We start from the raw sequence: 72089 nt of genomic DNA, 5'->3' as shown, positions 1-72089 counted from the left end.
GTAAAAATTAGATAAAATAACATAAGACAAATAAAAAAACATTGATAGAAATAAGAAGTAAAATTGGTGGAAAATTTTGTTTTTTTAGAACTGTCTCTCTAACATGTCTATTTGAACTGGTTAATTGGTGGGTTGAAAACAACCGGTTAAAGGATTGGTTTGTAGGTATCTATGTGGGGGTCAATTGACCCTTCCTATGACAACCCCATGTTAATTTCACCGGTCACCTAACCAGTTAAAGGACCTGTACCGGCTATAAAGGACAGGTGAATCGACCGGTTTGGGACCAGTCCCAAGAACTGAAGGGTTGTGGTGCGAGAACAAAAACAATTTGTTTTTTTTTTTCGACAGTCGTTTGACGGGCTTTTCAACTAGTATTCTATAATTTGTGCAAGTTTTATAGGTAAGCGTTTTTCAAAATAAAACCTCCAGCTTTTCTTCAACATCTTCGATAAGATTTTTTTATGCAGCTAAAAATATATATATATTTTTTTTTATATAAAAATATTCATTCATTTCGGGGGGGGGGGGTTTGATCCCCCTCATCCCCCCCTGAATACGGCCTTGGCTCCCATATATATCTTTCGCCCGATATGGACTTATATGGCCTCAGAAGCCCGATTTTTGCCGAATTTGGTTGAAATTTTGCACTAGGAGTACAATAAGTAATATAGTCATGTGTGCCAAATTTGATTGAAATCGGTTCAGATTCAGATATAGCTCCCATATATATATTTTTCTGTTTTCGACAAAAATGGTCAAAATACCAACATTTTCCTTGTTAAATCGCCACTGCTTAGTCGAAAAGTTGTAAAAATGACTCTAATTTTCCTAAACTTCTAATACATATATATCGAGCAATAAATCATAAATAAACTTTTGCGAAGTTTCCTTAAAATTGCTTCAGATTTAAATGTTTTCCATATTTTTTTACTAAAATTGTGTTCCATCCTAGTGCATTAGCCAACTTAAATTTTGAGTCTATAGATTTTGTAAAAGTCTATCAAATTCTGTCCAAATCGAGTGATATTTAAATGTATGTATTTGGGACAAACCTTTATATATAGCAACCAACACATTTGACGGATGTGATATGGTATCGAAAATAAAGATCTACAAAGTGGTGCAGGGTATAATATAGTCGGCCCCGCCCGACTTTAGACTTTCCTTACTTGTTTCATAGTAGCTAGAGGACGCATACTAACATCATACACTAAAAACCAAATTTACTTGGATCCAACGTTTTTGACCTTCCCTTAAAGATTTTGGTATTGCTTCCAAGCCAAGGATGAGCCTTCTTTCAAATAAAGACATTTTTTAGCGACCTATCTGGCTTTAAACCCATGATCAATAAAATTAAAATTAGCATACAGATCTCGATCTTTCTCTTTCGTGGTGTATAACGGATACTACAAAGTAAAAGATGTTTTCTTAATTCCAAAAATAAACTTTAAACCAAAGATGGTAAATAATCAAAATAAGTCTTAGCCTATATTTGAAGCGTTTTTATCTTAAATCTAAAGATTCAATATTTCAGTTAATTTAAAGGCGATTTCTTTGAATTAAAAATGCTTTTCTTTATTTTAATGAAAGGAAAACATTTAATAAATAATTGTAATTGACATCAAGTAGCAAACACCATTATATATCGATTGTGTAATCAATATTTTAAATATTACGAAAGTAGTAAAATTAAAATCAACAAGTAGCAAATGTTCTATCAACTCAACATCAAAAATAGCTAAATCTATCTACAAAATAGCTAAAGTGGCATCACTGCATGTAACACGATGAGTTTTATATGCATAATCTCTCTGTCTCTTTCTGCTCCTCTCTCAATTCCATCATACTTGAGATATTTACATCCTATCGAATGTTTTATACATTCCAAGATTATAGAGGCTGTCATATACAATCTCAATAGAGCCTATTATAGCCTACAATTCCTAGTTTAATTGCACTGGTTTTTAAAAAATGCAGAATAAACATATATATATATATATACACATTTATTTTTGTATATTTTGAAATACAAATAAATAAAAAAATATATTTTTGTATAGTAATTAGTAAAAAGCCAAAAACAATGGATTTGTCATTGTGGTTACTCAAGCGTTTAGATGTTTTTTTTTTACATTTTCCAAAATTTAAATGACAATGGCTTTAAAAACCCAAAGAGATGAGTGTTCCTAAAATAGAAAATTTTATATAATTTACATGGATATGCAAATGGCAATTAGTTCATACAGGCAATGAAATCCATTAAATTTTAAAGTATTGCTGAGGTGGTTTTACCCCCTTCTTCAGGGGGCTTTAACAAGCAGAAAATTCGAATCACAGAACTGGTACCGACGATACAGTTTGTTTTAATTTTAAAATTTCAATATATATTAGTATACCCTCTTAATATTAAAATCGAATTTCACGAACAACCGTGGTGCAGCGGTTAGCATGCCCTACCTGCATACACAGAGTCGTGGATTCGACCCCAGTTTCGACCAAACACCAACAAGTTTTTCAGCGGTGGATTATTCGGTCTCATTAATGCTGGTGACATTTCTGAGTGTTTCAAAACTTCTCTAAGTGGTTCCACTGCAATGTGGAACGCCGTTCGGACTCGGCTATAAAAATGAGGTCCCTTGTCATTGAGGTTAATATACGGGCAGAACTCAGTGATGAGAGAAGTTCGCCAATGTGGTATCACAATGCACTGAATAGTCTAAGCGAGCTGGAAATATCGGGCTATAATGGCAGCCCGATATTTCCAGCTCGCTTAGACTACCTAACCTAACCTACACTTATCGTTACTATTCCTAGACGGCCGGCTATTTTATACCTTGCACCATTCTTTAGACCAAAATTTTTGATACCATTTGAATCCTTCAAATTTGTTAAGGGCTATATCTAAAGATTTACATCCCCATATCCATATATTTAAATCTGAACCGAATTCGACAAAATTGTTTACACTTCTACAACATCTTTAGACTTAAAATTGAAATCGGCTTATGTCCTGGGACGAAACAGAATGTTAGTAAAAGAATATCTAAATTTCACAAAAGTGAATTTATGATGATTTATCGAGAGGTACATATGAATTAGAGGTATAGGGAAATTTGAGTCATTTTTACAATTTTTCCCACTTAACGATTTAACAAGGAAATGGGCTAAATTTTGCCAAGTTTGTGGTTTTTTGTACAATATTTGGCCGATTCGGGCGATATTTATATGAGTCGGAGGCTTAACTTATTTTAAACCGATTCTGTGGAAATTATGAACGTATATGTTGAATCTCGGGGGTAAATATGGAACCAATTTTGACCAAGTTTTGTACAAATTGCTAAAATATTAATTGTACTAAAATTTAAAAATTTTATTTCTATAGATTTTGTTAAAATTTTATTTCAGAAGAAAATTTTGTCAAAATTTTATTTCTGCAGAAAAGTTTGTCAAAATTTTATTTCTAAAGAAGATTTTGTCAAAATTTTATTTTTATAGAAAAGCTTATCAAAATTTTATTTCTAAAGAAGATTTTGTCAAACTTTTATTTCCATAGAACATTTTATCAAAATTTTATTTCTAGAGAAAGTTTTATCAAAAATTTTATTTCTAAAGAAGATTTTGTCAAAATTTTATTTCCTTAGAAAATTTTGTCAAAATTTTATTACCATAGAAAATTTTGTTAAATTTTATTTATTTATACAGAAACTTTTGTCAAAATTTTATTTCAATAGAATATTTTATCAAAAATTTATTTCCATAGAAAATCTTGTCAAAATTTTATTTCTATAGAAAATTTTGTCAAAATTTTATTTCTATAGAAAATTTTGCCAAAATTGTATTTCTATAGAAAATTTTATTTCTACAGAAAATTTTATCAACATTTAATTTCTATAGAAAATTTTATCAAAATTGTATTTCTATAGAAAATTTTGTCAAAATTTTATTTCTAAAGAAGATTTTGTCAACATTTTATTTCTATAGAAAATGTTGTCAATTTTTTTATTTCTATAGAAAATGTCGCCAAAATTTTATTTCCATAGAATTTTTTTTTTAATTTTATTACTATAGAAATTTTGTTAAAATTTTATTTATACAAAATTTTATTTCTATAGAAAATTTTATCAAAGTTTTATTTCTAAAGAAAATGTTGTCAAAATGTTATTACCATAGAAACTTTTGTTAAATTTTATTTATTTATACAGAAAATTTTGTCAAAATTTTATTTCATAGAATATTTTATCAAAAATTTATTTCCATAGAAACTATTGTCAAAATTTTATTTCTGTAGACAATTTTGTCAAAATTCTATTTCTATAGAAAATTTTATTTCTACAGAAAATTTTATCAACATTTTATTTCTATAGAAAATTTTATCAAAAATTTATTTCTATAGAAAATTTTGTCAAAATTTTATTTCTAAAGAAAATTTTGTCAACATTTTATTTCTATAGAAAATTTCGTCAATTTTTTTTTATTTCTATAGAAAATGTCGCAAAAATTTTATTTCCATTGAAAATTTTGTCAAAATTTTATTTCTAAAAAAATTTTGTTAAAATTTTATTACTATAGAAATTTTGTTAAAATTTTATTAATACAAAATTTTATTTCTATAGAAAATTTTGTCAAAATTTTATCTCTATAGAAAATTTGTCAACATTTTATTTCAAAATTTTATATCTATAGAAAAGCTTGTCAAAATTTTATTTCCATAGAATATTTTATCAAAATTTTATTTCTAGAGAAAGTTTTATCAAAATTTTATTTATAAAGAAGATTTTGTCAAAATTTTATTTCCTTAGAAAATTTTGTCACAATTTCATTACCATAGAAAAATTTCTTAAATTTTATTTATTTATACAGAAAATTTAGTCAAAATTTTATTTCTATAGAAAATTTTGTTAAAATTTTATTACTATAGAAATTTTGTTAAAATTTTATTACTATAGAAATTTTGTTAAAATTTTATTCATACAAAATTTTATTTCTATAGAAAATTTTGTCTTAATTTTATCTCTGTAGAAAATTTGTCAACATTTTATTTCATTTTTTGTCAAAATTTTATTTCCTTAGAAAATTTTGTCAAAATTTTATTACCATAGAAAAATTTTTTAAATTTTATTTTTTTTATACAGAAAATTTTGTCAAAATTTTATTTCAATAGAATATTTTATCAAAAATTTATTTCCATAGAAACTATTGTCAAAATTTTATTTCTGTAGAAAGTTTTGTCAAAATTTTATTTCTATAGAAAATTTTGCCAAAATTTTATTTCTATAGAAAATTTTATTTCTACAAAAAATTTTATCAACATTTTATTTCTATAGAAAATTTTATCAAACATTTATTTCATTCTTTTTGTTTTGTTATTGTTGGTTTTGTTCTTTAAGCATTGTTGTTGTTTTTATTGCAGCTTAAAACCATAAATTGACTAAACTACAAGTGTAGCTTAACCAACAGAATTTATTTCGGTATAAGCCGGCTATCATACAAAACCTTTTTTCGGGAGGTTCAAGGGTGGTTCATTGTTGGGTTTAATGAACTGCCTGAATTTATTCTGATAATTGGTTGATAGTTTTGCTGCAAGTAGAGGATGCTGATGAGGAATGTGGTAATTCCGAAACGTGCGTCCATCCAACCATCTTGCAGTCTATAGGGCTTTGCCCAAATAAATTTGACAAACATTATTTTCCTCTGTTGGTTAAGCTACACTTGTAGTTTAGTCAATGTATGGTTTTAAGCTGCAATAAAAACAACAGCTGCAAAACAGAAATTTATTTCTAAAGAAAATTTTGTCAACATTTTATTTCTATAAAAAATTTTGTCAAAATTTTATTTGCATAGAAAATTTTGTCAAAATTTTATTTCTATAGAAAATTTTGTTAAAATTTTATTACTATAGACATTTTTTTAAATTTTATTTATACAAAATTTTATTTCTATAGAAAATTTTATCAAAATTTTATTTCTACACCCTCAAAAAAAATCGCTTCTTTAACATATGTTCCAAACATATTTTGCAGGAAGCACATATATTATTGGATACTGCCGAAACATTAATATGTTTGTTTTATGTGAACATATTATATGTTTGGAAGCATTTTGAGCCCAAAAATATTATATGCTTGGAAGAATTTGTCCCAAAGACGATTGTGCTCATTGCCCAACATACTCGTAATTTTCAATTCCACGAAATATATTAGTTCTTGGCACCTTTTTCTGTAATACAAATAATGTTGAAGAAATTATTAACTTTTATAAATTTTTTAAATTTTACCTTTCGCCTGCACGGAGAATCGAACCGAGGACCATACAGTTTGTAAGCCGATAGTGTGTTGGCTTACAAACTGTATGGTCCTCGGTTCGATTCTCCTGGACTACGTAGCTGTTATAGTCACTGGACTACGTAGCTGTTATAGTCACCAGTAGATAATTATCGTTATAAGTTACATTTATATAGCATAGTTTGCAGCGCCCACGAGCCCATGCAAACATAACATTATTTAACAGAAACACACATTTCTTTGCCACGTGGAGCAGTGGTTAGCATGTCTGCCTTGCATGCAAAGGGTCGTGGGTTCAATCCCTGCTCTGACCAAACATTTTTTTTTTTAATTTACACATTTATATTTATACTATATTAAATTTTTATAATGAAACTTCGAAATGTGGGTTATTAATCATTTTACTGTCCCAACTCTAAAAAGAGTATAGTGCCCTTTCGTTATTTTTATGGAGACCCCTGATTTCTGTTAACGAACCAAGAAAAAAATTGTGCCCATAATGCCAAAATGATAAACAAAACACATGTCCACACATACATAAAATGCTGCTCTCAAGGCGAAAACTTGGTTCCGAATGTCTACTCTCTTTATTCAAATTAAATAATATTTAGACTTAAGCATATCAAATTTTTGGCCTTATCATAAAACAGTTTTCCGAAACAACATAAAAGCGGTTTCACAGAAATTGTTCTCTTTTGATTCTTTCGCTGTGTTATATTGATATCTTTCGTCAACTCTCCCGGTTTCTATCTCTATTTCTTTCTCTATACTCTCTCTGTCGCTTTGAATAAAATATCACAACATATGTATGTTTAGTCGAAATTTGTAAATATATATAAGTTTGCATTCACACATATGATTTTTATGAAACATTCATGCCCCAAACATAATATATTCTAACATATTAACATAGATGTCCCAAACATTTAGTGTTAGTTTAGGAACATTACATGTTTGCACTTAAATATATTGTGTTTTAAAATTGTGCCCGGAACACATTTTGTTTATATCGGAACATATGAAAAACATATTTTTCTAACAGTGTATAGAAAAGTTTGTCAAAATTTTATTTCTATGGAAAATTTGTCAACATTTTATTTCTGTAGAAAATTTTGTCAAAATTTTATTTCTATAAAAAAATGTTGTCAAAATTTTATTTCTATAGAAAAATTTGTCAAAATTTAATTTCTATAGAAAATCTGTGTCTCTCTCGTCTCCTTCTGGGTGTTGCAAACACATGCAATAACTTCTAATACCCTGTTCCAGAGTGTGGTGGGTAGGCAGAGTCATCAACAGACAATTATCGCTATAGCCATCAACGCATACAATAAAGCAGTAATATTTATAGAGCATAGTTTTGGGCGCCCACGAAACAAATTTTTAGTTGGCTACTTTCTTAAAAACACAACGTTTGGAAACGGAAATAATGTAATTTTACATATATTCTAAAAATGTTTGCATTAAATACTATGTGTCTTATGAAGTCTGTCTTATTAAAGACTTAAAGCCAGAAAAGAACAGTGCTTGATATAAACAATATGGACTATAATTTTGGAACAAAAAATATTTGTTTTTTACAAACATAAATGTTTTGTGATAAAAGTTTGAAATTTTCGAAGATTAAAAAAACTGTGACTTCGACACACGTTTTCCAAACATTTTTTTTGCGCATAGTTACAAGTTATTCACTGTAAACTGGTATCGCGAATCGAGAAAACTTCAATCGAGGAAAATCGAACTTGGCAATGGCGATTCGATATGTACAGATGAAATGTTTTATATAGAACACTAGCGCAATTATATTTTCAAAGCTCTCACGAATTTCGTATCTAGCCGCTTACTTTAAGGTCGACAGTCATTTGACATAAATCTCTTATTATAAATGAATCAAATAACTTTCACCATAACATAATTATTACCGAACGAATCGCTTCCTAATTGGTATAAATATTCAATATTCAATTGCATTATACTCACTTGTGTTTATTTACAAGAAATTGAGTTAGTTTTGTTTATGTGGGATGACCGGAACATAACCGGTTTTTATTATATAATAAAACCTTTTTTAATTGTTGTTGCATACGATGGAAATGGTGCGAAAGAAAATAGGTAGACACACGTATAATGGATATACAGACATAAATATGCTCTCGCCGCTTATGATCGATTTATAGATAACTTGCATATAGATGAACCATCGGTGTCAGTTTGACAGTTCCCAAAATGAAGAATGAAATAGAGGGAATTCCAAATTCTCTTTGAGATTCGTTTTTTTACAATTTTACAATTTTACAATTTTATCAACAATTTGAACATTTTTGACACACAAAATGATGTATAATCAAGTTAAATGTTTAAAAGTTTATATTGGCACAAAAAATAACGGCCAAAACCACGAAATCACAAAATTTATTTTTTAAATGTCAGAAAATTCATTTGGTGTTCATATTCGATGCGGAGAGAGACGGGTCATCTATTGGTTGAATATCTGTAGATCGATTTATTTTTACTTGATGTCCTATATTACATTGTTATTTACTTTAATTTAATTTCTTTGAATTAAAATTAATGCAATATAATTTAAAATCTATTAAAAATAACTTTATATTAAATTTTTTATTTTAATTTGAATTTATTTATTTGTTTTGCCACAAAATTCAACTACTTTAATTTAATGAGTTAATAAAATTTAAATTAATTGAATTTTACCTTAATTCAATCCAATTTAATTGAACATAAATAATAATAAAATTTAACTTAATTTAGTTGAGTTTAATTTAAATCAATTTTAATTTAATATTACATTAAATGGATTCCATATAAAATAATTAAGGTGACACAAAATTAGTGAGGTTGATAAGAAAGATCTGGAGGTTTAAGTCTAGCCGTTTTGAGGAATTTATAGCACCAACTTCAGGTTACTACCAATTCTATACCGCTTATTGTTAGCTATATCTAGCTATATCTAAATCTGAAGCGATTTGGATGATATTTGGCAAGATTGGTTGATCTTACAGTAGATTACCGTTTGCTATATTTGAGTCGGTTAATAAATGAGGCCACTATGGTCAAAACTAAGGTTATTAGGGGTACATTTTTGAAAATCGGGCGCTACATATATATGGAAGCTTTATCTAAATCTGAACCGATTTGGTTTGGTTGATACCACAGAAGGTTACCTTGTGCTACATTTTAGTAAGTTAGGTTGATCAATATGGGTTTTATGGCCAAAAAGGGGGAAATCGGGCTATTCATATATATGGGAGCTATAGCTAAATCTGAACCAATCTCGATATTTTTTTCCACATTTTGCTAGTTTTGTAAAATATTATAGTAAGCCAAGTTTGAGTAAGATCGGTTGATAAATAAGGGTTTTATGGCCAAATTTGGGAAAATCGGGAGACACATATATATGGGAGCTATATCTAAATGTGAACCGATTTCGATGAAATTTTGCAGACTTGTAGGGCGATGAAAAATGTTACCTTGTGCCAAATTTGATGACGATCGGTGAGTAATAAAGTGTAACGTGGCCCCATTTGTCGAAATCGGGCGATACGTATATATGGGAGCTATATCTAAATTTGATCTGATTTCTTCCAAATTCAATAGCGTTCGTCCCTGTGCCCAAAAAAAACTCTGTACCAAATTTCATCAGAATCGGTTAATAATTGCGAGCGGAATCCTGCGAACAACAAATACATGGACAAACGGACGGACACCAAGCGCTAGATCAACTCAGAAGATGATTCTGAGTCGATCGGTATATATTTTATGGGGTCTAAAATCAATATTTTTGGTGGGCACATTTTTTTGCAGATCAAAGTTATTATACCCTCCACCATAGGATGGGGGTATATTAACTTTGTCATTCCGTTTGTAACACATCGAAATATTGCTCTAAGACCCCATTAAGTATATATATTCTGGGTCGTGGTGAAATGATGAGTCGATCTGAGCATGTCCGTCTGTCCGTCTGTTGAAATCACGCTAACTTCCGAACGAAACAAGCTATCGACTTGAAACTTGGCACAAGTAGTTGTTATTGATGTAGGTCGGATGGTATTGCAAATGGTCCATAGCGGTGAAATTTGGTACATGGTGTTAGTATATAGTCTCTAACAACCATGCAAAAATTGGTCCATATCGGTCCACTTTTACGTATAGCCCCCATATAAACGGACCCCCAAATTTGGCTTGCGATTGCTCTAAAAGAAGCAAATTTCATCCGATCAGGCTGAAATTTGGTACATAGTGTTGGTATATGTTCTCTAATGACCATGCAAAAATTGGTCCACATCGACCCATAATTATGTATAGCCCCCATATAAGCCGATCCCCAGATTAGAGGAGCAAAATTCAAATTGAAATTGAAATTCAAATTGAAATTTTGGTACGTGGTGTTAGTATATGGTCTCTAACAACCATGCAAGAATTGGTCCATATCGGTCCATAATTATATATAGCCCCCATATAAACCGTTCCCCAGGTTTGATCTCCGGAGCCTCTTGGAGGAGCAAAATTCATCCGATCCGGTTAAAATTTGCAACGTGGTGTTAGTATAAGGCCCCTAATAACCATGCCAAAATTGGTCCATATCGGTCTATAGTTATTATAGCCGATCCCCAATCACACAAAAATTGGTCCATATCGGTTCATAATCATGGTTGCCGCTCGAGCCAAAAATAATCCACCAAAATGTTATTTCAATAGAAAATTTTGTCAAAATTTGATGTCTATAGAAAATTTTGTCAAAATTTTATTTCTATAGAAAATTTTGACAAAATTTTATTTGTATAGAAAATTTTGTAAAAATTTTATTTCTATAGAAAATTTTGTCAAAATTGTATTTCTATAGAAAATTTTTTCCAAATTTTATTTTTATAGAAAATTTTGTCAAAATTTTACTTCTATAGAAAATGTTGTAAAAATTTTATTTTGTCAAAATTTTATTTCTATAGAAACTTTAAACATAATTATATACGTATTTAATCGGCCTTTTTTAGTTTAATATATACCACGTATGGACTATATGGTATATATTACGGTGTTAGGAAGTTTTAAGATTCCTTGCCATCGGCTTCTGTAGAAGTTTCTACGCAATCCATGGTGGATGGTACATAAGCTTCGGCCTGGCCGAACTTACGGCCGTATATACTTGTTTTCATAATAATATATTCTGACATTTTTGTGATATTCAATCTTCCGTTAAGATAACGGATGCGATTGGTCTATAGAGCTGTATACTTTGCACTTCTAATACTATATTTGTAACCACTTTTCTCTTCATAATGGTTTTAAATGGACATGTGTAGCGCCTGAAAGTATGAGGAGAAAATTCTATAGTATTGTTACTCCCCTAAACTGTCAACTACGAGGGGTGATTTTCGATGAAATGACGATACAGTTAGGTATGAGTAAATAAAGAAAAGTGATATTTCAATTATAAGTATAAAAAATTAAAAAAAAAAACTTATATAAATGTATTTAATTTGTATTTTTTCACTTTTTAAAAAGTTTTTATTGCTAGTGAGTGATACTTTTTGCATATTGCTATAGGTGACGCATGAATTCCTTAACTGGATTATTTTGAAAATATTCCTTAAGATATAGATTTCTATTAAGCGCACAACAAATATTTTAACCGCACAATAAATAAAACAACTACATTTTTATGTGGGATTCGAAGCCAATAAACCAAATAAATTAGTGATTTTTAAGGTCAATATTTTTACTTAATATTTTCACTCTCCTATTCTGGAACAACATTTATCACGTTTGGTAAAGTAAATTTGCTCCTTATTCCAAAAAATAAAAATAAAATGATTGCAAATATTTTTTTTCTCTTTAATTCTTTAACTAAGATTATTTTGTTGTTCCATCACCATCATCACATCACTTTTTATTAACTATTGAGAAGCTTTATACATAAACTATAAAGAACTAGTATCTTCGAATGTAGGCGTATGAAGTCAATACATTTTGTTGATGGTTTCCATTCTATTAAAATATTTTTTTGGACACAATTCATTGTTGTCATTTAAATGCGTTTGACGTGCAACTTTTGTGACTCACTACACGGATGGACACTGTGTATTGTTGTCTTCTTATTTGTTTTATTTTCAAAAATGTTGTTTGTTATTGTTTGTGTGTTTTTTGTTCCGAATTCTTTTTAATTGAATGTATTCTATACATAAATTATATGCATAATACCTAATAAATATTTTTTGTATTAATTCACTACCCGTATATATAGCTCACTCGCAACTTGTCGTTGCGTTTCGGTGTTTAGCGTTTCACGTTTGTAAATCAACTGAATTTCATCGGCGATTGTTCAATTTGTTTTGTTTGTTGTTTGAGTACTATGAAATAACTACGCATGAGAGATCATCTATCCTCTCTACGTCAGGGATGGAAAATACAATTTTTAAGAAAGTACAAAAAAAGGTATTTTTTTGAGCGAAAAAGTACTTTTCACAAAATTTCAACAAAAATTTCATTGGAAGATTATTGTCAAGAGCACCTTTAGAGTGAATTTTTAAGAAAATAAAATTTTGTTTGTCGAATCCACATTTATATTTTTTTTAGTTATAAATATATCTGCTTACAAAGACTACAGTATTGTAATCACGGTTTGGTAGATTTGTAGAATTCATGGTATTTCATATATTTTCTGTAGATAAATTGAAATACATTTTTAACAAAATTTTCTATACTCGTAGAAATAAAATTTTGACAAAATTTTCTATAGAAATAAAATTTTTACAAAATTTTCTATAGAAATAATTTTTTTACAAAATTTTCTATAGAAATCAAAATTTTGACAAAATTTTCTATAGAAATCAACATTTTGATTATTTATTTATTGTTTTAATATATTTATTAATATATTTATTTATTGTTTATTTTAATCATACAGTAAATGTATGATAAAAAAAGAAAAGAAAGAAAAGTAGCATTGGCGGTTAAGGCCATCAGCTATACAGATGTATAAATTTAACAATAATGTAATAAGAAATCAAAATTTTAACAACATTTTCTATAGAAATAAAATTTTGACAAAATTTTCTATAAAAAAATGTTAACAAAAATTTTTATAAAAATTAAATTTTGACAAAATTTTCTATAGAAATATAATTTTGACAACATTTTCAATAGAAACAAAATTTTGACAAAATTTTCTATAGAAACAAAATTTTAACAAAATTTTCTATAGACATCAAAATTGTGACAAAATTTTCTATAGAAATCAAAATTTTGACAAAATTTTCTACAGAAATAAAATTTTGACAAAATTTTCTATAGAAATCTAAATTTTTACAAAAAAAAATAAAATAAAATTTTCCAAAAGAAAAAAATGTACAAAATTTTCTGTAGAAATAAAATTTTGACAAACATTTTTGCAAAATAATATTTTCGTGGTAGTTTTTGGTAATATTTTCTCCAAATGTCGGTAGATTATTTTTCTCTGAAGTTTCGACCTTGAATGGTTCGCATTTTTTTAGTAGGCGATCAATAACTTCTTATCTTTAAAGTATTCGTGTGGAAGCGTAATATAGAATCACATGCTTTTTTCGACTAAAACAGTATTGAAATTCAATAAGATCGTGTTTTTGACTATGGCTTTTACAAAATCGCATGAACTTGTCTGTTTTGCCAAAATTGTAAAAGACGACTAGCAAATAAGTTTCTTAAAAACTTTCTCAAAATATTAACATATTTTGTCAAAACTAGTGTACCATATGTGATATGTGCTCAAATATGTCTACACAAAAGGTATTAAATCATTCGCGGGTGTACTACGGTACTGCCCACGTTGAAAAAGTATTGAAAAAAGTACTATAGTACTGCATTTTCCATCCCTGCTCTACGTACATCTCTCGAGCTGTGTTAATAATAATGTGCAGAGTAGGGATGAAAAATGGGACTTTTGAAAAGTACTTAAATGAACACAAAAGAGTACTTTTTGATACTTTATTTATGTTATACTCGCCACCATAGAATGGTATTAAGCCGATAGCTTTAGTTGCTAGTGCTTAAATCTTCTTTTTATTTATTGTAATTTTAATTATAATAAATATGCAAACAAATAAATAATAATAAATAAATGGTGAAGGGGTATAACAAGTTTGCCATTCCGTTTGTAACACATCGATATATCGATTTCCGGTCTTATTATTGATCAGGAAGAAATTCTAAGTACGCCAGAGCATTCAATAGTGAAGCTATGTTGCTGGAATTTTGGAGTCTTCTCTTGTCCGCAGGCAGTTCAAGCATGAAGATGGGCTATGTTATATCGACTCATGTTTCAATAGAGCCACCACCGATCTTCCGATTTGTAAACAGCAGTGGCAAATTTTGTATTCATCAGTCAATGGTTTGATAAAGCCCCGTATAGACTGATCTCTCGATTTCATTTATACACTGAAAAAAAAACAGGCGCGGTTCCAAAAATTTGGTCTTTACTGTAAAATTTTTGGTATTGATTCCGAGCCAAAGAAGCGGAGAATACAAGTAAGGATACTTTTAAGACTCAATTCTTTTTTAAATTTGGGTTTTGTGTACTTGCTTTTAGGAAGCAAATTCTAATCTTCCATTTTTTAGCTTTTTTTCTTCATATGCTATCAAAGTCCTTTAAAAACGAGTTAACGACAACTTTATTTTCCAAATTCAGACTCGATTTCCAGTAAAAATTATGCTATGTTTCAAGTAAAAAACCTCTTTAAAATAAAGTGTTCAAAGACATGTCCTATATTTGAACGATTTTTTGCTTTGTAGTCAAGATGCAAAAATACAACAAATTTAAAGACAATTTCATTAATTTTAAAGAATTTTTCTGAATTATTAAAGTCAAGTTGACCTTAGCCCAAAAATTGTTTTCGTTCATGTTATGATACCCATTTTTAAGTCAAATCACTTAATTATGAGAAACATACGACTTCATTGATTATCGACTTTTGGACAAGGAAAAACTTCATATTACACTAAAAAAAAAGTGAACTCTCTACTTCACTAAAGCCAATTTAACTTTATTTTAGTTCATGGAGTTATTATGTTTGGAGAAAGTAGCCTTTACTTTAATAATTTTTTGTTTACGTTAGTTCAATTAACTAAAACCGAGGAGAAAAATATACTCAAATGAAGCATAAAGATTAACTAAATTCGTGTATTCCACAAAATAGTTCAGAATTTCTTTAAATTTGTAAATTTTACCAAAAAGGCGTCTATCATGAACTTCGTATGTCACTAAAGACATTCTTGCAATTTTGAACTCCAAATTTTTCCTTCAAACTACAAAATTTTCTTTAACATGTGAAAAAACTTAGTTATGTCTAATAAATTTTCTTGAATTTGTCGAAAAATATTTACTTATTTTTATGACATCGGCGTGATGCCAACGTTTGTAATACTGTTTAGTTAAAATTTTCTACAAATATTCAAAATTTTCTAAAATTAACCGAATGTTTTCTTCCTGGTGGGTTCACTGTTTTTTTCAGTGTAGAGAAATGCGTCTTCTATGCTAAGTAAAATTTGCATTCGTATTTTAAAAACATGAAATCTTTGACCTCACGACAATATTTTTTTCAGTGTACATGAATATTTGGTGAATTGAAGAGAGTGGCATGAATTCAAACAATTTTCAAACATAGCTAAAAGAGCTCGCAGTAAAAAATTGACTTAATGAGAAACTAAATGAAATTGCTCTTTTTTGTTGTAGTATTAGTATTTTTTACCATAGGATGGGGGTATATTAAGTTTGTTATTCCGTTTGTAACACATCGAAATATTGCACTAAGACCCCATAAAGTATATATATTCTGGGTCGTGGTGAAATTCTGAGGCGATTTAAGCACGTCCATCTGTTGAAATCACGCTAACTTCCGAACGAAACAAGCTATCGACTTGAAACTTGGTACAAGTAGTTGTTATTTATGAAGGTCGGATGGTATTGTAAATGGGACATATCGGTCCACTTTTACGTATAGCCCCCATATAAACGGACCCCCAAATTTGGCTTGCGAAGCCTCTAAGCCGATCCGGCTGAAATTTGGTACATGGTGTAAGTATATGGTCTCTAATGACCATGCAAAAATTGGTCCACATCGGTCCATAATTATATATAGCCCCCATATAAACCGATCCCCAGATTTGGCTTGCAGAGCCTCTAGGAAAAGCATGAAATTTGCCGATCCGGCTGAAATTTGGTACATGCACTGAAAAAACAGTGAACCCACCAGTAAGAAAACTTTCGGTTAATTTTAGAAAATTTTGAATATTTGTAGAAAATTTTAACTAAACAGTATTATAAACGTTGGCATCACGCCGATGTCATAAAAATAAGTAAATATTTTTCGACAAATACAAGAAAATTTATTAGACATAACTAAGTTTTTTCACTTGTTAAAGACAATTTTGTAGTTTGAAGAAAAAACTTGGAGTTCAAAATTGCAAGAATGTCTTTAGTGACATACGAAGATCACGATGGACGCATTTTTGGTAAAATTTACAAATTTAAAGAAATTCTGAACTATTTTGTGGAAGACACGAATTTAGTTAATCTTTATGCTTCATTTGAGTATATTTTTTCTTCGGGTTTAGTTAATTTAACTAACGTACACAAAAAAGTATTAGAGTAAAGAAAACTTTCTCCAAACATAATATTTCTATGAACTAAAATAAAGTTAAATTGGCTTTAGTGAAATAGAGAGTTCACTTTTTTTTGAGTGTGGTGTCAACATATGATCTCTAACAACCGTGCAAAAATTCGTATACATCGATCCATAATTATATATAGCCCCTATATATACCGATCCCCAGATTTGGCTTGCGGAGCCTCTAAGAGAAGCAAATTTCATCCGATTGGGGAAATTTGGTACATGGTGTTAGTATATGGTCTCTAATGACCATGCAAAAATTGGTACACATCGGTCCATAATTATATATAGCCCCCATATAAACCGATCACCAGATTTGACCTCCGGAGCCTATTGGAAGATCAAAATTCATCTGATTCAGTTAAAATTTGATACGTGGTGGTTATATATGGCCTCAAACAACCATGCAAAAATTGGTCGAAATCGGTCTATAATTATATATAGCTCCCATATAAACCTATCCCCACATCCGATTCGGTTGAAATTTGGTACGTGATGTTAGTATATGGTATCCAACAACCATGCCAAAAGTGGTCCACATCAGTCGATAATCATATATAGCCCCCATATAAACCGATCCTGATATTTGGTTTTGGAACCTCTTGGAGGAGCAAATTTCATCCGAGTAAGTTGAAATTTGGTACATTGTGCTAGTATATGGCCGCTAATAACCATGCCTAACTAGGTCCATATCCGTCTATAGTTATATATATCCCTCAGATAAATCGATCCCCAATCACACAAAAATTGGTCCATATCAAGTTCATAACTGTATATATGGACTAACTCACAATTTAGAAAACGATGTTAAGGAGTTTTAAGATACCACAATCCAAGTAAAGGGTGATACGGTCAAAATTTGGTCAATATAAACTTGACCTATTTCTTTCAATTTTGCATTTAAAAAACCTGAACACCCCTCATTTTGAAGGTGTGTGTGTGTAGAATGTTGCTCCTATTTTGATTTTGGAATTCACTCTCCAGTTGTCAAAATGCCGTCCAAGCAAGAAGAGCAGCGTATCAAAATTTTGCTCGCGCATCGCGAAAATCCGAGCTACTCGCACGCAAAGCTGGCAAAATCGCTAAAAGTTGCCAAATCAACCGTTACAAATGTAATTAAAGTGTTTGGGGAACGTTTGTCGACAGCCAGGAAGTCTGGATCGGGGGGAAATCGAAAACTGGAAGCCGCTGAGACGACAAGGAGAGTTGCCGGTAGTTTCAAGCGAAACCCTAACCTCTCTCTCCGAGATGCCGCAAATAAGCTGGGTGTATCGTCTACAACCGCACATCGAGCCAAAAAACGAGCCGGACTATCGACTTACAAGAAGGCAGTGACTCCAAATCGCGATGATAAACAAAATACGACGGCCAAAGCGCGATCCCGGAGGCTGTACACGACGATGCTGACGACGAAACCTACGTCAAAGCCGACTACATGCAGCTTCCGGGACAGGAGTTTTATACGGCAAAAGGAAGGGGAAAGGTAGCACATATTATCAAGCACATAAAACTGTCAAAGTTCGCAAAGAAATATCTGGTTTGGCAAGCCATCTGTACCTGTGGCTTGAAAAGCAGCATTTTCATAGCTTCCGGGACTGTCAACCAAGAAATTTACGTGAAAGAGTGTTTGAATAAACGTCTGCTGCCTTTCCTGAAGAAACACGGTTGTTTCGTACTGTTTTGGCCGGATTTGGCATCTTGCCATTACGGTAAAAAGGCCATGGAGTGGTACGCCGCCAACAACGTGCAGGTGGTTCCCAAGGACAAGAACCCTCCCAACACGCCAGAGCTCCACCCAATTGAGAAATACTGGGCTATTGTCAAGCGGAACCTAAAGAAGACCAAAAAAACTGCTAAGGACGAGCAGCAGTACAAGGCAAAATGGCTTTCTGCGGCGAAGAAGGTGGACAAGGTGGCTGTACAAAATCTGATGGCAGGTGTCAAGCGTGAGGCCCGGCAATTCGGATTTGGAAAAGCGAAAGCCCAACTGAATATTTTTCCTGAATTTTATACTAATTGAACTTGAAAAATAAATTTAATTTGATTTTTTAAATAAACGATTTCACCGATTTACACGGGGTTTCCCTTGACCAAATTTTGGCCGTATCACCCTTTAATTCGATTGTGGATGACAGTTTTTCGTAGAAGTTTCTACGCAATCCATGGTGGAGTGTACATAAGATTCGGCCTGGCCGAACTTACGGCCGTATATACTTGTTTCCGTTTTAAATAATTCTTTGGGCCAGAGAGATACATGGCTATACAGGTTATATCAGAACCAGAGAATGAAGCCGACTCTTTTTTATCGGCGGCGGCGGCTGGCACTAAATTTTTCTCTCCACCGGCTTGACGTCTAAGTCGATATAAATTTGTCTATTCGGAGGCGCACAATTATTCATTATAAAATCAAGCTAAATTTGAGTCGATATATTCGGTGGTGGCGTCGGCTGGTAATAATTGGTCAGCGGTGGCGTCGGCTGGTTAAAATTGGACAGCAGTGGCGTCGGCTGGTAAAAATTGGTCGGCGGCGGTTACAACTGTCGGCGTGACTCGACGACTTTATTCTCTGATCAGAACTCCTTTCTATGATCGCTATGAAGACATCATACAAATTTAATTTATAAACTTCTTCTAAAATTTCGTTTCCAAGAAACATAAATAGAAATGTGATGGTTCTCGTCGGATAATATCTAAAGTAGTAACCCTCTAATGCCCCATTTTTTCTACCACCTGATAAAATAGTCCAGGTTTACGACACAAATGCAAGAAAACGAAGCAAGGGAACTCAATATGGTAAAATCCAGTGCATGCTGCAAAGTCTCTTGTAGGGTTTTGACAGTTTTGTTTTTTGTTTTACATATTTTTGCTGTCTTCAGGTGTGTTTTACTAAAAGCTTTCCGTTTTATCGAAGACCGCCTAAAGGCGGTTTTAGACATTAGAGGGTTAAGACTAAAAAAAGTTGTACTGATAACTATTCTTTTAAAAGCTTTTCGTTTTATCGAAGACCACCTAAAGGCGGGTTTGGGCATTAGAGGGTTAAGACTAAAAAAGTTGTACTGATATATATTCTGGGGGGACTAAAATTTTTAGCTACGCTAATGATTTACACACAAATGCGTCTAATACTATAATTTGGGAAAAACTGACACAATAATTTGATAGAAATACATATATTATAAAATTCACTTGATTCATTTTTCTGTCCTTTATAAAAAGTGTTTATTTTTTGTTTCAATTTTTGTGCAACCTATTATTGTATCTGACATCTTTTTTACTACTTTTAAGAAATTCTCAATTGCAACGTTGCTTGCAAAACAATGACATATCTCGTTATTTAAAAATTTTTTTTAGTTCTTTTTCCGAAGAGAATTCTTTGTTTCAGTCGACCAGGGAATGATTCTGTCTTCGTCAAAATAGCAATATACCACGTAGCCTCATAATGTTCTTTAGGTCCATAATACAAAAATTTTTGTCGATATCATCAATTTGTTTCCGGTGATCAAATTTACTGTTAGTTCCCTTGCAGGCAATACATGGAAAATGTTGGTGTAATAGATAACTAAAAATTTACACAAAAGCGTCCAAAAGACGCTTTTGGCATTCTCATATCTAAGTATCCCTCTTCAGTGGATTCTCATGATATTCCAGTCCAATTAACTATCCGAGAATTAATGTCGCTGATGCTGAAGCTTTTTTATTGTTTTTAATTCTATCATATCATAGTTGATCTCGCACATGTCGACGGCAATCAGGGTTTATTAGATATCATGCATTTGAAAAATTATGATGGACATTTTGGTGTTTTTATACCCACCACCATCGAATGGTGACGGGGGTATAATAAGTTTGTCATTCCGTTTGTAACACATCGAAATATCGTTTTCCGACTATATAAAGTATATATTCTTGATCAGGGAGAAATTCTAAGATATAAATTTATAAGATATAACTATGTCCGTCTGTCTGTTGTAAACACGCTACAGTCTTCATTAATGAAGCAATCGTTCTGAAATTTTGCACAAATTCGTCTTTTGTCTGCAGGCAGGTCAAGTTCGAAGATGGGCAGGTCAAGTTCGAAGGTGGGCCATATCGGTCCTGGTTTTGATATAGTCCCCATATAAACTGACCTCCCGATTTGGGGTCTTGGGCTTATAGAAACCGTAGTAATTATCGAATTCGCCTGAAATTGGAAATCTAGTGGTATTTTAGGACCACAAAGAGGTGTGCCAAAAATGGTGAGTATGGATCCATGTTTTGGTATATCCCCCATATAGACCGATCTCCCGATTTTACTTCTTGGGTTTATAGAAACCGTAGATTTTATCCAATTTGCATGAAATTTGAAATCTAGAATTATTTTAGGACCATAAAGACGTGCGCGGACAATGGTGAGTATCAGTCAATATATACCCTAATAGAAACAAGTTCGGCCAGGCCGAATCTTATGTACCCACCACCATGGATTGCGTAGAAACTTCTACGAAAGACTGTCGTCCACAATCGAATTACTTGGGTTGTGGTATCTTAAAACTTATTAACATCGTTTTCTAAATTTTGAGTTTGTCCATACGTGGTATATATTAGACAAAAAGGTATGTATAGATAAGTCTACAAATAATTTCGAATTGATATGGACTTTTGCACGGTGCGTAGAGAGCTAGAATTTTAATATGGGGGTCGCTTATATGTGGGCTAAATATATACAATTATGAACTTGATATGGACCAATTTTTGTGTGATTGGGGATCGATTTATCTGAGGGCCATATATAACTATAGACCGATATGGACCTAGTTAGGCATGGTTGTTAACGACCATATACTAGCACAATGAACCAAATTTCAAGCAGATCGGATGAATTTTGCTTCTCCAAAAGGCACCGGAGGTCAAATCTGGGGATCGGTTTATATGGGAGCTATATATAATTATGGACTGATAGGAACCAATTCCTACATGGTTGTTGGATACCATATACTAACATCACGTACCAAATTCCAACCGAGTGGGAAGAATTTTTCTCTTCCAAGGGGCTCTGGAGGTCAAATCTGGGGATCGGTTTATATGGGGCCTATATATAATTATGGACCGATATCGACCAATTTTTGCATGGGAGTTTGAGGCCATATATTAACACCACGTACAAAATTCTGAATCAGATGAATTTTGGTCTTCCAAGAGGTTCCGGAGGCCAAATGTGGTGATCGGTTTATATGGGGGTTATATATAATTATGAACCGATGTGGACCAATTTTTGCATGGTTGTTAGAGACCATATACTAACATCACGTACCACATTTCAGCCGGATCGGATGAAATTTGCTTCTCTTAGAGGCCTCGCAAGACAAATCGGGGGATCGGTTTATATGGGGGCTATATATAATTATGGACCGATGTCGACCAATTTTTGCATGGTTGTTAGAGACCATATACTAACACCATGTGCCAAATTTCAGCCGGATCGGATGAAATTTGCTTCTCTTAGAGGCCTCGCAAGCCAAATCGGGGGATCGGTTTTTAGGGGGGCTATATATAATTATGGACCGATGTGGACCAATTTTTGCATGGTTGTAAGAGACCATATACTGCCACCATGCACCAAATTTCAGCCGGATCGGATGAAATTTGCCTTTCTTAGGGGCCTCGCAAGCCAAATCGGGGGATCGGTTTATATGGGGGCTATATATAATTATGGACCGATGTGGACCAATTTTTGCATGGTTGTTAGAGACCATATAAAGGGTGATTCTTTTGAGGTTAGGATTTTCATGCATTAGTATTTGACAGATCACGTGGGATTTCAGACATGGTGTCAAAGAGAAAGATGCTCAGTATGCTTTGACATTTCATCATGAATAGACTTACTAACGAGCAACGCTTGCAAATCATTGAATTTTATTACCAAAATCAGTGTTCGGTTCGAAATGTGTTTCGCGCTTTACGTCCGATTTATGGTCTACATAATCGACCAAGTGAGCAAACAATTAATGCGATTGTGACCAGGTTTCGCACTCAGTTTACTTTATTGGACATTAAACCAACCACACGAATGCGTACAGTGCGTACAGAAGAGAATATTGCGTCTGTTTCTGAGAGTGTTGCTGAAGACCGTGAAATGTCGATTCGTCGCCGTTCGCAGCAATTGGGTTTGTGTTATTCGACCACATGGAAGATTTTACGCAAAGATCTTGGTGTAAAACCGTATAAAATACAGCTCGTGCAAGAACTGAAGCCGAACGATCTGCCACAACGTCGAATTTTCAGTGAATGGGCCCTAGAAAAGTTGGCAGAAAATCCGCTTTTTTATCGACAAATTTTGTTCAGCGATGAGGCTCATTTCTGGTTGAATGGCTACGTAAATAAGCAAAATTGCCGCATTTGGAGTGAAGAGCAACCAGAAGCCGTTCAAGAACTGCCCATGCATCCCGAAAAATGCACTGTTTGGTGTGGTTTGTACGCTGGTGGAATCATTGGACCGTATTTTTTCAAAGATGCTGTTGGACGCAACGTTACGGTGAATGGCGATCGCTATCGTTCGATGCTAACAAACTTTTTGTTGCCAAAAATGGAAGAACTGAACTTGGTTGACATGTGGTTTCAACAAGATGGCGCTACATGCCACACAGCTCGCGATTCTATGGCCATTTTGAGGGGAAACTTCGGAGAACAATTCATCTCAAGAAATGGACCGGTAAGTTGGCCACCAAGATCATGCGATTTGACGCCTTTAGACTATTTTTTGTGGGGCTACGTCAAGTCTAAAGTCTACAGAAATAAGCCAGCAACTATTCCAGCTTTGGAAGACAACATTTCCGAAGAAATTCGGGCTATTCCGGACGAAATGCTCGAAAAAGTTGCCCAAAATTGGACTTTCCGAATGGACCACCTAAGACGCAGCCGCGGTCAACATTTAAATGAAATTATCTTCAAAAAGTAAATGTCATGGACCAATCTAACGTTTCAAATAAAGAACCGATGAGATTTTGCAAATTTTATGCGTTTTGTTTAAAAAAAAAGTTATCAAGCTCTTAACAAATCACCCTTTACATCGTTATTGTTTTTTATACCCTCCATCATAGGATGGGGGTATATTAACTTTGTCATTCCGTTTGTAACACATCGAAATATTGCTCTAAGACCCCATAAAGTCGTGGTGAAATTCTGAGTCAATCTAAGCATGTCCGTCCGTGAGTCCGTCCGTCCGTCCGTCCGTCCGTCTGTTGAAATCACGTTAACTTCCGAACGAAACAAGCTATCAACTTGAAACTTGGCACAAGTAGTTGTTATCGATGTAGGTCAGATGGTATTGAAAATGGGCCATATCGGTCCACTTTTACGTATAGCCCCCATATAAAGGGACCCTCAGATTTGGCTTGCGGAGCCTAAAAGAGAAGCAAATTTCATCCGATCCGGCTGAAATTTAGTACATGGTGTTGGTATATGGTCTCTAACAACCATGCAAAAACTGGTTCACATCGGTCCATAATTATATATAGCCCCCATATAAACCGATCCCCAGATTTGGCTTGCGGAGCCTCAAAGAGAAGAAAATTTCATCCGATCCGGCTGAAATTTGGTACATGATGTTTGTATATGGTCTCTAACAACCATGCAAAAATTGGTCCATATCGGTCCTTAATTATATATAGCCCCCATATAAACCGATCCCCAGATTTGGCTTGTGGAGCCTCTAAGAGAAGCATATTTCATCCGATCTGGCTGAAATTTGGTACATGGTGTTGGTATATGGTCTCTAACAATCAAGCAAAAATTGGTCCACATCGGTCAATAATTATATATAGCCCCCATATAAACCGATCCCCAGATTTGGCTTGCGGAGCCTCAAAGAGAAGCAAATTTCATCCGATTCGGCTGAAATTTGGTACATGATGTTGGTATATAGTCTCTAACAACCATGCAAAAATTGGTCCACATCGGTCCATAATTATATATAGACCCCATATAAACCGATCTCCAGATTTGGCATGCGAAGCCTCAAAGAGGAGCAAATTGCATCCGATTCGGCTGAAATTTGGTACATGGTATTGGTATATGGTCTCTAACAACCGTGCAAAAATTGGTCGACATCGGTCCATAATTATATATAGGTTAGGTTAGGTTAGGTTATGTGGCAGCCCTATGTATCAGTCTCACTTAGACTATTCAGTCCATTGTGATACCACAATGGTGAACTTCTCTCTTATCACTGAGTGCTGCCCGATTCAATGTTAAGCTCAATGACAAGGGACCTCCTTTTTATAGCCGAGTCCGAACGGCGTTCCACATTGCAGTGAAACCACTTAGAGAAGCTTTGAAACCCTCAGAAATGTCACCAGCATTACTGAGGTGGGATAATCCATCGCTGAAAAACTTTTTGGTGTTCGGTCGTAGCAGGAATCGAACCCACGACCTTGTGCAGGCAAGGCGGGCATGCTAACCATTGCTCCACGGTGGCTCCCTAATTATATATAGCGCCCATATAAACCGATCCCCAGATTTGGGTTGCGGAGCCTCAAAGAGAAGCAAATTTCATCCGATCCGCCTGAAATTTGATACATGATATTGGTATATGGTCTCTAACAACCATGCAAAAATTGGTCCACATCGGTTCATAATTATATATAGCCCCCATATAAACCGATCCCCAGATTTGGCTTGCGAAGTCTCCAAGAGAAGCAAATTTCATCCAATCCGGTTGTAATTTGGAACATGGTGTTAGTATATGATCTTTAACAACCGTGCCAGAATTGGTCCATATCGGTCCATAATTATATATAGCCCCCATATAAAACATTCTCCAGATTTGACCTCCGGAGCCTCTTGGAGGAGCAAAATTCATCCGATCCGGTTCAAATTAGGAACGTGGTGTTAGTATATGGTCGCTAACAACCATACCAAAATTGGTCCAATCACACAAAAATTGGTCCATATCGGTTCATAATCATGGTTGTCACTAGAGCCAAAAATAATCTACCAAAATTTTATTTCTATAGAAAATTTTGTCAAAATTTTATTCCTAGAGAAAATTTTGTTAAAATTTTATTCGGTTCATAATAAAATTTTCATCATTGTCAAAATTTTATTTCTATAGAAAATTTTGTCAAAATTTTATTTCTATAGAAAATTTTGTTCAAATTTTATTCGGTTCATAATCATGGTTGCCACTCGAGCCAAAAATAATCTACCAAGATTTTATTTCTATAGAAAATTTTGTCAAAAGTTTATTTCTATAGAAAATTTTGTTAAAATTTTATTTCTGTAGAAATTTTTGTCAAAATTTTCTTTCTATAGAAAATTTTGTCAACATTTTTATTTCTATAGAAAATTTTGTGAAAATTTTATTTCTATAGAAAATTTTGTTAAAATTTGTCAAATTTTATGTCTACTTTGTCAAACTGAATTATATACGTATTGGATCGATCTTTTTTGATTTAATATGTACCACGTATGGACTTACACACAATTTAGAAGATGGTGTTAGGAGGTTTTAAGATACCTTGCCATCGGCAAGCGTTACCGCAACTTAAGTAATTCGATTGTGGATGGAAGTGTTTAGATGAAGTTTCTACGCAATCCATGATGGAGGGTACATAAGCTTCGGCCTGGCCGAACTTACGGCCGTATATACTTGTTTTAACAAAAATTTTTGTAATTTGAAAACCCTTCTCAAAAGAACTTCCATGGAAGTGAAAAAGTCAAAAGACACAGGGTAAAATCCAAGCGGGGATGATATTTATTTTTGTATACCCTCCACCATAGGATGGGGGGTATATTAACATTCCGTTTGTAACACATCGAAATATTGCTCTTAGACCCATAATGTATACATATATTCTAGGTCGTGGTGAAATTCTGAGTCGATCTATCTACGTCTTCACTTCCGAACGAAACAAGCTATCTACTTGAAACTTGGCATAAGTGGTTGTTATTGATGTAGGTCGGATGGTATTGCACATGGGCCATATCGGAACACTTTTACGTATAGCCCTCATATAAACCGACCCCTAGATTTGGCTTCCGGACTCTTAGAGAAGCAAATTTCATCCGATCCGGTTGAAATTTGGTACGTAGTGTTAGTATGCGGTCTCTAACAACCATGCCAAAATTATTCCATATCGCTCCCTAATGATATATATGTTAGCCCCCATATAAACCGATTTCCAGATTTGGTTTTGGAGCCTCTTGGAGCAGCAAATTTCATCCGATTCAGTTGAAATTTTGTATTTTGTGTAAGTATATGGACACTAACAATCATAGAAAATTTGTCAATATCGGCCCATAATTATATTTAGCACCCATATAAACCGATCCCCAGATTTTACCTCCGGAGCCTCTTGGAGGAGCAAACTTTATCCGATTCGGTTCAAATTTAGTATATTATGCTAGTATATGGCCGCCAACAACCATGCCAAACTTGGTCCATTTCGGTCTATATTTATATATAGCCCTACGATAAACTGATACCCAATCACACAAAAAATGGTCCATATCGGTTCATAATTGTATAACATATAGCCCCATATAAAGTGACCCCCATATTTCAATTCTAATTATTTATTATTTTTTTGTCTAATATATACCACGTATGGACTACACCCAGAAAGTACAGAAAGTACCTTCGAAACTAAAGAAAAAAATGTTCATCAATTTAGTTTATCCATTTTATTCCCATTGAGTTATTTTTTGTGTGAAATAATAAAATTTTTTTGTTTCACTAAAAAATCCTAAACTAAAAGAAGGTAGGAATAGTTCATTAACTAGAACAAGTAAGGAAAGTCTAAAGTCGGGCGGGACCGACTATATTATACCCTGCACCACTTTGTAGATCTAAATTTTCGATACCATATCACATCCGTCAAATGTGTTGGGGGCTATATATAAAGGTTTGTCCCAAATACATACATTTAAATATCACTCGATCTGGACAGAATTTGACTTCTACAAAATCTATAGACTAAAAATTTAAGTCGGCTAATGCACTAGGGTGGAACACAATGTTAGTAAAAAAATATTGGAAACAATTTTAAGCAATTTTAAGGAAACTTCGCAAAAGTTTATTTATAATTTATCGCTCGATATATATATGTATTAGAAGTTTAGGAAAATTAGAGTCATTTTTACAACTTTTCGACTAAGCAGTGGCGATTTTACACGGAAAATTTTGGTATTTTGACCATTTTTGTCGAAATCAGAAAAACATATATATGGGAGCTATATCTAAATCTGAACCGATGAACCAAATATGGCACGCATAGCTACAATGCTAATTCTACTCCCTGTGCAAAATTTCAACTAAATCGGAGTAAAAGATTGGCCTCTGTGATCATATGAGTGTAAATCGGGCGAAAGCTATATATGGGAGATATATCTAAATCTGAATCGATTTCAACCAAACTTGGCACGCATAGCTACAATGCTAATTCTATTCCCTATGCGAAATTTTAACTAAATCGGAGTTAAAAATTGGCCTCTGTGGTCATATGGGTGTAAATCGGGCGAAAGCTATATATGGGAGATATATCTAAATCTGAACCGATTTCAACCAAATTTGGCACGCATAGCTACAATACTAATTCTACTCCCTGTGCAAAATTTCGACTATATCGGAGTTAAATATTGGCATCTGTGGTCATATGAGTGTAAATCGGGCGAAAGCTATATATGGGAGATATATCTAAATCTGAACTGATTTCAACCAAATTTGGCACGCATAGCTACAATGGTAATTCTACTCCCTGTGCAAAATTTCAATTAAATCGGAGTAAAAGATTGGCCACTGTGGTCATATGAGTGTAAATCGGGTGAACGATATATATGGGAGCTATATCTAAACCTGAACCGATTTCAACCAAATTTGGCATGCATAGCTACAATGCTAATTCTACTCCCTGTGCAAAATTTCAATTAAATCGGAGTAAAAGATTGGACACTGTGGTGATATGAGTGTAAATCGGGGGAACCATATATATGGGAGCTATATCTAAATGTGAACCGATTTCAATAAAATTTGGCACACTTAACTACACTACCAATTGTACTCCTAGTGAAAAATTTTAACCAAATTGGGGTAAAACTCTGGCTTCTGGGACCCTATCGGGCGATATATATATATATATATATATATATATATATATATATATATATATATATATATATATATATATATATATATATATATATATACTTCAAAAACACCTCCACAAATGTTCTCGCAAAGATGTTTTTTATTTTAACTACTAAGGAAGCTCTTTTAATTCAATTTTTTTGTAACTCGCTTTTTTCATATTTTTGAAAGGAAATTTTAACTTTTTCTGTTTCAAATAGGTTAAAAACAGAATAAGGATTAATAAAATGGTACAAATTATAATTTTTTTTCGAAAAAAATGCAAAATCCATTGCTAAAAAAATGCAAATTTTTGAAAATATTTGATGTCAAACGTTTCAGACAAGCGGTACAATGCTTTAAAAATCATAAAAATTTATAAAAATTATTTATTTGGCTAATTATTACAAAATTTTTTAATTTACATCCAAAACACTGAATTTGGATCACACCTTTAGAAGTTCTGCAAATTCAGTGCAACGGCATTTGAAATGGTGGACATCTATCCTATGACATGCCCGTGTTAAATTCATCGCTTTTGCGCCAATTTTGCACCACTTCCGGATCCAGAAAGAACATTTTCACTACTTGTTTGGTGACGCTTTTTTTGCCGAAGATAAATTTAAAAATGTTACCTATGAAGACTAGATCAGTTTCTGGATTTATAAGAACCATTTTTGTTTAAGTTTTAGAGGAATCATTAACATCCCAACAAAAAAATTTGGAAGTACTTCCAAAAGCACAACTTTAAAAGCACTTCGAGAAGATGTACTCCAAATGATGTTCTTTATTTTAACTACACAGGAAGTTCTTTTCATTCAATTTTTATAACATGCTTTTTTCATATTTTTAATGGGTAATTTTATTTTTTTTTTGTTTCAAATTGGTTAAAAACAGTTTAAGAATTCATAAAATGGTGTCAAATTATTTAAATTTTGTCGAAAAAAATGCTAAATCCAATCTGAAAAAATTGTGAATTTTTGAAAATATTTGAGGTCAAACGTTTCAGACATACGCTAGAATCCATTAAAAATTATAAAAAGTTATAAAAATTATTTATTTGACCAAAAGTCACAGAATTTTTTAATTTACATCCACAACGTTGAATTCGGATCACACCTAAAGAAGTGATCCAAATTCAGTGCACCGGCTGTTGAAATGGAGGACTTCCGTCCTATGACAAGCCCATGTTAAATTCATCGCTTCTGCATCAATTTTGCACCACTTCCAGATCCAAAAAGAACATTTTCATTACTTTTTTGGCGACGCTTTTTTTGCTGGGATCTCTTGTAAGTGTGCAAGAAAATTATGAAATAACGCCTTGATTTGAAATTTAGAATCTGTAGATTTGAGATGATTACGAGAAGTAAAATCTGGCAATTTTTCATTCAGTTTCAAGCAATTTTCATGATTAGTGCGCCTTCTGTACCCTCAAGAAGTGAAATCGGTCTATATAGAGGCCTTACCAAATGGACCGATAAAAACTAAATCCGATACACGTTTTTGTGAGTCTAAAATACCAGTATCTTTACAATTTCAGGCAAATCGGATAAAAACTACGGTTTCTAGGAGTCAAATTGGGAGATCGGTCTATATGGGGACTATATTAAACCATTGACCGATACTCACCATTTTCGACACACCTCTTTATGGTACTAAAATAATTCTAGATTTCAAATTTCATGCAAATTGGATAAAAACTACGGTTTCTATAAGCCCAAGAAGTAAACTCGGGAGATCGGTCTATATGGGGGATATACCAAAATATTGACCAATATACGCCATTTTCGGTACATGTATTTGTGGTCCTACAATGCCTCTAGATTTCCAATTTTAGACAAATTGGATAAAAACTACGGTTTCTATAATCTCAAGAAATAAACTCTGGAGATCAGTCTATATGGGGGCTATATCAAAACATGGACCGCTTTTTTTGCCGATACTCACCATTTTCCTCACACCTCTTTATGGTCCTAAAATACCTCCAGATTTTGAATTTGAGGCATATTGGATTAAAACTACGGTTTCTATAAGTCCAAGAAGTAAGATCAGGAGATCGGTCTATATGGGGGCTATATCAAAACATGGACCGATACGCACTATTTTTGGCACACCACTTTATGGCCCTAAAATACCTCTAGATTCTCAATTTGAGCCATATTGGATAAAAACTACGGTTTCTATAAACCCAAGAAGTAATATCAGGAGATCGGTCTATATGGGGGATATACCAAAACATGGACCCAGGCTCACCATGTTTGGCACACCTCTTTGTTGTCCTAAAATACCTTTAGATTTCCAATTTCAGGCGAATTGGACAAAACCTACGGTTTCTATAGGTTAGGTTAAAATGGCAGCCCTATTAAATTTCAGGCTCACTTAGACTATTCAGTCCATTGTGATACCACATTTAATTAACTACCTATTACATATGGACACTTCTAGTCTTAACCACTGAATCTTCTCTATTATTTACTTTTGTTGAACCAACCAGATTGCTCAAAAACATTAACAAACTGCTTAAGTTAACGTTTTCCAGGTCCGCCAGTAATCTAAAGCTACACAGAAAAAAATATCACCAGAATATTTCCAATTAAAAAGTTAATTGAAGTTGAATGTTTTTTCAATTAATAAATTAATTGATACAATTAACTTTTTAATCAAGGTAGGAACATTAGGTTAATTAAGTCAATGATTGAAAATTTTAAAATTTTTAATTAAAAAATTAATTGATAGAATTAACTTTTTAATCAAATTCAGAAGACGAAGTCAGTTAAAAAAAGTGATGAACATTTCTTAATCAAAATAAAAATTCTAAGCCAATTCAGAAAGTAGTTGAAAATAGTTACCTTTTTAAATAAAAAATTAATTGGGGTTTGCATTCAAAATCAATTAAATTTTTAATTGAATCAATTAAAAAATTAATTGAAAATTGCTAATGACATCAATTAATTTTTTTATCAAGGATTTTTTCTATGCCCAATTAAAACTTTGATTGATACTATCATTTTCGTGATTGAAGACATTTCAATTAAAAAATTAATTGGATCAATTAATTTCGTGATTGAATCAGAAAAATATTTTTTTGTGTGTATATGCTCCTAAAATTCGCTTACGCCTTACACAAAAAGCAGGACACTCACACATGAGGTGTTTAATTGATTCCTTTTCCTCCACATCATGACAGCTTATACAATAGTCATTATACTTCGCACCTATAGTTTTTGCAAATTCGCCTATCAGGCAGCGACCCGTTAGAGCAGATATCAGGAGTGCTATCTGACGCCATGAGAACACTAGCATATCTAGTGTGCGGTTTAAGTTTAAATGGGGCCATATTTGCTTGGTGTCGTTACAACCCTTGTAATTCTCCCATCGAATATTGGCCATCATAACAGCCTTCTTACGCAGTAAGAACTTGCAGGTGGCCAGAGGCATACCTACAGATTCTAGTTCCCCTGGTATGTTCCTATGGCCAGGTACCCATATTAGGTGAATATTGTACTGCTCAGCCATCTCTTTGAGAGATTTGCGGCAGTCTACGGCCGTTTTCGAGTTAAGGAACACAGAGTCCAAGGATTTTATTGCAGGTTGACTGTCTGAGTATATATTAATGCCAATATTTGTTGGAACATTACTTCTCAGCCAATTCGCCACCTCTCTTATTGCTAATATTTCAGCCTGAAAAACACTACAGTGATTAGGTAATCTTTTCGCTATTCGAATTTCCAGATCTTTAGAATATACTCCGAAACCCACTTGTCCATTCAATTTGGAGCCATCAGTATAGAAATCTCTATATATCTTTTATTCCCCGGGGTCTGTGTACACCACGCCTCACTGTTGGGAAATAGAGTTTCAAACTTTTTGTCGAAAAGTGGTTTTGCCAGGGTGTAATCCACTACGTTAGGCACATCTGGCATTACTTTGAGGACCGAACTGTGACCGTAAATTTTTTCCGACCACAGCGATAGCTCGCGCAACCGCACAGCCGTTGTTGCAGCTGACTGTTTGGCCAAAATGTCTAAAGGCAATAGATGCAGCATGACAGTTTCTATAAGCCCCAGACCCCAAATCGGGAGGTCAGTTTATATGGGGACTATATCAAAACCTGGACCGATATAGCCCATCTTCGAAATTGACTTGCCTGCAGAGAAAATACGAGTTTGTGATAAATTTCAGCACGATTGCTGCATTAATGAAGACTGTAGCGTGATTATGCCAGACAGACAAACAGACAGAAGGGCATATTTATATTGTCTTAGAATTTATCCCTGATCAAGAATTATATACTTGATATAGTTGGAAATCGATATTTCGATTTGTTATAAACGGAATGACAAACTTATTATACCCCTGTCACCATTCTATGGTGGTGGGTATAAATATAAGCAAATTTTATTATAATCTTAACATCATGAAATATTTATTGTTTATTTTAATATAAGAGTATTTTATAAAACAATATTCAAAAAATATATATATATATATATTTGCTAATTGGCAAAACATATGATTTAAGTCAAGACCTTTAAAGTACCTGAGAATGTATCACAATTGAACAATAATTAGAAACATAATGAAATAATAATAATAGTATATATTTTTGGAGATATCTATATATAGTTATACGTTATATAGGATATAAATATAATGAAAATTATGAGTATAAGATTTAAATTCGAGTATATTTTAACAAACATCAATTGTAAGCAAATAACAAAGCGGCAAGGGTCGTTATTATACCCATGCTACCAAAAGTATTTGCCTTTAAGCTAATGGCCGAACTTTTTCCCTCGGGTTGAGGTGAAGCTGAAGGATATGCACCTTGAGGATATTGACCAGGATAATATTGATTTGGTGGGTATTGCCCATATGGTGGATATTGCCCATTTGCTGGATATTGATTGGCTGGTTGGGGATATTGACCATTTGGTGGATATTGATTGGGTGGTAAAGTATATTCACCATTTTGTGGATATTGTTGGTTTTGAGATTGATTTGGATTATATTGAGTTTGTTGTTGATATTGTTCATTAGGATATACCGGTGGCTGGACAGGATAACATACAGTCTTCTCAACTTCCAATAGCTTTGTAGCATTTTGGGGATCAGCTTGGGTAATGTTCATTTTATAACAATCTACCTCACCTTTGGGAAATTCTCCTGGGGGTAAATGACTTAAATACACAGCTGGATAACATAATTCTTGTTCCATTTCCATAAGCTTGGTAGCATCATTTGGATCGGTTTGATTGAATTTGGTTTTGTTACAAATAATTTCATTACTTGGAGGACTTGAATTCAATGCTGCCACAGGATAGCATACATTTTTCTCAACCTGTATGGTGCTATTGCTATTTTGAGGATCTGGTTCGGTAACATTCATTTTGTTACATTCCACTTCTCCTTCAGGAAATTGTCCAGAGGATTGATTTAGAAATGAAGCTGGATAGCATACCTCCTTCTCTACCTCCTTAGTGGTAGAGTTATCAGGACTCTTGGTATCGGTTTCGTTGAGTTTCACTTTAAAACAGACAATTTCTCCATTGGGAATAACTGGAGGTCCTTGGGGAGTCTCTGCCGGACGATTGGGAGATACAGGAGGATTTTGTCCAGGAATATATGGCACAGCAGCAGGTCCCATAGGCTGTTGATCTTGTACATAGGGTCCCATGGGAGCAGTTGGTCCATTAGATGCTGATGCAGGCATTATCATTGAAGCATTAGCATTCTTGGGATAACAAACTTCCTTTTCCACTAGAATTGTATTAGCCGCATTCTTAGGATCTGGTTGGCTAACTTGGGCTTTGGAACAAACGAAATCATTGTCATTGGGTGTGGTAGCCATTGGGGCTAATGGTACATTCCAGGGGCTTCCAGTTTGTTTAGGATAACAGATTTCTTTTTCCACATCATTGGTCTTCACTGTCTTACAGTCCAGTTGATCGAGTGGATAAACTTGAGTATTACCAGGAATTCCATTATTAATTACAATAACGGAAGGCTTGGCATTATTTGCATCGCTATTGGCATTGTTGGCTTGCCCACGATTATCATCATTGTGATAATGGTTATGAATATATGTACGATCCCTGTGATGGCGATGGCTGTGAAGGAGCATATCTAAAAGATACAACGGAAATAAATATTAAATTAGGTTAATCTAACTAAAATTATCATAATTAAATTGGATTAATTTTTTTACATTCTATAAAAAATAATAATTTAACTAAATACAATTGAATGAATATAAAGTGGAAAAAGTAAACGAAATAAAAAAATCCATTTAATAAAACCTAGCTATTAAAATTAAAATAATTATTTTATTAATAATTGTGAACATAATTAAAATAAAATAAATAAAATTATGCTAAACAAGTAAGGAAAGTCTAAAGTCGGACGGGACCGACTATATTATACCCTGCACCACTTTGTAGATCTTAATTTTCGATACCATATTACATCCGTCAAATATGTTGGGGGCTGTATATAAAGGTTTGTCCCAAATACATACATTTAAATATCACTCGATCTGGACAGAATTTGATAGACTTCTACAAAATTTATAGACTCAAAATTTAAGTCGGCTAATGCACTAGGGTGGAACTCAATGTTAGTAAACAAACAAGTAAGGAAAGTCTAAAGCCGGGCGGGGCCGACTATATTATACCCTGCACCACTTTGTAGATATAAATTTTCGATTCCATATCACATCCGTCAAATGAGTTGGGGGCTATATATAAAGGTTTGTCCCGAATACATACATTTAAATATCACTCGATCTGGACAGAATTTGATAGACTTCTACAAAATTTATAGACTCAAAATTTAAGTCGGCTAATGCACTAGGGTGGAACACAATGTTAGTAAAAAAATATGGGAAACATTTAAATCTGAAGCAATTTTATGGAAACTTCGCAAAAATTTATTTATGGTTTATCGCTCGATATATATGTATTAAAAGTTTAGGAAAATTAGAGTACTTTTTACAACTTTTCGACTAAGCAGTGGCGATTTTACAAGGAAAATGTTGGTATTTTGACCATTTTTGTCGAAATCAGAAAAACATATGTATGGGAGCTATATCTAACTCTGATCCGATTTCAACCAAATTTGGCTGGCATAGCTACAATCCTAATTCTTCTCCCTGTGCAAAATTTCAACTAAATCGGAGATAAAAATTGGCCTCTGTGTTCATATGAGTGTAAATCAGGCGAAAGCTATATATGGGAGCTATATCGAAATCTGAACCGATTTCAACCAAATTTAGCACGCATAGCTACAATGCTAATTCTACTCCATGTGCAAAATTTCAACTAAATCGGAGCAAAAAATTGGCTTCTGTGGTCATAAAAGTGTAAATCGGGCGAAAGCTATATATGGGAGCTATATCTGAATCTGAACCGATTTCAATAAAATTTGGCACACGTGACTACATTACTAATTGTACTCCTAGTGCAAAATTTCAACCAAATTGGGGTAAAACTCTGGCTTCTGGAACCGTATTAGTCCATATCGGGCGAAAGATATATATATATGGGAGCTATATCCAAATCTGAAGCGATTTCAATAAAATTTGGCACAGTTGACTATAGTACAAATTGTTCTTCTTGTGCAAAATTTTAAGCAAATTAGGGTAAAACTCTGGCTTCTGGGGCCATATAAGTCCATATCGGGCGAAATATATATGGGGGCTATATCTAAATCTGAACCGATTTCTTCGAAAATCAATAGGGATCTATTCTGAGCCAAAACACATACTTGTGCCAAATTTGAAGTCGATTGGACTAAAACTGCGACCTAGACTTTGATTACAAAAATGTGTTCACGGACAGACGGACATCGCTATATCGACTCACGAGCCCACCCTGAGCATTTTTGCCTATGTCTATCTCGTCTCCTTCTGGGTGTTGCAAACATATGCACTAACTTATAACACCATGTACCACAGTGTGGCGCAGGGTATAATAAGGGAAAAGTTTATTTATGATTTATCGCTCGATATATAGGTATTAGAAGTTTAGGAAAATTAGAGTCATTTTTACAACTTTTCGACTAAGCAGTGGCGATTTAACAAGGAAAATGTTGGTATTTTGACCATTTTTGTCGAAATCAGAAAAACATATATATGGGAGCTATATCTAAATCTGAACCGATTTCAATCAAATTTGGCACACATGACTATATTACTAATTGTACTCCTAGTGCAAAATTTCAATCAAATTGGGCCAAAACTCTGGCTTCTGGGGCCATATAAGTCCATATCGGGCGAAAAATATATATGGAACTATATCTAAATCTGAACCGATTCCAATCAAATTTGGCACACATGACTATACTACCAATTGTACTCCTTCTGCAAAATTTCAAGCTAATCGGGACAAAACTCTGGCTTCTGGGTCCATATAAGTGCATATCGGGCGAAAGATATATATGGGAGCTATATCTAAATCAGAATCGATTTCAACCAAATTTGGCACGCATAGCTACAATGCTAAATCTACTCCCTGTGCAAAAGTTCAACCAAATTGGGCCAAAACTCTGGCTTTTGGGAACATATTAGTCCATATCGGGCGAAAGATATATATGGGAGCTATATCTAAATCTGAAATGATTTCAATCAAATTTTGCACACTTGACTATACGACTAAGTGTTATGTTTGTACAAAATTTCAAGCAAATCGGTATGAAACTGTGGCTGCTGGGTACATATTAGTGTATATCGGGCGAAAGATATATATGGGAGCTATATCTAAATCTGAATCGATTTCAACCAAATTTGGCACGCATAGCTACAATGCTAAATCTACTCCCTGTGCAAAATTTCAACCAAATTGGGCCAAAACTCTGGCTTCTGGGGCCATATAAGTCCATATCGGGCGAAAAATATATATGGAAGCTATATCTAAATCTGAACCGATTTCAACCAAATTTTGCACACTTGACTATACTACTAATTGTACTCCTAGCGCAAAATTTCAACCAAATTCGGCCAAAAATCTGGCTTCTGGGTCAATATTAGTGCATATCGGACGAAAGATATATACGGGAGCTATATCTAAATCTGAACCGATTTCTTCCAAAATCAATAGGGTTCTATTCTGACCCAAATTAGGAACATGTGCCAAATTTGAAGGTGATTGGACTTAAATTGCGACCTAGACTTTGATCACTAATATGTGTTCACAGACAGACGGACGGACAGACGGACATGGTTATGTCGACTCAGGGACCCACCCTGAGCATTATTGCCAAAGACACCATGTGTCTATCTCGTCTCCTTCTGGGTGTTATAAACATATGCACTAACTTATAAGACCCTGTTCCACAGTGTGGCGCAGGGTATAAAAACATAATTCAAATTACTCTTTATCAAAAATTTAATCAAATTAGTTTATATAACATATAATTTTATAAAACAAAATAATTTTAATTACTTAAATATGCAGAAAGAATATATGATCATTATAATATCGTTAGTATTAAATTTAGGTAAGCGAAAATAAAATAATAATTACTCTTACCCTTATTAAATGGAATTATAGCGCAAAAAAATAAACTGAATAAAATTTAGTTAAATAATAAAAAATTGAAGCCAATTAATTTAATTGAGCATCATTGATTAAAAACTAACTATTTAAATTAAAATAATTAAATAGAAACACAAAAAGTAAACTTAATTAAATTTCAATAAATAAAAAATAAAGATAAACTAAATTAAATACCAAAATATTTTACACAGAAAAATATATAATCAATACAATATCATAAATATTAAATTTGGGTAAGCAGAAATAAAATAATAAATAAATTATTTAAATTAAAATAATTAAATAAAAAAAAAAATAATAAAAAAGAATAAAATTTAGTTAAATAATATAAAATAAAATATAAAATAAAAACAAATTAATTTATTGAGGACCATTGAATAAAAGTTAACTATTTAAATTAATACAATTTAATAAAAACGAAAAAGTTAAACAAAAATAAATTTCAATAAATTAAATAAAGTTAAACAACATCAAATGTCAAAATATTTTAAATTTATGTACACCATATTAAAATAAATGTAATACTTTAAAAACACGGAAAAATATAAAATAAAAACAAATTAATTTATTGAGCACCATTGAATAAAAGTTTACTATTTAAATTAAAACAATTTAATAAAAACAAAAAAGTTGAACTACAATCAATTTCAATAAATTAAATAAAGTTAAACAACATCACATTTCAAAATATTTTAAATTTATGTACACCATATTAAAATAAATGTTATTACTTAAATACACGGAAAAAAATATATAGTCAATCTAATATCGTAAATATTAAATTTGGGTAAGCGAAAATAAAATAATAAATAAACTTAATCTTATTAAATGAATTTTTAATGGAAACAAATAAAGGAAATAAAATTTTGTTAAATAATATAAAATGTTAAATTAAAACAAATTATTTGATTTGAATACCATTGAATAAAAGCTAACATTTAAATTAAAATAATAAAATTAAAATAAAAATGTTATATTACATTGAACTTTAATAAAATATATGAAGTTATACTGAATAAAATATCAAAATATTTAAAATTTATGTACACTATATTAAAATACATTTAATTTAACTAAATTGTGGTATACTAAATTTAATTTGATAAAAAAAAAAATAATTTTAATTAAACAAACTATTGCCAATATATTTTCCATTAAAATCCTAATTAAATTTAAAACTATATTTAATTAAAAAGTTAAATGATTTTATTGTTTTTTAATCAAAATAAACATCAATCACCACAATAAATTTAATCTATTAAATTTATAATTGGAACAATGGAGTTTTTTATTTCAATTAGAAATTATCCATTTGATCCATTACTTGAGTGATTATGGCCAAAAAGTATTTTTTTTCTCTGTTGGCTAATTAAATAAAGTAAAATTAATTTACATTGAAATTAAATTTCTATAATTATGTTTAATTAAAAGAAAATAAGTAAACGATCTGACATTTAATTAAATAAAACCAAAACAACAAAACGAATAAACTTAAGCAATAAAATAAATAATGTTAATATTTACTAAAACATAACAATATTTCAGATTTATTTGCAATTTCTTAAAATTAATTCAATATAAATTATTCAAATTTATATAGAATTTTATGTTATATTTTATGAAATTTAATTAAATAAAATAAAATTAAAACAAATAAACTTAAAGGCAATTTAATAAAGACTAACTATTAAAATACATTAAAAACAACCATAATTTAAATTAAACTTTATGAAAATAAAATTTCATTAACTTAGCTTACGTAAAATCTATTATAAAAAAGTTAGTTTTAATTACTTAATTACACAGAAAAAGTTATAATAAAATAAAAAAAAAAAATAAAATAAAATAATTAAAATCTTAATTCAATTTAAAATTATTTGATTACATTATTTTTAATAAAAATCAGCAAAATTAATTGCATAAACAAAAATTTTTAATTGAAAAAATTAACTTTTTATAAGTGTCGTTTATTGATATCATCATTTTCGTGATTTAGAAAAAATCTATTGAAAATGTATTTAATAATTTAAATTTAATTATACTTTATTAAAGTAAATTCAATTTAATTAAACTGGGTTATCTAATTTTATAAATAAGTAATTATTTTAACTACATAAAAGAAATCATCTAAATTAATTGTATATACTACACTTTTACAAGAAAGTTTTTAATTGGCATCAGTGATTGATATTATCATTTCCGTGATTGAGGAAATTCTAATTAATACTTTATTTCAAAACTAATTTAACAATATATTATTTCATTTTAATAAAATAAAATCAATTTAATTAGATTAGTTTATATTAAATTTAATTTCATAGCAAAAACAAATAAAGTTTTGTACTTAATTATACAGAAAATATCATCAATAATAAAAATTTTATTTGAATCAAAAAAAAAAGATTAATTGATTTCACTAATTTTTTTAATAGAAATAAAAATCAATCAGCAAAATTAATTGAACAATTAATCAGCAAAATTAATTATAATTAACTTTTTACTCAAACTCGAAAGACTAAGTCAGTAAAAGAAAGTTATGGAAAGTTTATTTTTAATTTTTAAATAAAAATTTATTTCAAACATTAAAAACACAAAGTCACGTAAGAAAGTATTAAAAATAGTTGCGTTTTTAATTCAAAAATTTAATTGAGTTATGAAATCAACATTAATTAAATGTTGAATTGAATCAACTAAAAAAGTAATTTACATTTTCCAATCAAGTCAATTAATTTTTTAATCAAATATTTTTTAATACCCAACTAAAACTGTGATTGATACTATCATAAATAAATAATATAAAGTTAATTGGATCCATTAATTCCGTTATTGAATCAGAAAAAAAATTGTGTGAATAAATAAAATTGATATGTCAATCATTTCCGTGACTGAAGAAATTACAATCAAAAATTACTTTTGAAAATTATTTTAATTTAAATGAAATATATTAAATTTAATAATTTAAATTTAATTACACATTAGTAAAATTTGAAAATTTCAATTAAAAATTAATTTCAAAAATTATTCTAATTTAAACTAAATATATTTGGGAGCCACCGTGGTGCAATGGTTAGCATGCCCGCCTTGCATACATAAGGTCGTGGGTTCAAACCCAGTTTCGACCAAACACCAAAAAGTTTTTCAGCGATGGATTATACTACCTCAGTAATGCTGGTGACATTTCTGAGTGTTTCAAAGCTTCTCTAAGTGGTTTCACTGCAATGTGGAACGCCGTTCGGACTCGGCAGCACTCAGTGATAAGAGAGAAGTTCACCCCTGTGGTATCACAATGGACTGAATAGTCTAAGTGAGCCTGAAATATCGGGCAGCCACTATTCCTACCCGACCCTAAACTAAATATATTTAATATCTTCAACTTAATTACATCTTAGTAATATAAATTCAATTTAATTAATTTACCAAAAAAATAATGTTTATTACTCAATTACACAGAAAAAAAAAAATCATCAATATTTCTTTCAACCTTAATAAATAAACAAACTATTAAATAAAATAATAAACGCTTTCATTAATTTTTAAAAAAAAATTAAAATGGATCACCAAAATTAATTGAATCAATCAAAATTCTAATTGAAACATATAATATTTTAAGTGGCTGCGGTGTTAAATATTTTTGCAAATTAAATTAAATTGCACTCGCACCTCTTACCCCTTTTAGTTGCAAAAATTTTGAAAATACTTACACAGAGCAAGATCATCTCCATATCGCCTTTTCTCATATATCACAGGTTGTTGAACAAGAACGGTGGGAACAGGTGCTGCTTGGACATAATTATGATGGACAACTTGAGGCATGGGACCTAAATGATAAACTGGCTGTGTAGGATAACTAGGTTGAGTTGGATAGCTAGGTTGATGATATTGTGGTGGTGGTCCTTGATGTAAATTAGGATGGAATTGTTGTTGGGGATGTGTCCCGGGATAAGCATTGAGATGGAAATTATTTGGTGGCGGACCTTGGTGTATATTAGGATGGAAACCAGCTGGAGGAGGATGACCCACAGAAGGATTATGTCCAGGATAATGACCAGAAGCTATGGGATTTTGATGACTTGGATGTATTGGATTATGATGATGATGATGGTCATTTGGTAAATGAGGAGCCGAAGGTTGATATTGTCCAGGAACATGTCCAGAGGATATCGTATTCTGATGGACTTTATTTATGGGACCATTGTGATCATTTGGTAGTGGAGGTGCTGAGGGCTCATGGTGGCCTGGTTGCTTTGGATAAGAACCAGTTTGCTGATGATGACCCATATTTTGATGGTGGTGGTCATTTGGCAGTGTAGGTGCTGAGGGCTCATGATGGCCCGGCTGCTTTGGATAAGAACCACTTTCCTGATGGTGACCTGTATTTTTATGGTGGTCATTTGGCAATGGGGGTGCGGAAGGTTCATGATGTTCTGAGGTTTTATGATGGCCACCAGGCGTTTGATGTTGATCACCAATGTGAGTTTTCTTTATTTCTGAGGAATGATGACCGCTGGATATGTGATTATCCGAAGGCTTATGATGATCCGTAGATTTATGATGATCACTTGTTTTCGATTTGGAACTTCCACCAAAGAGACCTCCAAATAGACCACCTCCTTTGGAACTACTGCTATGACTGCTACTGCCATGACTGCTGTGGCTGCTACTTCCATGGCTGCTATGGCTGCTGCTACCACGGCTACTACTTCCACGGCTACTACTTCCACGACTACGAGAAGGTGCCTTATAATTTGATGAACGTGATTTGCCAAGTTTAGCTTCAGTCAGTGCATCCATACTGGCCATAAAAATGACCAGGGCCATTAGCAGAAATAGGAGTTTATTTGTACCCATTCTGCTGATTGGGTTTGGTGCAAATGTTGCCGACCTATAATTGGAAAATGGGAAAAATATTTTTCTTTAAAATATGATTTTTGTAGAGATTTTAACTAGAAAATTCAGCCTTGGAATTTTTCCTTCATATCTAATGAACTCAAAATCGATATGGACTCGCAGAAAGTATGAAGTAAGAAACTGCCCCATTGACCTAATCTACTCAATCTATATATCTATTGCTCAGGATTTTTTTATCGCCTCTCTTAGGTCACACTATAGCCATTTGTCTTGAATAGTTTCCTAAACTACAAAGTGGCAAGTTCTTTGTCTTTGTATTTGAGCATTCGGAAAATTTTCCTTTGCAACATGCAAAGGATTTTGTGTCAATATGCTACAAATTATATAGCAAGTTTTGATGTCACCATTTCCATTTGCCTACATATAAAAAATTTACATGGATTTTGACCTTCCCCTAATGATTTTTGTCAAAGATTTGAGTATATCAAAATCTGGACCGTTATAGACCATCTTCGAACTTGGCACGCCAGCAGACAAAAGGCGAGTTTGTGCAAAATTTCAGCACGATAGCTTCATTATTGAAGACTGTAGTGTGATTACAGCGAGACAGACAGACGGACATGGATATAACATTTTACAATTTCTTCCTGACCTAGAATATATAATTTATATAGAAATGGATATGTCGATGTGTCACAAACGCAATGATAAACTTCTTATACCGCCATCACCATTTTTGCTTTTGATCAATAAAATTAAAACAAAAAAAAAAAATTGATAATTATAGCGCTTCACACTTCTACTAAATTACATATCAGCCATTTTATAGCGTTAACTCTACGATTTCCAACTGAAATTACTTCTTGAATGAAATGAAATTACTTCCCGACCCTCACATGTATTGCAAAAAATTTTATATGAAATAGTTTAACAAAAATTCAAAATGCGTTTTCATATAAAATTCCATTCATAAAGGGCAAGGTTCTGGGGACTTTGTACCAAGTATAAGTGCGACGGTTGACTCAACCATCAAAGGGTTAAATAATGGCTATAAAAAATTTGAATAAGGATACAGGTTTCATTTAAATATATAACAAATAAATATCTTAAGTAAAAAAACGTGTTACAAATTCCAAATTCAATTTTTCAATTTTTGAATTCGTCTTTATTAGTCTTCATTTCTCATTATAATTACAATGTTTGGATGAGATTTTATCTTTTAGATATTGCTACAAATAAGATTATTCATCAGAGATATTAACAATATGTTTCAGTCTATATTTATCTATATATTTTTAAAGGGAAAATTAGGATAAAACCTTTATATACATTATCATAATCAGTTCAAATATTTTGGAATATGTATGACTATACAGGGATATTGCGGGAATAGCCACGATAAACATACGACTTCCAATTTGATAATTCAAAAGATTGAAGTATTAATAAAAGTCTTATTCGCAGCAAGACCTTATCAGCGGATAAGGAGAATAGTTTGCTTTGTTCATGTAATTAGAATTAAGCATGGCAAGAAATTCTTCCAATTTCATGTATCCTGTTTCGTTGTGGAGTATAGATGTAGAGTATCTCCAATGCTTATTATTTATCATCTTTAGGCATTTGTTTTGAAGAACTTGCAACTTTTTTAAGTGCGATTTTGCTGCTATGCACCAAATTGGACACGCGTATGTAATAGAAGGTCTAATTTCACTTTTGAATAGCAGATTTTTATTTTCGTGATTGAGATACGAGTTTCTGTGAAGTAGTGACCATAAAGCAGTGATAGTTTTGAGCACCTTTTGGCGGATATCATCAATGTGTTTACCAAATGTGAGTTTTTTATCAAGTGTGACGCCTAGGTATTTTACACTACCAGATATAGTAATTCTCTCATTACCAAAGTTTAGACAACGTCTGGGCAGACGTTTGGGAGATTTATTAAAAGGGAATATAATTGCCTGGGTTTTGGCTGGATTGATTTTTATTTTCCATTTAGTAAGGTATTTGCTGCAAGCTGTTAATCCTTTTTCCATCTTTTTTAGTAAGGCTTTCGTAAGCTTGCTGGAGGTGATTAAAGCCGTATCGTCCGCATAGTAAGCCGTTTTAATATAAGATGGTGTTTTAAAATCAGATGTGAAAATGGAAAATAATAATGGAGACAGTACAGATCCTTGGGGAAGTCCAGTGTTAAGTAGTTTTGGAGACGAATTGGCTGAATTGACTGACACAATGAATGATCGTGCCTCCAGAAAGTTTAAAACAACTTTGCATAGATATTTGGGAACATTGTTAACTAGCAATTTATATACTAGTCCATTATGCCAAATAGTGTCAAACGCTTTCTCAATGTCCAAAAGCGCAAGACCTGTAGATCGTTTGGCACTTTTATTGCGTTTAATTAGATTAATTATTCGGTGAACTTGTTACAAATTCCAAAAATAATGCAAAAAAAAAATGCAAAAACTTTAAAATTAGTCCTAGCCTAAAGTTTGGGATTCAATATTTTAGTTATTTTCAAGATTATTCATTTAAATCAAAAAAAATTTTTCTTTATTTTACTTTATTGAAGGGACGAAAATTTCCTAAATTATTTAAAATTTCATAAGTTTATAGAACCTAGTCTCTATTATTATGTTAATTGTGTGTCCCAAAATTTTGCTTAAATAATAATTCATATTAGGTCAAAATTTTTTGCAGTGTTCTATAATTCTAGTCGAATATTTTATATTGAACAAAACAAATGATCTCCTATATAGAAACCCAGCAAAAAATTTTGGAAGTTCTTCCAAAGGCACAACTTTAAAAGCACTTCCAAAAGATGTACTCCCAAAGATGTTCTTTATTTCAACTACACAGGAAGTTCAAGTATTTCAATTATTTATAACTCGCTTTTTTCTTATTTTTAATGGGTAAATTTATTTTTTTTGTTTCAAAAAGGTTAAAAACAGAGTGAGCTTTAATAAAGTGGTTCAAATTATTGAACTTTTGTCGAAAAAATTCCAAATCTATTCAAGAAATATTGAGAATTTTTCAAAATATTTTAATTCAAAGGTTTCGGACAAGCGTTAGAATGCATTAAAAATCATAAAAATCATAAAAAAATATAACAATTATTTATTTGTCAAAATATGACAAAATTTTTTAAATCACATCCAAAACACTGAACTTGAATCACAGAGTAAGAAGCGATGCAAATTCAGTGCAACGGCTGTTGAATTGGTGGACATCCATCCTATGACAAGCCCGTGTTAAATTCATCGCTTCTGCACCAATTTTGCACTACTTCCGGATCAAAAAAGAACATTTTCACTACTTTTTTGGCGACGCTTTTTTTACTGGAAATATGTATTAATTATTTTAATTATGTTTATTTAACAGTCTTAGCTAATCTACTAAATTATGCCATGATTTTTTGCCCAGCCAAAATATTTACCTGGTAACACTTAATATTATAGGTAACTTGTTTTGTGTATGCAGCTACAATTTTGCATTTGCTTAAAGTTATTATCATAAGATTTTTTCATTGAATTTTATAACGATTTGAGATTGTGTTCATTTCCCATGACCATATTATCTTTAGAGTTTGCTTTAATTGTTATCATATTTATTTTTTTTAAATTTCCCATCAAACAAGTTTTGAGGGGTATTGGTTAAAGAAGTCAGTATTATTTAAACTAGTACATACAGATGTCATACTAATAAACCAATAGGGACAAGGTATGCACCCAAAGAAAAAGTACATTCCTCAGGAACGAAATTGTAGACAAACGAAATTCACCTTTCGTTGAAAGTATTTTCTTTTAGTCCAAACAAATTCAACGATTGTCTCCAATTCATTTTATTTACTTTTAAAGAAAATTCTTTAGTGTCAGAAGAAAACTTCGTTCCTCAGAAAAGAAACCTCTTCCTTTAGTGTGCCTCCACTAAAAAGTGTCACTCTAAATAAAAAGTGACGAACTAGTTTTGAACAAGTACATAAGTCTTAAGTCAGATATGGCCGACTAAAGAAAACAAATAGGAAATTCAAGACAAACAATATTCTTCTTTGTTATAAATTTTTATACACTTTCTTTGTGGGCAAATAATCCCGAATTCGTGACAATCGTTGCGATTGCCTTTAATATTTTTATTTGCAGTTAAAAAAAATTAGCATCAAAAGAAAAATTCTTTTGTCTGAAATTTCGTTTCTCAGAAAAGAAATCCAACATTTTCCATATTACCTGACGTTTTTTAATTTTTTTCTAAGGCAAAAAATTACAGAAATAATATCAAATTTAGAACCACTTTAGATTTTTTCAATTTTCAATAGAAATAAAATTTTGACAAAATTTTCTATAGAAAAGCAAATTAAAAAAAAAATTCTATAGAATGAATATTTTGACAAAATTTTCTATAGAAATAAAATTTTCTATAGAAGTAAAATTTTGACAGTCTATAGGGCTTTGCCCAAGTAAATTTGACAAACATTCTTTTCCTCTGTTGGTTAAGCTACACTTGTAGTTTAGTCAATGCATGGTTTTAAGCTGAAATCAAAAACAACAACAAAGAATAAAATTTTGACAAAATTTTCTATAGAAAGGAAAATAAAAACAAGTATATACGGCCGTAAGTTCGACCAGGCCGAATCTTATGTAGCCTCCGCCATGGATTGCGTAGAAACTTCTACGAAAGACTGTCATCCAGAATCGAATTACTTGGGATGTGGTATCTTAAAACTTCTTAACATCATTTTCTAAATTGTGACTTAGTACATACATACGTGGTAGAGAGCCAAAATTGAAATATGGGGGTCGCTTATATGGGGGCTATATACAATTATGAACTTGATATGGACCAATTTTTGTGTGATTGGGGATCGATTTATATGAGGGCTATATATAACTATAGACCGATATGGACCTAGTTGGGCATGGTTTTTAACAGCCATATAATAGCACAATGTACCAAATTTAAACTGACTCGGATGAAATTTGCTCCTCCAAGAGGCTCCAAAACCAAATCTCGGGATCGGTTTATATGGGGGCTATATATGATTATGGACTGATATGGACCACTTTTGGCATGGCTGTTAAATATCATACACTACCACCACGTACCAAATTTCAACCAGATCGGATGAATTTTGCTTCTCCAAAAGGCACCGGAGGTCAAATCTGGGGATCGGTTTATATGGGCTATATATAATTATGGACTGATATGAACCAATTCCTGCATGTTTGTTGGATATCATATACTAACATCACGTACCAAATTTCAACCGATTCGGATGAATTTTGCTCTTCCAAGGGGCTCCTGAGGTCAAATCTGGGGATTGGTTTATATGGGGGCTATATATAATTATGGACCGACTTCGACCAATTTTTGCATGAGTGTTTGAGTCCATATAAATTTCAACTGAATCAGATGAATTTTGGTCTTCCAAGAGGCTCCGGAGTTCAAATCTGGTGATCGGTTTATATGGGGGCTATATACAATTATGGACCGATGTGGACCATTTTTTGCATGGTCACTAGAGACCATATACTAACACCATGTACCAAATTTCAGCCGGATCGGATGAAATTTGCTTCTCTTAGAGGCTCCGCAAGCCAAATCGGGGAATCGGATTATATGGGGGCTATATATAATTATGGACCGATGTCGACCAATTTTTGCATGTTTGTTAGAGATCATATGCTGACACCATTTACCAAATTCCAGCCGAATCGGACGAAATTTGCTTCTCTTAGAGTCCCCGCAAGCCAAATTTGGGGGTCCGTTTATATGGGGGCTATACGTAAAAGTGGACCGATATGGCCCATTTGCAATACCATCCGACCTACATCAATAACAACTACTAGTGCCAAGTTTCAAGTCGATAGCTTGATTCGTTCGGAAGTTAGCGTGATTTACAACAGACGAACGGACGGACATGCTCAGATCGACTCAGAATTTCACCACGACCCAGAATATATATACTTTATAGGGTCTTAGAGCAATATTTCGATGTGTTACAAACGGAATGACAAAGTTAATATATCCCCATCCTATGGTGGATGGTATAAAAAAAATCTATAGAAAGAAAATGTTGACAAAATTTTCTATAGAAATAAAAGTTTTATAACATTTTCTATAGAAATAAAAGTTTTACAAAATTTTCTACAGAAATAAAATTTTGTCAAATTTTCTACATAAATAAAATTTTGAGAAAATGTTCTATAGAAATAAAAATTTGACAAAATTTTCTATAGAAATAAAATGTTGACAAAATTTTCTATAGAAATAAAATGTTGACAAAATTTTCTATAGAGATAAAATTTTGACAAAATTTTGGAAGAAATTTTATATCTATAGAAAATTTTGACGAAATTTTCTATAGAAAATTGTTGAAAAAATTTTCTATAGAAGTATAAATGTTTGTTTAGTAGCTTTTTGGTGAAATTTTCTATAAATTGTTCTCCTCCAAGAGGCTCCGAAAGCCAGATCTGAGGATCGGGTTATATGGGGGCTATTTGTATATATAGACCGATATGGACCAAGTTTTGCATGATTATTAGAGACCATATACTAACACCACGTACCAAATTTCAACCGGATCGGATGAAATTTGCTTCTCTAAGAGACTCCGCAATAAAAATCTGGGGTCGGTTTATATGAGGGCTATACGTTTAAAGTGGTCCGATATGGCCCATTTGCAATACCATCCTCCCTATATTAATATTAACTACTAGCGTCAAGTTTCAAGTACACTGAAAAAAGAGCATGCCCGGTTCAAAAGATTTCGTCTTAACTTTAAAAATTTTGGTATTGATTACGAGTAAGGATACTTTTAAGACACAATTCTCTTTTAAATTTGGATTTTTTTGTTTTGCTTCTAGGAAGCAAATTTTAATTTTTTCGTTTTTTCAGTTATTTTTCTTCAAATCAAAGTCCTTTAAAAACGAGTTAACGACAACTTTATTATCCAAATTCAGACTCGACTTCCAGTAGAAATAATGCTATGTTTCAAGTAAAAAACATCTTTAAATTAAAGTGTTGGAAAACATGTCCTATATTTGCATGATTTTCTGCTTTGTCGTCATGATGCAAAAAGACAACAAATTTAATTACAATTTCATTAATTTTAAAGAATTTTTCTGAATAAATAAAATCATGTTGACCCATGATATCCATTAAGTGATTCCACTTAAAAATGGGTATCATAATATGAAAGAAACCTTTTTTGCGCTAAGGTCAACTTGACTTTAATAATCTAGAAAAATTCTTTAAAATTAATGAAATTTTCTTTTTGAAATTGTTGTTGTTTTTGCATCTTGACTACGACTATTGGAAGTCGAGTCAGAATTTGGAAAATAAGGATGTCATTAACTTGCTTTTAAAGGACTGTGCATATGAAGAAAAAAAGCTGAAAAAACGAAAAATTAAAATTTGCTTCCTAGAATCAATTACCAAATATCCAAATTTAAAAGAGAATTGTGTCTTAAAAGTATCTTTACTTGAATTCTCCGCTTCTTTGGCTCGGAATCAATATCAAAATCGTTAAAGTAAAGACATTTTTTTTTGGAACCGGGCATGCTTTTTTTCAGTGCAATATCTCTGATTGTGGATGGGAATTTTCCCCCGACTGCTGGAGCCACATCATCTGCGTATGCCACCACTTTTATCCTTTCTTTTTCTAGGGAAACCAGAAGGTTGTTTATAGCAACATTCCAAAGAAGAGGTGATAGAACTGCTCCTTGGGGAGTGCCTCTGTTCACATAGCTTTGTATGTTTGTTTGTCCTAGTGTGTCTGAAATATGTCTCCTCATTAGAAGTTCGACTAATAGCCTAACGATTCGGTCACACTGCCATATATTTGACAAAAATCAGAAAATAAGTCGCCATCACAGGCAAGACAGCAAACAATTTTAGCTCATATTGGATACATCACAATAGGAGTAGTTTTCCCAAAACGGCATCCATATAATTCGAAAAAGCTTCTGGAAAAATGTTTGACACTCATTTTGGTCAAATATTTGCCTAGTGTGACCATATCTTAAGTGTACCTGGATCAACATTCAGAGTTGTCAGTCCATTTAATATCGAGCTTGGATGGACGGTATTGAATGCCCTTTGATATCTAGACATGCCATGATTGTGTATTCATTGACAGATAGTGAGCTTTCAATAAAACTGACTAGTTCTGGTAATGCGGTATCCGGGGGATTTGAATGGTCTAAAACTATTTAACGTCCATTTTATTCTAGAGCGTCCCCTCACTGAACGTTGTTCAATTAAAATTACCCATTAAATCCGAACCAAAAAAAAAAAAAATTATGTATGGTATAATGTAGCGACCCACTTGTCTTTATTTAATTTCAAATAAACAAATTTCTTTTACAGAACGATGGTTATCACATTTCACATTCGTGAGTGCCACAAACATGTATGCATCTTTATGTGTTGACTTGAATGGCACAAACGTGTATGCATATTTATGTGTTAACTTTTTGGAGAGCAGATAGCGTTGTTGTTTGGTTTTGCAAGTAGATTAGAAAATTATATGCGTTTTTGCCGAAAAACGTCAACAAATATAGACATTTTTCAAAGCCATTTTGTTTTTGCATTTTGAAGGGGGCAACAATTTGTATACCCTAAACCACATAGTGGTCAGGGTATAATAAGTTTGATCTGCCAAAAAATGTGCCTACCAGAAATATTGATTTTAGACCCCATAAAATATATACCGATCGACTCAGAATCACCTCGTGAGTCGATCTAGCCCTTGGTGTCCGTCCGTCCGTCTGTCCATGTATTTGTTGTTCACAGGATTCCGGTCGCAATTATTACTCGATTTTGATGAAATTTGGTACAGGGAGTTTTTTGGGCACAAGGACGAACGCTATTGAATTTGGAAGAAATCGGATCAAATTTAGATATAGCTCCCATATATATGTCCGATTTCGACAAATGGGGTCACGTTGCACTTTTTTACTAACCGATCGTCGTCAAATTTAGCACAAAATAATCTTCTGCATCACCCTTCAAGTGTAAAATTTCTTCGAAATCAGTTCAGATTTAGATATAGCTCCCGTATATATGTATAGCCAGATTTTGCCAAATTAGGTCATAAAACCCTTATTTATCAACCGATATCACTCAAAGTTGGCTCAATGTAATCTTCTATAGCACTTACTGTATGTTCAAAATGTTATCGAAATTGGTTCAGATACACCTATAGCTTCTATATACACTGAAAAAAATATTGTCGTGAGGTCAAAGATTTCATGTCTTTAAAATACGAATTCAAATTTTGCTTAGCACGTAAGACGCAATTCTCTACCATAAAGTTGTTTTCCTTGTCCAAAAGTCGATAAACTTTTCAATGAAGTCGTATTATCCTTATAATTAAGTGATTTCACTTAAAAATGGGTATCATAAAATGAAAGAAAAAATTTTTTGGCAAAGGTCAACTTGACTTTAATAACTCAGAAAAATTCTTTACATTTAATGAAATTGTCTTTAAATTTGTTGCCTTTTTGCATCTTGACTACAAAGCAAAAAATCGTTCAAATATAGGACATATTTTTCAACACTTCATTTTAAAGACGTTTATTACTAGAAACATATCATAATTTCTACTAGAAGTCAAGTCTTAATTTGGAAAATAAAGATGTCGTTAACTCGTTTTTAAAGGACTTTCATAGCATATGAAGAAAAAAAGCTGAAAAGCGAAAAATTAAATTTTGCTTCCTAGAAGCAAGTACACAAAACCCAAGTTTAAAAGAGAATTGTGTCTTAAAAGTATCCTTACTTGTATTCTCCTGCTTCTTTGGCTCGGAATCAATACCAAAATTTTTAAAGTAAAGACAAAATCTTTGGAACCGGGCATGCTTTTTTTTCAGTGTATATGCATCGCCCGATTTTGCCAAATTGGGCCGTAAAACTCTTATTTATCAACCGATTGTACTCAAATTTGGCAAAATGTAATCTTCTATAGCACTAACTATATGTGCGAAATTTCATCGAAATCGGTTCAGATTTAGATATAGCTCCCATATATATGTATCGTCCGATTTTGCCAAATTTGGCCCTAATAACTTTATTTTTGACCACAGAGGCCTCATTTAGTAACTGTTTGTACCCAAATTTTGTGGTATCAATCATACCTGCAAAATATTATACAAATTGGTTCAGATTTAGATATAGCTCCCATATATATGCATCGCTCGATTTTCTCAAATTTTGCCATAATACTCTTATTTATTAACCAATGTTACTCAAATTTGAAATTTTGATGTACTGGCCGATCGTATTTAGACTTACATGTAGCTCTTACAAAATAATATTGTCCGTTTTTTCCAAATTTGGATTTATTACCCACAACTAATTTAGCGATTTACTCTTTTTATACCCTGCGCCACACTGTGGAACAGGGTATTATAAGTTAGTGCATATGTTTGTAACACCCAGAAGGAGACGAGATAGACACATGGTGTCTTTGGCAATAATGGTCTGGGTGGGTCCATGAGTCGATATAACCATGTCCGTCTTTCCGTCCGTCCGTCCGTCCGTCCGTCCGTCCGTCCGTCCGTCCGTCTGTCTGTAAACACATTTTTGTGATCAAAGTCTAGTCGCAATTTAAGTCCAATCGCCTTCAAATTTGGCACATATTTCTAATTTGGGTCAGAATAGAACCCTATTGATTTTGGAAGAACTCTGTTCAGATTTAGATATAGCTCCCATATATATCTTTCGCCCGATATGCACTAATATGGACCCAGCAGCAAGAGTTTAATACCGATTTGCTTGAAATTTTGTACAAACATAACACTTAGTCGTATAGTCAAGTGTGCAAAATTTGATTGAAATTGGTTCAGATTTAGATATAGCTTCCATATATATCTTTCGCCCGATATGGACTAATATGGTCCTAAAAGCCAGAGTTTTGGCCCAATGTGGTTGAAATTTTGCACAGAGAGTAGATTTAGTATTGTAGCTATGCGTGCCAAATTTGGTTGAAATCGATTCAGATTTAGATATAGCTCCCATATATATCTTTCGCTCGATATGCACTTATATGGACCCAGAAGCCAGAGTTTTATCCCGATTAGCTTGAAATTTTGCACAAGGAGTACAATTGGTAGTATAGTCATGTGTGCCAAATTTGATTGAAATCGGTTCAGATTTAGATATAGCTTCCATATATATTTTTCGCCCGATATGGACTTATATGGTCCCAGAAGCCAGAGTTTTGACCCAATTTGGTTGAAATTTTGCACTAGGAGTACAATTAGTAATATTTGGCACACATCCAAATTTGATTGAAATCGGTTCAGATTTAGATATAGCTCCCATATATATGTTTTTCTGATTTCGACAAAAATGGTCAAAATACCAACATTTTCCTTGTTAAATCGCCACTGCTTAGTCGAAAAGTTGTAAAAATTACTCTATTTTTCCTAAACTTTTAATACATATATATCGAGCAATAAATCATAAATAAACTTTTGCGAAGTTTCCTTAAAATTGCTTCAGATTGTTTCCCATATTTTTTTACTAAAATTGTGTTCCACCCTAGTGCATTAGCCAACTTAAATTTTGAGTCTATAGATTTTGTAAAAGTCTATCAAATTCTGTCCAAATCGAGTGATATTTAAATGTATGTATTTGGGACAAACCTTTATATATAGCACCCAACACATTTGACGGATGTGATATGGTATCGAAAATTTAGATCCACAAAGTGGTTCAGGGTATAATATAGTCGGCCCCGCCCGACTTTAGACTTTCCTTACTTGTTTAATAATGGACTCAATATTAGTAGCATACTAACTCTGTAGGTGCAAAATCAACTATAGCTCCTAATATTGGACATTTCTGCTCAGATTGTGACAAGACTCCAATAAACATGTACCCCTCTATGTTCTTAAATATGAAAATGCGGTTTATCACCAAAACCTACACCATTGACCCCACCCCACAAACAATGTCTACTAATTCAGTAGGGATGGTTTAGGGTATGATATAGTCGGCCCCGCCCGACTTTCTACTTTACTCACTTGTTTTTTAGGATTTTGATTTTTTAATAAATAAAGGGTGATTCTTTTGAGGTTAGTATTTTCATGCATTAGTATTTGACAGATCACGTGGGATTTTAGACATGGTGTCAAAGAGAAAGATGCTCAGTATGCTTTGACATTTCATCATGAATAGACTTACTAACGAGCAACGCTTGCAAATCATTGAATTTTATTACCAAAATCAGTGGCAGAAAATCCGCTTTTTTATCGACAAATTTTGTTCAGCGATGAGGCTCATTTCTGGTTGAATGGCTACGTAAATAAGCAAAATTGCCGCATTTGGAGTGAAGAGCAACCAGAAGCCGTTCAAGAACTGCCCATGCATCCCGAAAAATGCACTGTTTGGTGTGGTTTGTACGCTGGTGGAATCATTGGACCGTATTTTTTCAAAGATGCTGTTGGACGCAACGTTACGGTGAATGGCGATCGCTATCGTTCGATGCTAACAAACTTTTTGTTGCCAAAAATGGAAGAACTGAACTTGGTTGACATGTGGTTTCAACAAGATGGCGCTACATGCCACACAGCTCGCGATTCTATGGCCATTTTGAGGGAAAACTTCGGAGAACAATTCATCTCAAGAAATGGACCGGTAAGTTGGCCACCAAGATCATGCGATTTGACGCCTTTAGACTATTTTTTGTGGGGCTACGTCAAGTCTAAAGTCTACAGAAATAAGCCAGCAACTATTCCAGCTTTGGAAGACAACATTTCCGAAGAAATTCGGGCTATTCCGGCCGAAATGCTCGAAAAAGTTGCCCAAAATTGGACTTTCCGAATGGACCACCTAAGACGCAGCCGCGGTCAACATTTAAATGAAATTATCTTCAAAAAGTAAATGTCATGGACCAATCTAACGTTTCAAATAAAGAACCGATGAGATTTTGCAAATTTTATGCGTTTTTTTTTTAAAAAAAGTTATCAAGCTCTTAACAAATCACCTTTTATATTTCTTTAACATAAATTAGCTCAAATTTGTTCGTATCTATATTATTTTATGAAACATTTTCAAATTGATGTCATCCATAGACAAGAGTTGGAATGATTTCGTTTTTTATATAATTGGTACAAAAAAAAAAATAGAATTGGTATATGGGTTAATCTATTGATGATCCACACACACACGTTCCACGTTGATGTCATATTAACTGACCACATACAAATATCCTTAAGCTTGAAATGAGCTAAATTGGAAATATAAGATTCAGAAAGAAAACAGATTCGAGTTATGTTCTTTCGCTTTTTAATATATATATTTTTTTTAATTTTTTTTTATTTTTTTTGTGAGGTTCAAAGTCGACTTTGCCTACTTTCGAACTGTAAACAAATTATAGTTGCAATAAACACATTTTCTCAAATTCTAAGCGCTGCACCATATTGCTTTACATCTGGTGTTTTGCCAAGGGTAATAGCCGCTTTTGCATAATCTTAAGAATTTATGACAAAATAAGAATTCTTGCTAGAAAATATAAAACGAACAATTTTTTGCTATTTTTTTCTTTATGCCAAAACAATTTTTTAGTACTAACAAAAAAAATGCATGATTTCACTTCAAACGACATCACATTATTTATTAGAAGACACCATCACTTCAGAAGTGGTTTACCCGCCATCCCGATTGTGTTGAACTCACTTAATTTAGATTTTGTTTGTTGTTTTTTTTCTTTTAATATTCCGCCGGCAACCGTCCGAAGCGTTTGCAAAATTCGAAAAGACTGACTCTTATTATGCTGACTGAGGGTGTCTCCAGCTGAGGTATATAGCCAGAGCTAGCTAGCCAGCCAGTCCGTCAGCCAAGCAGACTGGTTGTTAAAAGTCATCAACAACCACATCTCTCACGATTCGGACTGATTGTGTTCGTCTTGTGTCTTATCAAGAATGTTTTGTTTGTGGGGAAAGAACGTGTGCGTGAGTACTCATGGATGGCATCTGTTCCCTTATGCTTAAATGGCTGACTATGATGGTTGGTTGGTCGGTCTACACACCCAATATTTTGGGAATACCGGCAGACGGTCGCCACTCGCTATGGAGGCATAACTAAAAGTTCTTTGTTATCCCATACTCTCTCTCCTCTCTCTGTGTTTGACATTGAATTTCTTGTTTATTTTGTAGTCATTTTCGCATTTCTGTTTGGGCTTTCTCTGATCCATGTTGGCTAGAGACAGAGATTTAACCAGAAAATTTTGGAAACTTGGTTACACTGCCAGAGTGACCAGAGTCAACCAGGACAGTGGTTTGCAAATTACAAATCGAGTCATTTAATAAAAAAAAAATAATTTACGAGGGTTACCTTTTATATAATGGGATTAGAGAGAAATTTTTTTTTTCTTTAACTGGTGAGGTAAAATTTTTTTGCATAATTTGGGACGTAACGGGTAAATTTGACCCCCTCTTTTACATTAATATTTATACCATTCACCACTACTGTGGTACAGGGTATAATAAGTTTGTACATTTGTATGTAACGCCAAGAAGGAAAAGTCTGAGACCTATCGTTTAGTATACCGATCGTCTTAGAATTAAATTCTGAGTCGATTTAGCGATGTCCGTCTGTCTGTCTGTCTGTCCGTCTGTCTGTCTGTCTGTCTGTTGATGCATTTTTGTGTGCAAAGTACAGCTCGCAGTTTTAGTCCGATTGTCCTAAAATTTGGTATAGGGTCCTGTTTCGGCTCAAGGACGATCCCTATTGATTTTGGAAAAAATCGGTTCAGATTTAGATATAGCTGCAATATATATTTTTCACCGATCTGGTCATAATTGGCGTGTATATCAACCGATCTTCCTCAAATTCCGTACATCCGAATATTTTATGTGTCTCGAAAAACTTGCAAAATATCAGCCAAATCGGTTCAGATTTAGATATAGATCCCATATATAGCTTTCGCCCGATTTACACTCATTTGCCCACAGAGGCCAATTTTTTGCTCCGATTTAGTTGAAATTTTGCACAGGGAGTAGAATTAGCATTGTAGCTATGCGCGCCAAATTTGGTTGAAATCGCTTCAGATTTAGATATAGCTTTCGCCCGATTTACACTCATATGACCACAGAGGCCAATATTTAACTCCGATTTAGTTGAAATTTTGCACAGGAAGTAGAATTAGCATTGTAGCTATACGTGCCAAATTTGGTTGAAATCGGTTCAGATTTAGATATATCTCCCATATATAGCTTTCGCCCGATTTACACTCATATGACCACAGAGGCCAATTTTTAACTCCGATTTAGTTGAAATTTTGCACAGGGTGTAGAAGTAGCATTGTAGCTATGTGTGCCAAATTTGGTTGACCTCGGTTCAGATTTAGATATAGCTTTCGCCCGATTTACACTCATATGACCACAGAGGCCAATTTTTAACTCCGATTTAGTTGAAATGTTGCACAGGGAGTAGAATTACCATTGTAGCTATGCGTGCCAAATTTGGTTGACATCGGTTCAGATTTAGATTTAGCTCCCATATATATGTTTTTCTGATTTCGACCAACATTTTCCTTGTAAAATCGCCACTGCTTAGTCGAAAAGTTGTAAAAATGACTCTAATTTTTCTAAACTTCTAATACATATATATCGAGCGATAAATCATAAATAAACTTTTGCGAAGTTTCCTTAAGATTGCTTCAGATTTAAATGTTTCCCATATTTTTTTACTAACATTGTGTTCCACCCTAGTACATTAGCCAACTTAAATTTTAAGTCTATAGATTTTGTAGAAGTCTATCAAATTCTGTCCAAATCGAGTGATATTTAAATGTATGTATTTGGGACAAACCTTTATATATAGCCCCCAACACATTTGACGGATGTGATAAGGTATCGAAAATTTAGGTCTACAAAGTGGTGCAGGGTATAATATAGTCGGCCCCGCCCGACTTTAGACTTTCCTTGCTTGTTTTTTCTTTAAAAAATAGTTTTTTTGTGTAATTATTACATTTGTTGATTAGATTACATGGTATTTAAGGAAAATACAACAATATTTCGAAATATTATATCGATGTCTCCATTCCAAAGTACGCTAAGTCTAACAAGTATATACGGCCGTAAGTTCGGCCAGGCCGAATCTTATGTACCCTCCACCATGGATAGCGTAGAAACTTCTACGAAAGGCTGTCATCCACAAATTTCAACTCACTCGGATGAAATTTGCTCCTCCAAGAGGCTCCAAAACCAAATCTCGGTATCGGTTTATATGGGGGCTATAAATGATTATGGACTGATATGGACCACTTTTGGCATGGTTGTTAAATATCATATACCACCACGTACCAAATTTCAACCAGATCGGATGAATTTTGCTTCTCCAAAAGGCACCGGAGGTCAAATCTGGCGATCGGTTTATATGGGAGCTATATATAATTATGGACTGATAGGAACCAATTCCTGCATGGTTGTTGGATACCATATACTAACATCACATACCAAATTTCAACCGAATGGGAAGAATTTTGCTCTTCCAAGGTGCTCCGGAGGTCAAATCTGGGGATCGGTTTATATGGGGTCTATATATAATTATTCACCGATGTCGACCAATTTTGGCATGGGTGTTTGAGGCCATATATTAACACCACGTACCAAATTTAAACTGAATCAGATGAATTTTGGTTTTCCAAGAGGCTCCGGAGGTCAAATCTGGTGATCGGTTTATATGGGGGCTATATATAATTATGGGCCGATGTGGACTAATTTTTGCATGGTCATTAGAGAACATATACCAACACCATGTACCAAATTTCAGCCGGATCGGATGAAATTTGCTTCTCTTAGAGGCTCCGCAAGCCCAATCGGGGGATTGGTTTATATGGGGGCTATATATAATTATGGACCGATGTGAACCAATTTTGGTTCACATCGGTTTTGGTTGTTAGAGACCATATACTAACACCATGTACCAAATTTTAGCCGGATTGGATGAAATTTGCTTCTCTTAGAGGCCTCGCAAGCCAAATTTGGGGGTCCGTTTATATGGGGGCTATATATAATTATGGACCGATGTGAACCAATTTTGGCATGGTTGTTAGAGACCATATACTAACACCATGTACCAAATTTTAGCCGGATCGGATGAAATTTGCTTCTCTTAGAGGCCTCGCAAGCCAAATTTCGGGGTCCGTTTATATGGAGGCTATACGTAAAAGTGGACCGATATGGCCCATTTGCAATACCATCCTACCTACATCAATAACAACTACTTGTGTCAAGTTTCAAGTCGATAGCCTATTTCGTTCGGAAGTTAGCGTGATTTCAACAGACGGACGGACGGACATGCTCAGATCGACTCAGAATTTCACCACGACCCAGAATATATATACTTTATAGAGCAATATATCGATGTGTTACAAACGGAATGATATAGTTAATATATATATCCTATGGTGGAGGGTGAAAAAAGTGAATTTTACAGGAAACAAGTTCCAAGTTTTTTTTGGAATTTCTCAAAAACCGTATGTGATATATATTCACTTTTGTCGGTCTTAAAATCATGTTTATTGTAGATTTTTTTTTAAAGGTTAATCATCGAAAATTGCTTTATTGTTTTTGAAAATATTCCCCATTAAGATGCACTTTTGTATGAGATATTCCCAACACCCTCAAAAAAACTCGCCTTTGTAACATATACTCCCGAACATATTCTGCTTCTAGCATATATGTATGTTTTCAGAATTTGTTTAAACACAACATTGTTTATACTGTGCAAATATTTTATATTTGACCTTAAGTATATGTTTTTAAGACTGAACATTTGTTTGCTTGCGGCAAAATGTCTTGCATATAATTATGTTGGAATGCCAATAAATAATAAATCAACATGTTTGTAAGTTATTTGAATATTACACCATCGATAAGCAGTCATGAACTTTTACTCAGCACCCCACACTTTTTATACGCTCCACCATACAAGGGGGTTATATTAACTTTGTCATTCCATTTGTAACACATCGAAATATTGCTCTAAGACCCCATAAAGTATATATATATATATATATATATATATATATATATATATATATATATATATATATATATATATATATATATATATATATATATATATATATATATATATATATATATATATATATATATATATATATATATATATATATACATATATATATATATATATATATATATATATATATATATATATATATATATATATATATATATATATATATATATATATATATATATATATATATATATATATATATATATATATATATATATATATATATATATATATATTCTGGGTCGTGGTGAAATTCTTAGATTTGGCTTGCAGGACGTGGTGTAAATATATAGTCTCTAACAACCATGTAAAACTTGGTCCATATCGGTCCATAATTATATATAGCCCCATATAAACCGATTCCAGATTTGGAGGAACAAAATTCATCCGATCCGGTTGAAATTTGGTACGTGGTATTAGTATATGGTTTCTAACAACCATACAAAAATTGGTCCATATCGGTTCATAATTATATATAGCCCCCATATAAACCGATCCCAGATTTGACTTCCGGAGGCTCTTGGACGAGCCAAATTCATCCGATTCGGTTGAAATTTGATACATTATGCTAGTATATAGCCTCTAACAACCATGCCTAAACCGAGTATATGTAAATTTTAATAATTTTTTCGAGTTTTCGATTTAGCAATGGCAATTTAACCAGGAAAATGTGGACATTTGGCCATATTTGCTCAAATCGGAAGAACATATATATTGGAGTTATATCTAACTCTCAACCGATTTTGAACAAATTTGACATGCATAGCCAGAATGTTAATTCTACCCTCTATTCTACTCGTACCGACCTTCTGATTTAGGGTCTTGGGTTTTTGGGATCCGTAGTTTTTATCCAATTTGCCTGAAATTGGAAACCTAGAGGCATTTGAGGATCATAAAGAGGTGTGCCACAAATGGTGAGTATCGGTACATATTTTGATATAGCCCCCATACAGACCGATCTCCCGATTAGGGGCCTTGGGCTTGTGGAAACCGTAGTTTTTATCCAATTTGCCTGAAATTCGAAATCTAGAAGTATTTTAAAACCATAAAGAGGTGTGCCACAAATGGTGAGTATGGGTCCATGTTTTGATATAGCCCCCATACAGACCGATCTGCCGATTTGGGGTCTTGGGCTTACAGAAACCGTAGTTTTTATCCAGTTTGCCTGAAATTGGAAATCTATAAGTATTTTAAAACCATAAAGAGTTGTGCCAAAAATGTTGAGTCCATTGTTTTGATAGACTCCCCTGTTTGGTATAGTCCCCTTATAAACCAACCTCCCGATTTGGGGTCTTGGGCTTCTAGAATCCGTAGTTTTTATCCAATTAGCCTGAAAATAAAAATCTAAAGGTTTTTACGACAATAAATAGGTGTACCTTGATAATAAAGCAAACGTTTTACGAAAGTTATACGCTTTTCAGAATGGCCAAGTTTGAGAGGTTTCACTGTATTTTAATAACAAGAAAGTTCGTAGTCTTTGCTTTAAAAATATTTTTCTTTAAATTTAGAATACAAATCTTTTAAATTTACCTTTCTTCCTTAAAGTCGTAGAGAAGAGAAATTTTCCTTAAAATAAAGAAAAAAATCCAAGTTTGAGAGGTTTCACTGTATTTAAATAACAAGAAAGTTCGTAGTCTTTGCTTTAAAAATATTTTTCTTTAAATTTAGAACACAAATCTTTTAAATTTACCTTTCTTCCTTAAAGTCGTATGTCTTAGAAGAGAAGAGAAATTTTCCTTAAAATAAAGAAAAAAATCTTTGATTTTAAAAAATACTCTTTACATTAAGTAATATCCCAGCAAAAAAAGAGCTTCCAAAAATGTAGTTTGGATCCCCAATCTGTGATCCGGAAGTAGTGCAAACTTGGATCATCTCCAATGAATTTTACATGGGCTTGTCATAGGACGGAAGTACTCCCTTTTTGGATCCTTTGCATTGTTTTAGAAGTTGTGCCCTGGAAGTTAATTTAAATGAAGAAATTTAAAAAGCGAAAAAATTTTTTTTCAACCAATTTCACTTTTTTTCATCCATATGTTTTATTACACTAATATTTTCCTATTATCTAATTTTTATAATTTGAAAAACTTTTGCGCTCCGACCAGGGATTGAACCTGGGTTTACTGGCACCATAACAGAACGCCTTAGCACACTCAGCCGCAAACGCCATTGAACATAAAGCGTCGAAAAATCAATTCAAATGCTTGTGATATGATCGTAATACGACACCAAGGAATAACATTCTAATTGCTTCTCGAGATGTTCTTTATTAGTATGAACGAAAAAATAAGAAACGCAGGTTCAAATCTCACCAGCGGCAATTTTTTTTTTTTATCAAATATATTTCTAAAAAAATATTTTTTTATGTTATGCATCATTTTTATTTTCGGCATTCGAATATTTTCGTATAAATATATTTTTTCCATTAAAAATCAACAAAAAAATTAAAAATTCTCGTAATTTGCAAAACCTTCTCAAAAGAACTTCCATGGAAGCGAAAAAGTCAAACGGCACAAGTTCAAATCCCAACGGGGATGAAATTTATTTTTTTTATTATTATTATTTTACTTTTTTTATTAATTTTCTATTTTTTATTATTTTCTATTATTAAAATATAATTGTCCAAAATTTGCACTTAGAATAGCCTGATTGCGTTCTTTCTAATACATGTCCACAAGGACTGCATCGGAAGTAGAAAAAAATCATTGGGGGATCCCAAGATGCGCTCTAGAAGAAATGTTTGTGTACTTGTCCAAAAGAACTGCATCGGAAGTGAAAAAAATCATTGGGAGATTCCGAGATGCTCTTTAGAAGAAATGTTTGTGGATCGGAAGTAGAAAAAAATCATTGGGGGATCCCAAGATGCGCTCTAGAAGAAATGTTTGTGTACTTGTCCAAAAGAACTGCATCGGAAGTGAAAAAAATCATTGGGAGATTCCGAGATGCTCTTTAGAAGAAATGTTTGTGGACTTGTCCAAAAGGACTGCATCGGAAGTTGGAAAAACTCGATGGGGGATTCTGGGATGGGCTTTAAAAGAAATGTTTGTGGAACAACTTCCAATTCTTTTTCCTGGGATATCAAATACTTGGGATAAAGATATAAAATCTTCAAAAATAGGCTAAGATTTCTTTTTGAGGATTCTGAATCTTTGATTTAAGCAGGGCTGTGGAGTCGAGTCAATTTTGCTCGACTCCGACTCCGATTCCAGGTGGTGTACCTAAATCTCATTTTAACAGTATTGCAATTGTAATTTTAAGTTGTAGTGTTCCAAAAATAGACCGATATAAGTATTCTATTTTGCCATATGTATTTATATGTCCAAAAGAACTCTAATTTTAATTTTTGATATGACCCGACGACAAATCTCAGCTTTTTTTTGGATGTAAAGAACTCTACATTTTAATGTCAGGCCAATAAATTAAAATACGACACAAGACTATATAGAGACCACATCAAAATATGGGTAGATAACAACAATCTACAGAATATGAATTTATAAAAACACAAAATTTCAAAAAATAATTAGGCTTAGATGTTTAAGAAGTAAAATCCTGGTATTGGTCTATATAGGTATTTTATAAAAAATAAATCTATATAAAAAAGAAAAATACACAAAAATCAAAATGTCGGGCTAATCAGATAGAAAGTTTAGATGTTAAAAATGTTATGTGTCGGTTATATAAAACAAACATAAACTGTCATAAATTAGGACGGGCGAAATAAATACCAATGACAGGAATAGCTGGACAGATGTTCCTATATAAGTAAAATGGTGAAACATTGATTTATAAATGGTCTATCATTAATGGACATTAGAGGCCAATAATTTAATGTTAAGAATTTCGAGTGACATTGATGAAACAAACTTTCTCCCAAAAGTCCGTCTCAGATGCAGCGTTGCCAATTTAGCTTTTTTCCCGCTAGATTTGGCTTTTTTTGAAGACGTTTAGCGGGAAAAAATGCATTTAGCTTTTAGCTTTTTTTCTGGATTTTTTTCATGACCCTTTTAGCTATTTTTGGCTTTTTTTATTTTCGACATGTTTCTATTGAAATATGGATAAATCGGCGTTTTTATCTAAGCCTTGCTGCAAGTAAAGGGTGATTTGTTAAGAGCTTGATAACTTTTTTTAAAAAAAAAACGCATAAAATTTGCAAAATCTCATCGGTTCTTTATTTGAAACGTTAGATTGGTCCATGACATTTACTTTTTGAAGATAATTTCATTTAAATGTTGACCGCGGCTGCGTCTTAGGTGGTCCATTCAGAAAGTCCAATTTTGGGCAACTTTTTCGAGCATTTCGGCCGGAATAGCCCGAATTTCTTCGGAAATGTTGTCTTCCAAAGCTGGAATAGTTGCTGGCTTATTTCTGTAGACTTTAGACTTGACGTAGCCCCACAAAAAATAGTCTAAAGGCGTCAAATCGCATGATCTTGGTGGCCAACTTACCGGTCCATTTCTTGAGATGAATTGTTCTCCGAAGTTTTCCCTCAAAATGGCCATAGAATCGCGAGCTGTGTGGCATGTAGCGCCATCTTGTTGAAACCACATGTCAAGCAAGTTCAGTTCTTCCATTTTTGGCAACAAAAAGTTTGTTAGCATCGAACGATAGCGATCGCCATTCACCGTAACGTTGCGTCCAACAGCATCTTTGAAAAAATACGGTCCAATGATTCCACCAGCGTACAAACCACACCAAACAGTGCATTTTTCGGGATGCATGGGCAGTTCTTGAACGGCTTCTGGTTGCTCTTCACTCCAAATGCGGCAATTTTGCTTATTTACGTAGCCATTCAACCAGAAATGAGCCTCATCGCTGAACAAAATTTGTCGATAAAAAAGCGGATTTTCTGCCAACTTTTCTAGGGCCCATTCACTGAAAATTCGACGTTGTGGCAGATCGTAAGTCTATTCATGATGAAATGTCAAAGCATACTGAGCATCTTTCTCTTTGACACCATGTCTGAAATCCCACGTGATACTAATGCATGAAAATCCTAACCTCAAAAGAATCACCCTTTATAAGGGTTTCCACATATTTCAAAGCTCAGTTGAAACATTAATAATGAGTCCAGCCATTATGCGGGCATTTTTGCAGCAAATACACCTTGTTGTAAAGTTTTTTCATTATATACATAAAAGTTATCGTAAACTTTAAATCTACTATTACCATACAAATTTGTTAGATAAACTGTCAGTAAATTATTGGGAATATTATCATTTGACTCGATTATCCTTTTTATGTTATTATAATATTCTAAAGTTATTACGATATTACTAAATTAAAATAGTAGATGTGAATAGCTTTGTGCACTGAAAAAATATTGTCGTCTCCTTAAAATACGAACGCGAATTTTGGTTATAATAGAATTTGTGAATTTCTTTTATTTAAACTGTTTTCCTTGTCCAAAAGACGATAAAGTCGTTTTGTCCTTATAATTAAGTGATTCAACTTAAAAATGGGTATGTTTTCATGAAAGAAGGAAGAATTAATGAAATAGTCTTTAAATGTGAGGAGTTTTTGCATCTTAACCACAAACCAAAATAGCGTTCAAAAATAGAAGATGTTTTTCAACACTTTATTTTAAAAACATATATATACAATAATTTCTACTTGAAGTCGAGTCTGAATTTGGAAATTTAAGTTGGCGTTAGCACGTTTTTAAAGCACTTTGATAGCTCATGAAGAAAAGGAAAATGTTTTTACTGGGAAATGTAAACTATAGGTATTTTCTACAATTTAAATAAAAGTAATGTATTTCGAATTTTTCACAATTTCAAATCCAAACTAAAATTGTATTTAAAAATATGACAAATCATTTTTTTACCAAATCCAAAGCATCATTTAATATTTTAAAATAACAAGTAAATAAAATAGAGGTGTTGGGAAGGTAGCTCCCACAAAACGAAGGACTTCCAGTAAAAAATTTGTGATATTAATCAAAATGTATCGAATACGCAAACAGAGCTAATATGCCTTAGATATTGTTACAGTCTCACAGAAGTGGAATTAAGATGAAAATAATATGCATTGTAAGTGAAATAAAGCCTTTAAGTTTGTTAAATTTCAATCAAAAATGTGACTTTTGATACAAAAAAATTTAGCTTTTTTTCTAGCTATTTTTTTAGCATTTTTTAGCTTTTTTTAGCTATTTTTTGGGCAAATCTAGCGGTTTTTGGTGAAACAATTCTGGCAACGCTGCTCAGATGGAACGTTGGCAGCAGTTTAACTTAAAATTACAGCTTCCAAGGACACCGGGTGTATATGGAGATTTCTCAAATAATTATCTCCATATACAAAATCTGGGCCGACGGGAAATTTCCGCATTTATTTACGGATCTCAAATAACTCAAAATTTCTCACAAAACTTATGAAAATTTTAGACTGGGAAAAATTTCTTAAAACAAATCGGAAAAGGGTTTATATGTAGGTGCTATATCACAAAATTGTTCGGTATGACCCATCTTGGAACTCAACATGCCTGCCAAAAATTCAGAACGTTAGGTTCTACTGGTATATTGCTTTAAAATTGTACCTTTATCAAGAGTATATATAGGCTTAAAAATCGATAGTTTAATATGTTAAAAATGGACTATACAATTGATCAATTCAGCCGTTATTCTAGTAAAACCTACTATTTATATCACCGTGAAATTTCACCCATATAAATACACTTTGAATGGCCTGAAATCCAGTACTTCGCTTTTCGTTGTTCGATTAAAAACCCCAATCGAATCAAATTTGTCGAAATATTTCATTTGTTACAAAGATATGAAGTGTTTTTCAAATTTTGTTTCACCGGAGTCGGAGTCGAGCAAAATTTATACGACTCCGGCTCCGGCTCCGACTCCGACTCTAGCAAAATCTTCAGACTCCGACTCCACATCCCTGGATTTAAGATTTATTTTGACAATAAAATAAAACATTATTTACTTTGACGTAAACCATTTTTTTAATGTTTAGAGAATCCGCAACTTTGGCTCTGAATCAATAAAAAAATCCTTAAGGGAAGTTCAAAATCTTTCGATCCAAGTAAATTTTTGAGTGTAAAGGCAGCCACCCATACAAAAAACACACAAGAAAGTGCTAAAAAATATGCATTTTTTTAGTTAATTCAATCAAATAATTAATTGAAAGAGGTGGAGAAAAGGTCCAACTAAAAACTTCCTATGGTGGAGGGTATAAAAAAAAATTGCAAGAAATATTTAAGAGAAAAAATTTTCATTGATATATTTTTCGGAGATATATTCAAAATTTCCTATATAGATACCACAAATCTTGTATCTACTTTGTTCGTTTGCTAATATTATTGCTACGTGCTTACCTAAAACAATTCTGCATTCAAGAATGGAATTTCTGTTGAGATTGTTCTTCAAGATACCATTATGGTATATTTAAGTTGAACAATTTATGATTATTTATTAGCGTTAGGCTAATTTGTTTTTAATTTGCACGTACTTATATAATGTTTTAAATTTTGTATTAACAGCGGATAGTAAAACTCCAAAAAAATGTATTTTTTATGAGAGCTAGATAACATTTTGTTTTATATAATTAATACACAGTAATGCGATATAATGTGTTATCAAGTTTTTGTTTTAGCTATTAACCATTCTTAATAAATTTTGACAAGAGATTATTAGTTGAAGATTTCATATTCAAATGTTTTTATACCCACCACCATAGAATGGTGATGGGGGTATAATAAGTTTGTCATTCCGTTTGTAACACATCGAAATATCGATTTCCGAACACATATATATATATATATATATATATATATATATATATATATATATATATATATATATATATATATATATATATATATATATATATATATATATATATATATATATATATATATATATATATATATATATATATTATATAACATATATATTTAACATATACATATATATATATATATATATATATATATATATATATATATATATATATATATATAACATATATATATATAACATATCCGAATTCAATGTTTTGGATGTAAATTAAAAAATTTTGTGATATTTTGTCAAATAAATAATTTTTATAATTTTTAATGGATTCTAACGCTTATCGAAAACGTTTGACCTCAAATATTTTTCAATATTTCAAATAGTTTTTTCGACAAAATTTAAATAATTTGTACCATATTATGAATTCTTACTCTATTTTTAACCTATTTGAACACAGACAATACAGATTGGTTGTGACAACCGAATTTATTGCCAACCTCCTTTTTGCAGTTGTAGCAACTATCAGTTGGCAGTTGTGTCACCCGACTGATTCGGTCGACACAACTAATGCCTAATGTGGTATTGGTTGGGTCTGCCGACGACATTGGTTGTAGCTACCTTCATCATTCGGTTGTGTTGCCCAACCTTAATAATACTCATGGCCAAATTAAAAACCAATTCCTTCCCAATTAAATATTATATTTTATTTTATTTAAAAATATGAAATGAAAATAAATCTTAACTCATTGTATTTCATATCAAATTATGAAAATTACAATTTATAATTTTTAGCGATTAAGTTGGTTGTAAATCAGCTCGTATATCCTTCGCCATGAATTTGCGCATCATCCTATGTGGCGAAAAATTTTTACTACAAACAAAATAAAAATTGATTAATAAATTAATTAATATATATTCGTATCGAAAACAACTAAATACGCAGAAAGATCGAACCGATATGAACTTTTGCGCGGTAATTAGAGAGTTAGAATTGAAATATGGGGTTTGTTTTATATGGGGGCTATATAACTATAGACCGATATGGATCAGGCTTTGTATGGTTGATAGCGGCTATTTACTGGCACAATGTACCAAATTTCAACCGAGTCGAATGAATTATGTTATGGGGCTCCGGAGGTCAAATCTGTGGATCGGTTTCTATGGAGGCTATATATACCCGAGTAAAAATTGAGAGATCTAATTTGATATGATTAGATATGAGTAGATCCGAAAAATGGTAAGATCTAATCATATCTAATTACTATGGAAATAGATCTGATCAGATCTCAAAATTGGCCCAGATCTAATGTCTTAGATATTATTATATCTATCCCTATATGTAAGTAGATCTGGTGTCAGATCTCCCTATAAACGGAATTACATATAATTATATCTAATTCTATATCATCATATCTGGGTGTATCTGCCTAGATCTGAAGCGGCCAATTTTGAGATATGATTATATCTATTTAGATCCACCAATTTTTACACGGGTAATTATAGACCGATATGGACCAATTTTTCATGTTTGTTGAATACCATATACTAACACCACGTACCAATGTTCAATCGGATCGGATGAATTTTGCTCCTCCAAGAGACTCCCGAGGTCAAATCTGGGGATCGGTTTATATGGTGACTAAATATAATTACGGACCGATATGGACCTAACACCACGTACCAAATTTCAACCGAATCGGATGAATGTTGCTTCTCTAAGAGGATCCGCAAGCCAAATCTGGGGGACGTTTTATATGGGGGCAATATGTATTTGCAATACCATCCGACCTACATCAATAACAACTACTTGTGTCAAGTTTGAAGTCGATAGCTTGTTTCGTTCGGAAGTTAACGTGATTTCAATAGACGGACGGACATGGCTAGATCGACTCAGAATTTCAGCATGACTAAGAATATATATACTTTAAGAATATATATACTCAGAGCAATATCTCGATACCCTCCACCCCATCCTATGGTGGAGGGTATAATACCCATCACAATGGAGGACACACAAGAAATTTACTTGAAGACTCATCTCGTAACATATTGCATGAACATCTGCACCTGTTTAGCTGATTTGTACTGATCGTTACTAGCATATTGAGAGTATAGCAGATTACAAATATTTACTTGTTGCCGACGTCGCCAGCTATCGAGAGAGTTTATATGTTATTTGCTTTAGCACGGAATTAAGTTGTCAACCTCTCTGGCCAGTGGCCAGTAATTTACTAATCTAAAAGACAAAAGTTTTGATTAATTGATCAAATGACAGACTGGATGCTAGGGTTAAATACCTCTTGGAACTGTGAAGATTGGTACATTAAAGTGGTGTCTCGGAGCACTCCTTGACCATTGAGGAAGTGTATTTCTCATCCGATGCATTACATTCCGAGTTCTCCAGAAGATTAAAAATTAAAAAAAATACGTCTTCCTTAGACATGAAATTAATATTTTAGTAGAAATGACATTTGTACAATAATTCAAATGGCATTCGGTTGTGAAAGCCATCCGTAAGTTGTGATAACAAAGTGACAGTTATGACAATTAATTGCGGCAGGTTGTATCATCCGAATACGGGCAAAACTTTTTAAAGTAGAGACATTTAGCTCCTACAACTGTCTGTCTTCTATCACAAACGTAAATCCATTGAAATAATCGAAACATTGTAGTAGAAACCCACGTATGATTGCAAATATAGTACATAGATTGGGGCAATTGATATTTAATTATAAATGTAGAATATTCATTACTTCAACCGCTTTCCAACCAATCTCTTCTCTGTGTGAAACAAAAAAGTTAAAATTACCCATTAAAAGTATGAAAAAAAAACAAGTATAAACGGCAGTAAGTTCGGCCAG

The 72089-nt window shown here is 32.7% G+C and overlaps 1 protein-coding gene, 1 long non-coding RNA gene and 1 pseudogene across 2 annotated transcripts; all 3 read right to left on the bottom strand.

Annotated features, from left to right (window-relative positions):
- Nucleotides 1–12612, bottom strand: part of LOC142226371 (uncharacterized) — a 27896-nt pseudogene extending 15284 nt beyond the window's left edge.
- A 21012-nt stretch (nucleotides 12613–33624) lies between these two features.
- On the bottom strand, nucleotides 33625–57256 carry LOC142226370 (uncharacterized). The gene is made up of 3 exons (XM_075296354.1): nucleotides 57116–57256; nucleotides 42295–43475; nucleotides 33625–35165 (listed from the first exon to the last, which is right to left on the bottom strand). Exons 2-3 carry the CDS (start codon nucleotides 43439–43441, stop codon nucleotides 33742–33744), a joined length of 2571 nt encoding a protein of 856 aa, XP_075152469.1. The 5' UTR covers nucleotides 43442–43475; nucleotides 57116–57256; the 3' UTR covers nucleotides 33625–33741.
- Nucleotides 57257–69910: 12654 nt separating this feature from the next.
- Nucleotides 69911–71659, bottom strand: LOC142224131 (uncharacterized). Its single transcript, XR_012719046.1, has 3 exons — nucleotides 71526–71659; nucleotides 71362–71464; nucleotides 69911–70099 (listed from the first exon to the last, which is right to left on the bottom strand). It is a non-coding gene; the product is annotated as an uncharacterized LOC142224131 (long non-coding RNA).
- Between the last annotated feature and the right edge of the window lie 430 nt (nucleotides 71660–72089).

Source organism: Haematobia irritans, chromosome 2 (genome assembly GCF_050003625.1).
Source record: "Haematobia irritans isolate KBUSLIRL chromosome 2, ASM5000362v1, whole genome shotgun sequence".
Classification (NCBI taxonomy): domain Eukaryota; kingdom Metazoa; phylum Arthropoda; class Insecta; order Diptera; family Muscidae; genus Haematobia; species Haematobia irritans.
This window is presented reverse-complemented; position numbering and strand designations above follow the sequence as displayed.

What these genes read in the sequence shown, in the direction of transcription:
- LOC142226370 (XM_075296354.1), bottom strand. Translation starts at nt 43,441, where the DNA reads ATGGGTACAAATAAACTCCTATTTCTGCTAATGGCCCTGGTCATTTTT. An exon ending in TGGAGATGATCTTGCTCTGT is followed by an intron (nt 35,166 to 42,294) that starts GTAAGTATTTTC and finishes TGTATCTTTTAG; the next exon opens with ATATGCTCCTTCACAGCCAT.